Genomic DNA, 72089 nt, shown 5'->3' on the forward strand with positions numbered 1-72089 from the left:
TGTCAACTGATCACCTCGTGAGGCCATTGGTGCATTCTGGAGAACAGAAGGCAGTGTGGCATGAGCAGGAACCACTTCTTCAGGACATGTTCATGTCCAATCATGTATATTCCATTTCCATTAGATAATGGACTGTTGCTGTGAACATCCAACTTTATGACTTAGTAGATCAGATAGTACTCAATTCATGATAGGCTGCTCAGGTCATAGAATGACCTGGTGTCCCATGGTCAAGTACTCAGTTTAGGCTAAGGCTCATTAGCAATCCTGGAGTTATTTCTCAAAGGGAAAGTAATTGTCTGCAGATGATATTAGAGCCTGCTCCAAATTCCTAAGGGCCTCCACTCTGATTCATCTATGGGGACCTGCCAGAGGCTCTAAATAGCATCCCTACCTGTCACTGAAACCTCAAGTACCATTGGATGGATGTGCTGGATCATATGGCCCAAGTGACAGAGCAGCCTACATGGCAGCCTGAATCGATTGCTGAGCCTTTTCTTGTTCCGAGGCCGGCTCAAAACTAGCAGCTCCAAGGCATTTGGTAAAGGTGGAATAACACACCCAAGTGAGTAATGTGTTACCTTTAACATTTGAATAGACATTGTGCCTTTTCCTTAGCTGTAGGAGGAGCTAGATGCAACAACTTGTTCTTCACCTTAGAAGGGATATCTCTGCATACCCCACACCACTGGACTCCTCGAAATTTCACCGAGGTACAGAACTCTGAATTTCAGTTGCATTTGTTTCCTATCCTCTTACATGAAAATGCTTTACTAAACTGTTGCTATCCCTTCCTCACTTGGTCCAAAGAGCATAATATTCTTCAATGTAATGGACCAAAGGAGAGAAAGGTGATCAAGATTGCCTTAGCAGGTTGTGACACAGGGATGAAGAGTTTATATAATCCTTAGGTAGGACTATAAAGGTACATTGCTGACTTTGCCAGCTATCAAATTTATTTGAGGGGCTCAATGGTAAGTGTGGAGAAAAAGACATTTGTCAAATCAATAATTGCATACCATGGAGCAGAAGAATTTTTTTCCTAGCCCATCCTTCACCCCCTCTACCTGTCCCTATTTACAAAGACTTTATTTCCGTTTTTTCAATTTCTCAGCATTTTTCCTTTTCCTTCTTTTCTTTCCCATGCCCCTCCCACTACCCCTACCCCTTTGGACCTTTTCTTTCTATTTTGCATTATCAATTATTCATTCTAAGCATTGGTACATTTTAGGTATACAATATAATGACATTCATCATTGGAAATTTGCACCTTTACATAGTCTCTCTTGGTTCTTATTTTTCACCCTTGCCCAGCCCTCCCTTCAACCCCTCCAGTCCTCCCTATTTACAAAGATTTTGTTCCTATTTTTCCATTTTCTCATATTAATCCCATTCCCTTCTATCCTTTCCCCTAGCCCTCCCACTTCCTTCCCCTTTGCCCCTTTTCTTCCTATTTCACATTACCTATTATACATTTTAGTCCTTATTTACACTTTCAGTTTCTCACACCAGAGAAACTATTTGGAATTTATACATGTGTGTCCTATTTATTTCACTAAAGAGTATCACCTCAATGTGCATCCACTTAGCTATAAATGTCTCTAATTTCTCCTATTTTATGGCTGAGTAGTACTCCATTTTATAAAGAAAAAACCACATTTTCTTTATCCAATCTCCAGTTGATGGGCATTTGGGCTGTTTCCAAGTTGCTGCTATGAACATGGGTGCACATATATCACTGTGGTATGATTCTTTTAATTCTTTGGGGAAGATCCCCAGCAGTGGAATAGCAGGGTCAAATGGGACTTCCAGTCCTAGTTCTTTGAGGTATCTCCATACTAATTTCCACAGTGGTTGCACCAGTCTACACTCCCACCAGCAGTGGAGCAGTGTTCCTCTTTCCCTACAGCTCCACCAGCATTTGTTATTGGTTGATTTCATGATAGCAGCCATTCTTTCTGGAGTGAAGTGGAATCTCAGTATTGTTTTCATTTGCATCTCTCAAATGACCAGTGACGTTGAACATTTTTTCTTGTATATATTTGCTATTTCTACTTCTTTGTCTGAGAAATGTCTCTTCATTTCAGATGCTCATTTTCAGATTGGGTCTTTAAATTTGGGAGGTCTGATCTTTTTAAGTTCTTTATAGATTTGAGATAGTAGACCTTTTTCTGAGGAAAAGCAGGTGAAGATTTTTCCCACATTGTGTGTTGTCTCTTTACACTGCTGGTGGTTTCTCTTGCTGTGCAGAAGCTTTTTAATAAGAAGACATTCCACTTGTTCATTGTTTGTGCTAGTTCATGGGCAACTGAGGTTTTGTTCATAAAATCTTTTCCTACACCAATGTCTTCAAGAGTTCTACCTAACCTCTGTTCCAACTGGTTCAGCATTTCTATTTTAATATTTAGATCTTTAATCCATTTCAATTTTAGTTTAGTGCATGGTGAGAGATATAGGGCTAGTTTTAATCTTTGGCAAGTTGAAACCCAATTTTTCCAGCACCATTTATTAGAGGCTATCTTTCCTCCAGTGAGGGTGTTTGGCTCCTTTATTGAAGATGAGATGGCTGAATGTGTCTGGCGTTGTTTCTGTATCTTCTAATTTGTTCCACTGGTCCTTGGGTCTGTTTCTTTGCCAGTACCATGTTGTTTTTATCATAACAGCTTTGTAGTATAGTTTCAAGTTGGGCATTGTGGTACCCCCTTCCCTGTCTCTGTTGCCTAGAATTGATTTTGCTATTCTAAGTCTCCTCTTGTTCCAAATGAATTTTTGGAATGTTTTCTCAAGGTCCATAAAGTATGCTGCTGGAATTTCAGTTGGGATTGCTTTCAATCTATATAGCAGTTTTGGAAATATGGCCATTTTCACTATGTTGATTCTTCCTACCCAGGAGCAAGGGATGTCCTTCCATTTTCTTTCTTTCTTTTTTTTTTTTTGCACCAGGGATTGAACTCGGGTCCTTGCGCTTGCACAGCAGCCCACGAAACCACTGAGCTAAATCCCCGGCCCCTCCATTTTCTGATATCATCTTCACATCTTCAATCTCTCATTTCAGAGTGCTACAGTTTTCCGAGAAGAGGTCTTTGATTTCTTTTGTTAGGTTGATTCCTAGGTATGTCAGCTTTTTGGATACTATTGTGAAAGGAATTGTTTGCTCTATTTCTCTCTCAGTTAGTCTGTTTTTTATGTAGAGGGAAGCTATTGATTTTTCTGTGCTGATCTTATATCCAGCTACTTTACTGAATTTGGTTATTATGTCTAGAAGACTCTTGGTGGAGTTCTTGGGGTCTTCTAAATAGAGTATCATGTCATCTGCAAACAATGACAATTTGACTTCTTCATTTCCTATCTTTATTCCTTCTATTTCTTTCTCTTGTCTAATTGCTGTGGCTAATGTTTGTCAAACTATATTGAACAGGAGTGGTAATAGTGGACATCCTTGTCATGTTCCTGATTTTAGTGTGAAGAATTTCAATTTTTGACCATTTAGCATGATATTGGCGGTTGGTTTTTCATAGACGGCTTTTATCAGATGGAGGTAGAAATAATCTATTCCAATTTTTTGTAGGGTTTTTTTTTTAGCATAAATGCATGTGGGATTTTGTCAAATGCTTTTTCTGCATCTATGGAGATAATCATATGGTTTTTGTCCTTGGCTCTATTGATATAGTGTATTACATTGATTGATTTGTGTATGTTGAACCATCCCTGCATCCCTGGGATGAATCCCACTTGATCAGGGTATATGATCTTCTTGAGGATCTTCTGCATAGCAGAAGAATTTTTAATCCATTCAAGAAAGGAAACCACATATGGTACAGTAGCTGAAATTGCAGTCATCATTTAATTAAGCTTACAGTGATCCACCATTATTCTCCAAGATCCATCTATCTTCTGCAGATACTAATTAAGAGAGTTAAATGGTGATGGTGGCACTAATCTCTTCAATCCCTCCAGGAACTAGATTTTTTTTTTTTAATTTTTTGAGACAGGGTCTCACTGTGTAGTCCAGGCTGGCCTTGAACTCACAGCAATCCTCCTGACTTAGCCTTCCAAGTGCTGGGATTGCAGGCATGCACCCGCATGTCCAGCAAGATATTGTTTTTGATTTAATATTTTCCCAGGTAGAGGCAACTTTAATGGCTTCCACTTGGCCTTTCCAATCATTTTAGCTCTCACACCACAGGTTAAGGAGCCAAGATAGGCATTCTGCCCAGCGCTAAGCATATCTATCTCAATTAGACTTTCTGGAACTGGGGAAATGACTATAGGAGGAATTTCAGAATTTGTTGCATCCATTGTATATCAGATCTTGGCTAAAACTTGATTGATCCCCTGACCTCAATTGCCTTTCAGCATTACTGGAGATTGACAATATTATGAATCTCTTGGAATCAGAGTTAGTTCAGAATCAGTGTCCAATAGTCATCAAAATGTCTGATCATTTCCTTTTCCCCAATGTATAATTACCCTGGTAGAAGGCCATAGGTTCCTTTGGGGAAGGGTGGGAGAAAGATTGACCTTTTAGTGTACCAGGCCACTCCTCAAGGGAAACTAGCCTCCCTTTTATTCAGTGGGTTTTGAATGTGTATGCTGATTCAAGTCTAGGGGCTGCTTGAGGGGCTATGATCTCTGTTGCTATGATTCGGGATAGGTTCATTTGCCCTAAAATGTTTCTGTTTAGTAGGCCTGTGTTTAGCAGGCTTCCTATTTATTTCACTTCTGAGAACACTGTGATTAGCCAATGCCATAGGTCTGCACATGTCAGACAATTCTGAGTTCTTTGTGTCCATTACAGTATTCCCACTTTGCCATTGGCACTTGATGACTATGACTTGGCTCCTGCCATCCAGGTATCTAATTATACCCATCATATCATCATATTTAGGTTTTTCAGGCAAGTGACTGCAGTCCCCACTGTAAAGTCTAGCATAAAGAGGAGAGAAATTACCTCTTTGAGGATGGTGGTACTTCACTCACAAAACTGTTTCTTAATGAATTAATGAAGGTACATTTTCTGGATCCTTCCAGTGTGGAGCAGTAGGTTTTATCTGGTAAATCCACTCCAGTGGTTTTATTTCCCCAAGCTGTGAATACCTTCATCTACAACAGCAAGCCAAGGTATATCAGGCATCTCCTGCTCATTCACAGTGGGCCATATTTTGTTCTGTACTCAGTCAACCAAGCAAATAAACAGCACCATTTTAACTCCACAAGCCATGACATTAAATCCAGAATCTCTATTTAATAGGCTCATATCAGGAAATACAGCTTGATACTTGTTTATGTTTTTCTGCCATTATCTCACACTCTTAAAAATCCATTCCCATATCTGTTCCCCAGATCTCTGCTTGTCAGAATTATAAAACTCAAGAAGTCCTTTGAGAATGTAGCATACTTCCTCATAGGTCATGCTGATACCTCACCTTTAGAAGCTTTCTGCGATTTGAGCCTAGTTATAGACCTAGAGGCAAAAGTGGGTGGTGAGGATGGGTCCAAAGGAGAGTCAGCATTGTCCTGCTTGGAAGCTGTACCAGGGAAGGTCATTACTTTTTTCTAGGCCACCCAGAATTAGTTTCCTTAGGTACAGGTGGGAGCCAACATGACAGGGGGTGGGTGTAGGAAAGCCTCTGCCACTGAGGGTGGGCAAATCTCTTCCTCCGGCAAAACAATCTCATTAGAATTTAGGAGTTTTAGATTCCCAGCCTCATTGGGTTCCTCTCATACATCTCCATTCTAATTTATAGGATCCTGTTTTTTTCTGATTAGCAACCTCATGTTAACTGAAGATACACTTTGAGACTGACCATTAAACTTGCACTGTAATTCAGAGAGATGAATAATCCAGTAGCTACTCAGCCCCGACAATGGTTTGTGTTTGGTTTATGTGAGGTTTATGTTTGGCTAAAGGATCAGGACACACTTACAAGCCTTTAGTTTATTTATGCATATCTAGAGCTGAGGATTTGAATCTTTGAGCTCATTATTTTCCTTTATTACTCTGTGGACACACTTAGAAGACTTTTGATTGCTTATTCATGTGTGGAGCTCATTATTCTCTTTTAGTAGTCTGTCCAGAGATGTTAGGAGCAACTAGCCAGCATCATTATATTTTTTATTCTTCCAAAAATATTCAAAATATTGTATATAGAGTCATTAAATTGCTTGCATCTCACAACTAGTGAATTAGGATATTCAAATGGAACTATGTTGTGTATTACTTTAAGTAGTTCACACCAGGAACTCTCAGAACTCTCTACATTTAGAAGGAGAGGCCATGGAAACTTTAGCCTTAGCAAGTTAGAGAGTCAACTCTAGAAACAAATTAAAGAAATTCATTCTTATAATTCCATTTCTCTAGAACTATTCCTGGTGCTGAAATCTGTATTAGGGTTCTCTAGAAAAAAAGAGTCAATAGATTTATAATAATGCAAGGGATCAGATGTGAGAGAGTCCACAATGGCTGTTTAGAGATCCAGAAGTGTGAGAGTCCATGATAGCCACCTCTAGGATCAGATGTAGAAGAATCCACGGTGACTGTATGAGCACTGGCAAGCCGAATAATTCAGTAGCTGCTCAGCCCAGACAATAGAAACCGTAGAATCAGAGAGATGAAGGTATCAGCTCCAGTCCAAGGTCAAAGGAATGGAAGATCACTGTAGGGTCACCAGTATGAGTCTGCATTGCAAAGCTCAAAAAACTAAAAATCAGTGTCAAAAGGTGACAGAGAAGACTGGAGCACTCCCAAAGTGAAGATACTTCCTTCTTGCACCTTTTATCTTGTCCAGGGAAGAAACATATTGGTTGGTGCTACATACAACTGGGATAGATCTTCCCCACCTCACTTTCCTGGTCTACGTGTCAATCAAACACACACACACACACACACACACACACGCCTAGTACTGTGCTCTACTAATCTGCTCAGTATTTCTTAATCCATTCAAGCCGATATGCCATGATTAATAACCACACCCTGGAGGCACCTTTGTCCTCTAATTCTCCATCTACGTGTGTACCTACTTATTTTTGCATGCCAGACTCCTCACTCAAGGCATCTTGTTTGGGTCCTTCTGTGACTTACTTCATCCTCAATTTCTTGTCAATGGTCCTTCTCACAGCAGCACATCCTTCTCCAAAGCCAAAGAATCCAGTATTCAGTGGCAGAAGTGACACACTTGCTGTAATGTTTCAAATATTGTTTTCTGGGAGAACACACTGAAGTAGAGCCTCAGGCTACCTGTACCAGGCTGTCTTCACCTGGCTGTCCCACAGGAAGTGAGAATAACTGGAATCCACTGCTAGGACCAGTGCTGCCCCAGAAACATGGCTCTGAACCTCTGGGCCCTTCTGCTGCCCCTGCTGTCCTTCACCTGTGAGAGGAACACTGAACAGGTGAGGGCTGCTGAAAAAGAGACCTAAGAATGTGGAGGTTAAACAGTTAGACAAAAGCTAAAGGGCAGGAAGAGGGGCAGAGACTGATGCTGCAAGTGAGAGTGAGGCGTAAGAAAGCAGGCCACGACTTACTGCAGGCCGGAGAAAAGGGCTTGGCTCACCCTCCCCTGCCATCCCCTTTAGATCCAGGGAAGGAATTGTGCTTAGGAGCCGGTCTGTCTTTGGGCTCTAGGTTCTTCCCCTTCAATGATCTCTGGGTTTCTCTCCTTACAGTGACTCTGGCCACTACTGGGCCTCAGTCCCTGGACCCTGATCTCTCCCTCCTGAAGTCATTCCTCTCCACTCTGGACCAGGCTCCCCAGGGTTCCTTCAGCCGCTCACGGTTCTCTGCATTCCTGGCCAACATTTCTTCTTCTTTTGAGGATGGGAGAATGGGGGAGGGACCACTGGGAGAGCCCCCACCTCTCCAGCCCCCTGCCCTTCATCTCCATGATTTCTTAGTGACACTGAGAGGTAGCCTAGACTGGGAGCCAATGCTTGGGCTACTGGGGGATGTGCTGGCACTACTGGGACAGGAGCAGACTCCGCGGGACTTCCTGGTACACCAGGCAGGTGTTCTGGGAGGACTTGTGGAGGTACTGCTGGGAGCTTTAGTTCCTGGGGAGCCTCCTTCCCCTACAAGGCCGCTGTGTACCTGTGATGGGCCTTCTGACTGTGTCCTAGCTGCTGACTGGTTGCCTTCTCTGCTGCTGCTGTTAGAGGGCACCCACTGGCAGGCCCTGGTGCAGGTGCAGCCCAGCATGGACCCCACCAATGCCACAGGTTTTGAGGGGAGGGAGCCAGCACCTCACCTTCTGCAGGGTCTGTTGGGCTTGCTTACCCCACCAGGGGAGCTGGGCTCTGAGGATGCTCTTTGGGGTGGTCTGCTAGGCACAGTGGGGGCCCCCCTCTATACTGCCTTCCAGGAGGGGCTGCTTTGTGTCACACACTCCCTGCAGGATGAGGTCTTTTCCATTATGGGCCAGCCAGAGCCTGATGCCAATGGGCAGTGCCATGGAGGTGAGTGATCTGGGGTTGGGGCTGAGAAGTGGCAGGCCAACAGGAGTGAGACTGGGGTACTTCTCTTCCTTGCTCTTTTCCTCTTAGGTAACCTTCAACAGCTGCTCTTATGGTAAGTAGCAAGAGACCAATTCCAAGAATTTGGGCCGATAAATCTGGAGGAGGTGGGATGCTGAAGGCTTTAGCCTCCAGAGCTGAGGAGAAAACTGATGAGAGGAGTGTGGTTTGGGGGTTTTGGAGTGTGACTGGGTTGGTTTCCCGGCTCCTCCTCTTCCTAGTCATGTGGGCTTAGACATGTTCCACATTCCATGTCCCAGTTTCCTCATTTGTGAAATAAGGATGGTAATACTAACTACGGGTTCAGGTGCCCAATGCTGGCTGCAGGCTTGCCATGACCAGTTTCCTGCTAAATTTCTGGATGCAATCTGTAGCAACCTCTCCTTTTCAGCCCTGTCTGGCCCCAGTCGTCGTCAGGTAAAGCGGCTCTGTGCTGGCCTTCTCCCACCCCCTACCAGCTGCCCTGATGGCCTGGCCCCTGTGCCTCTCACCCCAGAGATCTTCTGGGGATGCTTCTTGGAGAACAAGACTCTGTGGGCTGAACGGCTGTGTGTAGAGGTGAGTCTGCAGGCTGTGCCCCCTAGCAATCAGGCATGGGTTCAGCATGTGTGCCAGGGGCCCACGCCAGATGCCACTGCCTTCCCACCTTGCCATATTGGACCCTGTGGGGAACACTGCCCAGACGGGGGCAGCTTCCTGCTGATGATCTGTGCCAATGATACCATGTATGAGGCCCTGGTGCCCTTCTGGCCTTGGTTAGCAGGCCTGTGCACGATAAGTCATGCGGGCAATGACACTTGCTTTCTAGAAGGGCTTCTGGCCCCCCTTCTGCCTTCCCTGCCACCTCTTGGGCCATCTCCAATGTGCCTGGCCCCCTCCCCCTTCCTGCTGGGTATGTTGTCCCAGGTGCCAGGCTGCCAGTTCTCAGTGCCAGCTCTTGCCCACACCACACACCTGCATTATTTCCTGGGCCTGCTGACCTTCCTTCTGGGCCCAGGGGCTGGAGGGGCTGAGGCCCAGGGGATGCTGGGTCAGGCCCTGCTGCTCTCCAGTCTCCCTGACCACTGCTCCTTCTGGGACGCCTTCCGCCCAGAAGGCCGGCACAGTGTGCTACGGACAGTTGGGGAGTTCCTGGAGCAAGAAGAGCCAACCCTAGCAGGCTTTGAACCCACTGTCAGCCTCAGCTCTGGTATGAGCAAGATGAAGCTCCTGCCCTGCTTCAGTGTGAGAGATTTGCCCAGGGAAAAGTCCTTGGAACAGGGAAGGGGCTTGCAGAGGAACTCTTTCAACACCAAGAGACAGGGGTATGGTTTTTACAGTGATGCAAGCACTCAGCTCTAGGGTCTGACAAACTTGGGTTCACATCTTAGCTCTGTGACTGGTCTTATACAAGTTATTTAGCCTCTATGGGCAGTATATTTTTTCTTCTTAGCTATAAAGTGGGGGTAACAATAGTACCAATTAGTAAGGTGGTGGTTAAGAATTACATGAGATAACACATACTGTGGGCTTAATCCAGGGCATGATAAACATGAAATAAGTCATTTTATTATTCTTTTGCACTCTTAGATTGTCCCCCTTTCTGCTCCAGAAAGGAAGGGGATCAAGTTAGAGGGCTCAGATTCTCTCCCTAGAGGGCTGGCAGAATATCAGAAGGTAAGGTAGAAATAACAAAGAAAGTGATTTGGGGGGGCTACAAATCAGAAGACCTTGGTTAAGTTCAACTATGCCATAAATTAGTGTGAACTTAGGTAAGTAGTTTTTCTGGACTTTTCTTCTCTGTAGTGTGAAGGAGCTTAAAGTATTTTGAATACCATAACTCATTTGCTGAGTGTCAAGGCATTTGCTAGATTCTGTAGGGTACACACAGATTCCTTGTTAAGACCCATTTTTTGTAGCCCGGGCTTCACTGAAATGGAATTAGCCAGACTCACATTAATTTGGTTCAGGTCTAAAAGTATTTGTTGAGCCCGCTGTGGACCTGGCATAGGAGAGGATACAGGAGTAGGTAGAGACATGGTTCCTGACCTAAAGGGGCTTCATATCCGCAGAGACACACATACTAGCTAGCTTCAGGGAAGGATGCATCCCCACGAGTTGAGTTGCAGTGCCCGGGAAGCTGCAGGAAGATGGGGGAAACAGCTCTCTTGGCATCTTCTTTCTCCCCTACCAGCCTGTGCTGTGGGATCTACTCCAGAGGGAGAAGAGTGTTTGGGCCCTGAAGATCCTAGTACAGGTAACAGGTGGAGGGTCACACGGGCAGGCTGGGTGACAGCCATGGGCTGACGTCTCTGCCCAGTGAGGTCACGTCCACCCTGACCTCCAGTCCCCAGGCATACCTACACATGCCCCCAGAGAACCTGCAGCACCTAGTGCTTTCAGCAGACACAGAAGCTGCACAGGGCTTCCTGACCCTCGTGCACCGTTCCTGGGCCCAGCTGCAGGTGGGCATAGAGAGCGAGAGAAACAAGGGTGGAAGGGAATCTCGGGATCAAGGGCACCTGGAACTGAGTATTTGGAGTGCTTGCCTTCGTGGGAGGAGGAACTCCAGGGAGGAGGTGGCAAGGATACCGAGTGTCTCCAGAGCTCACAACCATTCCTGGGCCCCTACAGGTACCACCAATTGAGGAGCAGGCCATGCATGGGTCACTTGATGGCCTACTAGACAGATATTACAATTGATATAGCCACATAACAAGCAGGGGAAAAAAACATTGAAAGAGGATCTTGAAAGTTTTCTTTTCTCCTCAGAACCTATAAATACTCACCTTAAGCAATCAGAAATATGTGTCACTCTTTTTTTTTCCTATTCAGTTTATTGGTACATTTTTGGTATACAATACAGTTATATTCATCATTGGGATCTTGTACTTTTACATGAGGTATCTTGGTTCTTATTTTTTCCCCATTACCCTGCCCTCCCTTCACCTCCTCCATCCCTCCCTATTTACAAAGACTTTGTTTCCATTTTTTCCTTTTCTCATATTTTTTCTTTTCTCTTCTTTCTTTTCCCCTACCTCTCCCACTTCCCCCTATTCTTTTAGACGTTTTCTTCCTATTTCACATTATCAATTATACATTTTGATCCTTATTTACACTTTTAGTTTTTCACACCAGAGAAACTATTTGGTATTTACACATGTGTGTCCTATTTATTTCACTTAAGAGTATGTCCTCAATGTGCATCCATTTAGCTATAAATGTCTCTAGTTTCTCATTCTTTACGGCTGAGTAGTATTCCATTTTATAAAAAAAAACAAAAACCCAGATCTTTTTTATCCAGTTTCCAGTTGATGGGCACTTGGGCTGTTTCCAAGCTTTAGGTATTACAAACTGTGCCACTATAAACATAGGTGCACATATATCACTGTGGTATGATTCTTTTAATTCTTTTGGGAAGACACCCATTGGGAATAGCTGGGTAGAAATATGTGTCACTCTTAAAAGATAACAAATCTATACTGCTAGAACACAATAAAAATGATATTGTGGTTGTTTCATTGTTGGTTTGTTTGGGTTTTCTTTGGTCTTAATGTTAATTACTCAGTACCATAGCTAGTTAATTCCTTCTTTCTGGGTATTGAAGGTCAGGGGCATTGTACCACCAAAGTATATCCCTAGCTTTGTTTCTCTTCTCTTCTCTTCTTCTCTTCTCTTCTCTTCTCTTCTCTTCTCTTCTCTTCCTGTTATTGTTGTTGTTGTTAAGAGATGGTCTCACTAATTTGCCCAGGCTGGGCTTCAGCATGTGATCCTCCTGTCTCCAACTCCGAAGTACCTAGGAATGCAGGCACATTCTTTTAAATGTAGGAAACCTCACAGGGGCCCACAAAATTGCTTCAGATACCTGTGGAATGAGAGATGTGGGATTTGACATTTTCCTTTTGTTTGTGGGCAAGTGCAGTGCTACCTCAGTGTGTGAACTTAATTTGTTTCACAATTCTGAGGAAGATGGCCATGTTTGTGTTTGCATTTGTGGCTGAGGTCATGTTGGTCAACCTATCTGGAGTTCATGAACAGAAACAAAATTTTGCCAGATGCTTCTTTTTGCAAACTGAATTGTTTGTAAAAAGAAGCTGTAATGAACCAAGGTATTACTGTATTTATTTTGAACCTCAGGTGTCAAAATGGTTCATGAGTATGTATGTTAGTGAAGATGTTGATACCAAATATACACTCTGTTTTAGGAAAAAGAGTGCCATAAATATGTCAAGAATCTTTCACCTGAACCTTACTGAGCATGTAAAGGAAGTGGTCCTTCTGATGCACGGGGGCTGAGACACTTAATTTAGAAATCTATTTAGTTTAAAAATCAGTCTGAAATAGAATGCTGAAAATTGTTTCTCTGGACCTCTAGGTGATGACCTTTTAAGGATGTATATAGGAAGAATCATATGTGAAACACACTTTTAAAATGTTCACATTCAAAAACTATCAAGTGGCATTGGTATTGAAAGAGGCAGGACAAAAAAACAACAACAAAAAACCATAATGTGACATTTCTCATAAGGTGCTTTCTCCAAGGGAAGCCCTATGCCAGCTTTAGTTTCCTTCTTACACCATTAAAGGAAACATTTGCCAAGCTGGCCTCAGTTTGGCCTTGTCTGAGGAGATTACACTGTGTGTTCTTTCAGTGGTCATGTGAAATCATCAGTGATCATCAAGATTCCATTGCAAACTACAGTGAACCATTGACTTACAAACTCAATTCATTCACAAGGGCTGGTTGTAACTCAAGTTGGTTGTAAGCCAAGTCTATTTTTTCCATAAGAAATAATGGAAATACCCATAATGAATTTCAAAACTTCCAAAGCACCCCTTAACTAACCTTTTCATAATAATTTACCAGAAACACCAATAATTTTCTGTATTCACCAAAAAGTTATAAAATGTGCCTATATTATGGCTTGTATTTAGATGTCCCCCCAAAGTCTCACACAGATGAAGTGGGGCTTTCTTTTTCAGGGGTGGCTGAATCTGGAATGTGTGATGCTAGAATTAAGGATGTGTGATTACTAAATCACTACATTCAAGTGATTGATTTGGCACTGCCCTAATCCTCATAGTCTAGATGGGATAAAAAGGGCAGAAAGATGCTCTTAAGGTCTCTTGCTTTTGTTGCTTCCAGCACCATGAACTGTTGCCAGTCTGCCATCCTTCCTGGGTGCCAGCCAATTATGGGCTGAAACCTCTACCAACTGTAAGCCAAATAAACTTTTCCTCCTTTAACTTTGGGTGTGTGGTATTTTGTTTCAGCAATGAGAGAAAAGTAACTAACAAACACAGCCTAGTTTACCAGAAGCGACAATTTCATACTGTGCTCACCATGCAAATGGACATCGCTGGTTTGCAGGAAGGGAGGATGAAATGCAAGGTGGTTATTCTTTGGAAGGAGAGTCCACTTCCATAATTAGATCAGTAATCTAGCTCTCTTACTTCCTTTTTTCCTTGGGAGAGTCTGTAGCTCACTAGGAATTGTTTCTGGCTCACTAGGTCTCAACATCTTCAGAACTAAAAACTGTTCTAAGGCTTTCTGTTTCTGTTTTTTCTTTAACACTGTTTTGTTGATACAGAAAAGTTTTAGATAACTTAATAGATTGAATATTAAAGTAGTTGTAGAAGCAAAATAAGTAATGTGTTCTTTTAAGATTTGCTTTTCCTGTAACTCCTTGTTTAAGGTGAAGATTATCTGACTCTAACCAGTAACTTCATTAACCTAACAAAGTTACCATGCCAGGGTGAATTTACAATGTATATGGCCTAACTTGTGTCTGTGACTTGTAAATAGGAACTGGGATTGTATTTACATATCAAAGACCACTAGGGATGAGATAATGGCTAAAAAGGATATAAAAAGGGAAATGCTGAACAAAGGGGGCCTGGATACTGACCAGACTGGTTTCTGGCATTCCCATCCGCTCTCGAGAAGAAATTTTATTATTTTATCCGAATTCTGTGTCTCTGTATATTTCTTTCCGAGATTTCCGTAACACTGTAATATGACATGACATTGTCATTAAACAAGTGAATGCAATGATTGGCTTTTTCTCCTTCTGGGTGTGTCTTTTCTACAAATATTTGTAACTCGGTCCATTTTTTTTTTTTTTTAGCATTTCCTTTATTTTAGAAGAAGAACTTTTCTGCACTGATTGTTGTTACTCCTCCTCCTCTTCAGAAAGCTCCTCAGCTGTCATTCTCTGTTGTTTAGCCAGAAGTAGCTGAAGTTCCTCTGTAGACAGTTCCTCTGAATGTTCCTCCACTAGTTCCTCAATATCACTACTGTCTACCTGCAAGCCTATGGACTGTGCTATAGTGACAGTGTCATCAACCACAGGATCAATTGAAAGTTCAGGATCCTCTACACAGCCTTCAAAGTCTCTCTCTTATATGATTTTAGGTCACACTTTCTTCCAGGAAGATCTCAGTGTCCTTATAAGGACATTGGCCATTTCTCAATTAACCCCATACAGGAAAGGATGTTGTAATGTTCTCTACAGAACTCTGTAAGGGTTAAATTTGTATCTGAGACCACCTAGAAGCACTTCAGGAACAGTTTCTTGGTGTATAGCATCTTAAAGTTAGCTATATGCTGGTCCATAGGCTGCAATAGAGGAATTTTACAGAAAAATTGACTGAGAGCTATGAGAATTCTTCAACCAATTCTTCTTCCAAATCTTATGGGTGAGCAGGAGCATTGTTCATGATGAGGAGAGATTTGAGTGGTAAACCTTTGTCCTCTAGATATTTCTTAACAGTAGGACAGAAAGCCTCCCTGATCCACTCAAGAAAGCATACTCTTGTTACCTTGTTACCAAGGCTTTTGCATTAGATCTCCACATAACCCCTAGCCTATACTTCATGACTTTATGTTTTCTGAACACTCTAGGGGTCTCAGAGTAATGAACCAAGAGAGGAGGCTTTATCTTGAGGTCACCACTCGCATTGGCACATAGCAATAAGTTTAGCCTATCCTCATAGGCTTAAGGCCTGGTATTTTCTTTTCTTTCTGGGTAATGTATGTTTCCCTGTACATTTTCTTCCAGGAAAGGCCAGTTTCATCAGAGATTTGATGAGAGCAAAAGCCATTTCTCCGTGTCATTGTTTTGAAGTGGTGTATGTAATTTTCAGCAGCCCTTATATCAGCACTGGCTGCTTCACTATGCCTAGTTACACTATAAACCCCAGTTATCACTTTAAAATTGTGAAGCCACCCCTTACTGGCATGAAATGTTTCATGATTATCACTTGTTGATAGATATCCTTTATGAGATCTGCATTTATAGCCCTAGTTTTTTCACAAATTATAGACTTAGATAGGCTATAACTTGCCATCTGCCTTTCATTTATCCACTCTAATAATAGCCTTCTACCTTGTCTAACACTGTTGATCATGACTTACTAATTTGAGAAACACCTTTAGTAACATTAGCTTCCTTTTACAAATCTTTTCTCTGTAAGGTTGTCGAGATGATGGATTTCAACATGCTGTATATATTAGCGTGATTGGTCACATGAACACCAGTCTCATATTTCTCCACAATTTTCTTCTTCTTTTTGATTGTGATTGCTTTCTTTACCTTCTCCTCCTTCCTTAATTTTTTTCTAACTTTTTGGAGGCCATTCTGATAACAGTGATTGTAGCAATTATATAAAGCACTGACCAAAATCACATCCACAAACACATGCATTTGGGCTCAGTCTGATACTTATATATGTTTTTCTGGCTTCATGAGGCTTTGTTTACAACTGTACAAGCATCCAGTATTTAGGTAGTAACTCAAGACTTTGGTTGTAAGTTAAAACTAAAATTCTGGTCATAACCCAAGTTTTTCGAGTGTGAGGTTGGTTGTAACTGGAGGGAACACCATATCATTTTCCTGTCTAGAGAACATGTCCATGCTCTCCATCATTGTAACTGAAGGAAACACTGTATCAGTTTCCTGTCTAGAGAACGTTCCATGCTCTCCATCTATCTCCTTTCTGATATTTTTTCCTCCCTACTTTTTCATGTTTTCTTCCCTTCTTTCCCCCAAAACCATGTAGTCCCCATTGGCTACTTCATGGGAGTCCTCCCAAGTGTTCTTCTCCTTGAATATCTGCTGGGTTATAGCCCATTATTTTCCCCCTGAACCCATTCAGACAGAAATCACCATAACATATGAATAATCCATTTTGAACACATCCACAGTAGTGTGGAAATACTAGTGGAGGGAGACTGTCAGTGATGAAACATCTTGGCATAGAAACATAGTTTCTTACCCCACCTAGTGTTTTACTCATTCTCTCTCTTACCTGAATGGTCAGAAAAGGAATAACAGTGATTACAAACACACAAAGGATGAGGAGAGAGTACTTGAGGATGTTTGGATGGCCGAAGCCAAAGAGAAAATGTGTCCAGTATGAAGAGCACTTGAAACAGATCAAATTTCTATTCAGACAACTTGACAGAAGCCCCAGGTCCTACCAGGTAATGATTTGTTTGGAGTGGAGTGATGTCACGAATCAGGAAGGTCAAAGGTTCAAGAGAGCTCCTAGACCAGAAGGTGGGGTTGGGTGAAGAAGCTGAAGGAGAGGAGATTTAGAACAGTACCTAAAAGGCTAAGCGGGGTCGTGACATCCCATGAACTAGATATGAATTTCCTACTTACTTCCAGGCTTGCATGTTATAGAAAGAACCTCAGTGTGTCTTTTAAAACTGACTGTAAAATAAATTTATTCATATTGCATATATTATATTTCACATGATAAGGAATAATATTCTACCCACAATTATGTATTATATATTGAGTTAATATCCTTGGGGAGGAGGGAAAGAGAGGGAAAGGTACAGCACTGACAATTATTCTGAAACCATCATGGTCCATGTGGTTAGTGAACTTACTGCAGCTTTCAAGAACCAAAGGAAGGGACTTGAGAGCTCTTTGAGTAACCTAGTTGAAGAGGAGGGTGAAGTCTACTGAGAGTTAGTTGTAGGGAATGCTATGGTCCAAGGCTCTTCTCTTAGTTCCTTCTCCTTCAGTGGGGGTGGGGAATGCCAGGTGGACTCACATCTCTCTTTTGCTCTCCTTCCTCCCAACACCTTCTCTGTAGGATATGATTCTTGGACAAGGTTTGACTTTACATTTGTGTACTTAGACTCAGCTGCCCAAAGTCAAGGTTCATCATTCATTCATTTATTTATTTCTATGTGTCTACCTATCTACCATCTATTACTACCTGTTCGAAATACAAAATGTTTACATTTTTGTATGGATTTGGTACATATACATAACACATCTAAATTCCTGTTTTCATCCCCTCTCCCTTTCTTCCCTTGTCCATCCCTTGATTTCTTGATCACCTTCTCAATAGGGCATTGATGCTCTCACAACCAGATTCTTAACCATGAGCACAAATCACTAGAAAGGTGGAAGAGAGAGCTGACAGCAAACTTTCCCTCCTGTGCACCTTAGTCACAGTTCATATGCTCATGATTAGCTGCCTCTGGCTGCTTTATCAACACAGACGTTCTGCCACCTGGCTCTTCCACACATGATAAGAATTTAGGATAATTTGTGTCTGATTTGGTAAGTGAATACAGAATGACAGTTATAGTGGCCTCCTCTCCAGGATGCAGAGAGCTAGCACAGAGTCCAGGGCTATCATGTTCTCAGTTGGCCAAGCAAAACAGAGAGATGTATATTTAGCAAAGGAAGTGAAGGCATAGGGGAAGTGAAGGTGCTAAACAAAAGATACTCATGTGGTTTTCTGATTTTCTGTGGGGACGAAGTCAACACAATCTGGCCTCGCTTTGTATACACATAAGAGACAACTCAGCACTGTTTAGGTGGAACATAGTCCAGAAAATGCCATGGATTCTCTGCCCTGAAGAAAAATCTAAAAGATATTTCCCTCCTGCCCCCACATCATGTTTTTAAGAATGCCAACCTTAGAAGACAAATTTCTTGGTTTCCTGTTGATGGTTATTTGTTTTGAAGCATCTCAAACTAACCATGCCCAACAGATTTCTGCAGGAAATTCAAGAAGAGCTTGTGAAAAAGGGCCTGTGAATATGGTGAATAACTGAACCTGGGTGCCATAGGATACAGATAAGCTCCCAGGAAACCATCCATTTACTAGAGGGAAGCATCCAAATGTCTACCACTTAATGGTTGGCTGGAGAAAAAATAGTATTTGTCCATACCACATGATAGAATACAGTCATAGCTGTGAAAGCCTCATACATTCTAATATGTGTTTTAAGATTGAAAGCAGTTTGCTGAGCAAAAAAGGTCACTTGTAAAAGGCCACATGTTTATGAATCCATGTCCAGGCAAGGTGCAGATAGGCAAATGCAGAGAGATTAGCAGTTGGGACTGCTAATGGTAATATGGGCTCCCCTTGGGATGTACATAAGCTATATATCCCACGGTGGGCTAAATGCCTTTGGATTGTAATTCTAAGTAGTGGATTTTGTTACATGAATTCCATCTGAATACTTCTTTCTTAAAATGTAAATTAATTTAAAATTTACAATGTAATTTTCTTCAGGTGTGAGTCCTCTGCCCTCTTCCCCTGCTCGTTTCACTCTATTCCTTTGCTTCCCCTCACTCCCATCCCACCAACCCCTACACCCCACCTCATCCTTTCTCCATGCCTCTAAGCCTTGACGTCTTTGGACAATACCTCCAGAAGATCGGTGCTTGGTTTCTGCAGCTAGCTGAGGGCATTACTGCATCCACCTCTCTCCAGAAGTTCCTGGATGCTGGTTCTTCTACTGCACTGTTTCTGATGGCCAGGTTCCCAGAAGTTGGTGCATGCCTGGTTCTGGGAAGGAGGTTATGGGAGATGTGTGGACTTCATATTTGGTCCATTTACAATTGATCTCACCTATCGTGTGACCTATGGATACTGTGCCTTGCAAGACAAATTCTGCCTGGTGACATTCTCCAAATCAGGGAAGACTAGAGGGCCATCTGGTCGAGACTGAGGCCTTGCTACCTGCATATGCAGTGGAATGGCAGCCCTGTACTCTGGTAAAGGAGCACAGTCAAACTGGCCTCCTGTGTTGGAAAGTTAATTGACTTTGTGTACCTCTGCAGCCTCAGTGCATAGGTGTTGCAGAGGTGGTGATTTCTACTCCAGGACACTTCCTGGGTTGGCCACGTGCTGCTGACACTTATCATATGTTGACACACATCACCATATCCACTGCTCCCAGGATCACTGTGAAGCCTGGCCAGTCCCCTGGGAGCTTCTCCATGTTTTGGAGTCACCGTTCCCGACTGTAATTGCAGGTGACCCGAGTGTTGGAGATGTGCCCTGAATCGTAGTTTGCAAGATGTCTGCCTGGTCTGTCATGAGAGGGGAGGTCAGGCTCCATGAGAGATGTGTTGCCTTTCCTGCGGTCAGCCTATATCCATCTGGTGCCATCTTGCATCTTGTCCAAGTCATATTATTTTCACCCTGGCCTGAGACTATATCTCCTGTAATTTTACTGTTTCTTGATCCTTCTTCTGAGCTCATGTGATCTCTCCTTTCTGAACTTATAAGATTTGACATTTCTTTCTTTTCCTTGCTCAGCTCTCAACATGTGGGCCCATATTCTTCCATCCTTTATTCTAATACAAACTTTTATCCCCAAATGAACCAAAGAAATCCACAGTGAACAGCATCTTGGAATTCAAAAGGGGGCTTTATTTACTATGTACTGCTTTTGCCATACTCTCTTGAATAGTATGTGGGTATGTTAACCTTCAAAAGTACATCTGAATGAACAAATTTCTCCTTCTCTCTCTACATAACTATGTGCAGAACCACTCAGTAGCCAAAATGCCCAGGCAGTCCTGGTGACTTTCATCTTATGTATCCGTAGTATTGAGCAACTTCCTTGTCGCTCTCCCTCTGCCTGAAAAAATGCAGCTTCCCTAAGGAGGTGCACTTGGCTGCCAGCTCCTGCTCTAGCTGAGCCTGCCTCTTCATCACTTCCTGATCTGGCCTCTGTTCCTCTGTGATGGGGCTTAATGTGACTGGCTTGGGAACACTGGGCTCCCTCCAAGGAATTGGCTGGCAGCTGAAGTCTTGAATGAGAAATGGGTTGTGAGGCTGAGGCAGGGCCCTGTACTTGGTCACAGCAGTGGCAACAGACTCCCTTCCAAGAGAGGCAAAAGGTGATATTGCTTGGAGTGCAGGCTTACACACTGCAGACTGAGGAAGTCCAGGCTGTTTTGCAGTGGTCCAGTGTGGTGGCCTGGCATTTCCCAGGACCGAGTGAGCTGGTTTGACAGGACCCATCAGAGACATGCTGCCAGCTGCTGTTTGGGATGGCTGAGCTGTGTTAGTAACAGTAGGATGGACAGGGTGAGCTACAGGGTGTCGCCATGAGGCTGGAGGCTGTGGCCTTCGAGAAACTGGTCTTGCTTGAGGCTTTTCTGGGCTAGGAAAAGGCAAAGGTATTAACTTCCCCTGCCCAGGTGGTGGCAGCTCACCCAGGGATGCAGATGAAGCCTCTGTTTCAGCAGTGCTGTGTGAGCTCTGGAAGTCGTCCCAGATACTCTCAGGCCTCTGCCCCTCACATGGGGCCCTTTGCCATGGTTTGGCTCTTGGTGATATCTTGGAGTTTTTGGTGATACTTGATTTTCCCAGTGCCTAGGAGGAAAAGGGCCCAGCTGTCTTATCTGTCTTCCTACCTAATGGGAGGAAAGCCTGCACAGACTATACCACGTGCATGCCTAGGCAGGTGTGAGGCATTTTAAAGGCCTCTTGGCCAAGCACCAGTTGGTTTCTCTTGTGCTTCACATTGAGAATAGTTGGCTTTTCTCCTTCCTTGACTTTGGGCCCTGACTGACTCCTCTATTGCATTTTCTTGCTTTTGTTTTCTCTGGTCCCCTTGATTCTAGCTTGCCCACATCCCTTAGCTTGGCTGGTACTGCTAAATGCTACATTCAGGGATTTGCTGTTCCTCAGCTCAGCCATGTCCACGTGAGCCCTGTCACTGGCTACTGCACTGCAAATGAGCTCTTGTCCCCCTGACCGGCTCTTGGGGGTCTTCAGCTGCATTTTAGCCTCAGGAGCCCCACTGCTTGGCCTGGAGGGTTTATGTTTTTTCTCCCTCATTTTAGGCAAAGGATCCCTGGTAATGGCTGAGTTTTGATGCACCTGATTCACCTTGTTGACTCCAGTGTCTTGGGCTTAGATGACTGTGGGACTGTTGGACTGGTCAAAATTATTGAAGGAATGGAAAATCTGGTGAAGGAGAATGTCCTCCACCAGGACCCTAACAACTGCCCATCCTGGGCTACTCTCAATCTCCTTGTCAAAAGTCCCTTGGTTCTGGAGACTCAGGTGGCAGTTTGTCCAGAGGGCATCTGCATAACCAGGGTTTACTTGGTTTGAAGTCTCAGTGGAGGCCAGCAGCTCAGGAGGGTCATGAGCCTCTAAGGATAGTAGAGGTGGATCTTTGTTACCTATTAAGATCTTGTGGACATTCAGAACCTCTGACACCTTGCTTCTCATCTCATCCCAGTTCTCCTTCTCTAGTTGCTCCTGGATTGTATCCAAGACCAAGAGTTGAGTGGAACTCTGATCTGAAGCTCTCTTTGAAATGTCCCCAAGCTCTTCTGGTGGGCTCCTCTCAAGCAAATGAGCACATTTGTTAGTGCATGATTGGGGAAACTCCAGAGGTTGTTGCACATATGGTGCCTGGCTCAGGGCTTGCCATCCCAGGGATGTCTGTGTGTCTGGGGAAGCTTCCCTCACTGCAAAGGAAGCATGGAAAGCCAGTCCCTGCTAAGTGAGTTGCTCCCCCTTCACAGCAGCACAGCCCTCAGCAGCTCAGGAACAGTCAGCAAGGTCTTTCCATCACCTCTGCTTAAGGACCTAGGACAGAACCTCACTTTCCTAGCTAGGAGGTAACCGTTCTGCTTCTTCCTGCTTAACACTTGATGTGTTTGTTTCATGGCTTTCCTTTTATGTCCTAAGATTTTCTTCCATCAAAGGAAACATGAAATTGATTTTTAGGGCAGGACTTGTTTTGGGCATGGTGGTAGAGCATTGCTTACTGTGCATGATGTTGTGGGCTCCATACCAATGACAGCACATCCTCCACACACACACACACACACACACACACACACACAGAAGTGTGCAAGCACCCAAGCAAGCACACTCTCACAGAAGATTTTCTAAGTTGTAGATTCCTCCTATCAGTGCTCTCTTCCCTTTTGCTGTTATAAAAAGACTTCTCAATATGGTGTATGAAAGAGAGAGGAGGTCTTCCTCCTGTCACGTGTGAGCAGGACAGAAACTGAAGCATGTGTTTTAGACATGACCTCAGAGACACAGGATCATAAATCCTGGTGAAAATGAAGAAAGGTGAAGTTTCCCTTACCACCATAACTTTTGATGCATCTTCCAATTGGACCACAGCAATAGATGAGGGAAGGGAATTGTTTAGGAGGTGGTGGTAGAAGACTGATCTACAAGGACTCTGAAAAGTGTAGCCTGCCTCAGTGGGGTCCAGAGGTCTCTTCAATGCAGAAAGATGGCCATGATCATATTGTGCATTCCCTGCTTACAAAGTTTAAAATGTGAACTGAGCAAACGTAGCAGGTGAAGTCTCAGGAATGAAATTTTGCTTACCTGTGTACTCATCACTACCCAGCTGCAGCTTATCCCTCCTTCAGAATTCTAACGTGATTCCGTTCCCTTCTTGCTCTCAGTATCCACCCTGCAATCTCATTTTCATGCTAGTTTACATCAGACCCAGAGTAGTAGACAGTAGAAGAATTAGAGACTGGCGTTATGGCATTTGTTTGCTAAAACTCCTTTAGCATCATCACCATCACTGGTTGATAGGTACAATTCCTGCTCCCTAGGTACAACACACAACAGTAGGGGTACAGCCAGAGGCCAAGTTCTGTAGACATCAGAGGCCCATTGCACCCTAATTGTAGTAGCACACATGGTTTTCTTGTTTGCGGGGAAGGTGTAGGCTGTGTCCCTGATTTGGAACATGTGGTGGTGGTGTCCCCTGAACCAGGCTGGCAAACAGTGTTGGATATGCTAGGATGATTGCATTGGCATGAGCTCTGCCTTGGTCAATGACAGTCACCTGAAAATGTTGAATGACAAAAACTTGTTTTTCCAAGCTTCCCATGAAATTCTACTGCCAAATACCTGGATAGGAGACAGATGAAATCAACAACTGACTCTTATGCATAAACATTGAAAACATAGTTGCATACAGTGTTGGTAGAGGTATGCACTGGCAGTGACCGGCTGGAAGAAGGTGGCAGAGGATGAGGGCATCAGACCTGCTGGACTGAGTGTTGGAGCCCACGCCCTGGAGGAGTTGCAGGCACTTTGTCTCATTTTGCTTGGGTCCAATTCTGACTGTCTCCCAGGGTCACTAATAATAATCCAGGGTGGCTGGTAAACTTGAAAGATCATTGTTTACCCTCTTCCCACCTAGCTTCTGATCCAAAGTCAACATGACTACCTAAATGTTAGTTTCTCAAGCAAAGCCTTTGGAAAGAAAAACATTCTCTAAATTTCCTGACCTGAAAGATATTCATCTATAAGGTGGTCATCAAAATAAGCACAGTGACAGTTCATCCATGCATGAAAGGAACATATTACACACAATTTGTGCAGAGGGAGAGAGAAAAGGTGCTGGAAATATAGAATGAGTAAAATAAAGGAGTTTTGCTTGCAACAGAAATGAGAGCTAGAGAGAACTGGAGGTTTCCACAGATAATGGGATTTGGACATTTTCTGTAGGAAGCAAGAGGACCATGAAAACATGGATGAGACTGACAAATTCTCACTATATTTGAGCACTAGCATTATCTATCCTAAAGTCCTTACAATCAGGAAGCCTGTGATACCAATATTCAGTGAAATGCCAGCAATCAGACATCCTCAGTTGGAAAAGTGCATTAATTGCTGGAAAAGTTTGAAACTCTCCCCATGATTTGCTGATCTCCCACCTGGGTCACCAAAGACCCAAGGGGTCCCATTCTTACATGCTCCCTTTGCCTGAAGCTGCCTTACCCCTCTTCTGTGCTGCCCTTAACCCTGCATCACACTGACCCATGATCATGATTCGTGGATTTGAAGCTTTTCAGACCTAGGAGATCCTTAGAGAACTTATTACCTCATATTTTATGAGTGAGGAAACTGAGGCCAGTGAGATCCCATTGACTTGTTTAAATTCTCCTATGATTTAGTATTGGGATTGGTTTACAGAACCTGACTCCTTTTTGGGGATTTTTTTGTGCTGAGCACAAACCAGAAACTAGTAGTAAAGGGATTTTTTTACCTAGGCATTTTTGTTGCACACTTGCTAGAACAGAGTATGGGTCTTGCCGCTGTCATCTTCTGCATCTCATTTTGCTTCTGTAGGGCCCTCACTTTCTGCAGGGGTCACTTATAACCCAGAAAGGTTGATAAATTGCAGGGGTCATTCTCTCCCCTCTTTGAGCCTAGTTTCTGATCCTAAGTTACTAGAGTGCCTGAGGGTTAATTTCACAAGAGGAGCTTTGGGGAAGAAAAATATTCTCCACTTTTGACTTGCAAGTTACTTGTTTATAAAATGATCATCAAAATAAGCACAATGCCAGTTCATTTATGAGTGAAAGGGACATACTGCATATGATTTTCATAGATGGAGATAGAAGAGGTGCTGGAAATGTAAAAAGAGTAAAACAAAGAACATGTAGCATCACAGAGTGAAATGGCATGTATGGATATTAATGAAAATTGAGGTACAAGCAACAAAACATAGTTCATTTACTAATGTGTTTAGCAAACATGAAAGCATAATAAATTTATGAGGAAAGTGCTGTTATATGTGCAACATGAGGAAAGTGAACATGATTTACTCACACAATAAACCCAAAACAGGCCACACTGGACAGTGATTTTGAATGCAGTCCTCTTGAGCACAGAAACAATTTCAGTGAAAAGTCTGTACAATACAAGCCTCAAACAGCAATAAATATGAACATGTTGGTAGTCATAATTTATGTATTGCAATAAAACCTGGTATTAAGGGTGGACATGGTGGTGTATGTCTGTAGTTGCAGCACTCAGGAGGCTGAGGCAGGAGGATTGCTTCTGCCCAGAATTTAGAGGTCAGACTGGGCAATTTTGAAACTCCATCTCAAAGAGAAACAAACAAAAAAGAAAGAAGGAGAAACCAATCTGCACAGCAAGGAATGCAAAACAAGTGTGAAGAAATTCCACTATTGTACTCAATCACCTTTGTCTTGAATATCACCAACCAAGGAATAGACTTTCGACCCACAAGACAGATATTGCATTTGATAGTGCCATGTAATGAGCAGGGGGAAAGCACTGAACAGGATCATGGAAGTTCATTTCACCTCACAACCTACCATAAAATCATCTTCAACAGTCAGGAATGTGTAACTCCTAAAGCCTAATAAATCCATCACTGCTAGGGTACAATGAAAATGATATTATGTTTCTCTGGTTTTTTGGGTTGGTTGGTTGGTTTGGAGTTGTTTTAATGTTCAAATGTGTTACCTTTTTACTGGTATAAATAGCATTTTCTTCATTTATTTTCTATTTGCTTGCTTTTGCAATATTGGCTATTAAAGCCACTGGCACTGTACCGTGGACCTGCATACCCAGCTCTTTTGTTTTCTTTCTTTTTTTATTTTTTTTGTACCAAGGATCAAACTTGGGACCTTGCGCTTGTGAGGCAGGCGGGGGCACTAATGAGCTAAATCCCTGGCCTTTTCTTTCTTTTTTTTTTTTCTTTTCTCAATATTTAGGTAGGCTCTCAGTAATTTGCCCAGGCTACTTTTCAAATTGTGATCATCCTGTCTCAGCCTCCCATGTAACTGGGATTAGAGGCAGTGAAATTCTTTAAAATGTAGGAAAACTCACAGCAGCTTACAAATTGTTTTAGATACATGTGGAGTGAGAGATGTTTTCTTTTTATATGTGGGCAGGAATTTCTTTTGACTCTCAGAGGTCAAAATGGTTAATGAGTATGTATGCTAATAAAGATGTTGATACCAAATATGCAGTCTGTTTTAGGAAGAAAAAGTCATAAAGATGACAAACAGCTTTTTTGTTGCTGTGTTTACTGAATACTCAAAGGCTGTGGTTCTGATGCATGAGGGGTGGGACACATGACTTAAAGCATTTTTATCTAGTTTAAAAAGCAGTATGAAATAGAAGACTGAAAATTGTTTCCTGGGCCTTCTGGTTGTTGACTTTTTAGTGTGTACTATATATATGGAAAGAATCTTGTGTGAAACATTCTGTACCTCTAAAATGTTCATATTCAAAGACTATCAAGTAACACCTGTATTGAAAGAACCAGTAAAAACAAATCAACCCATGCTGTGTAACATTTCTACTAAGGTGCTTTTGCCAAGGGATACCCTATGCTAGCCTTGGTTTCCTTCTCACATCATTAAAGGCAGCGTTAGCCAAAACAACCTCTTATGGCCCTCTTCCAAGGAGACTTCACTGTGTGTTTTCTTTCTCTGGTCATTTCAATCGTTCAAGATTATATCTCAAACTGTGGCTTTCTTTTCTGTACAACAACTCCATGCTCTGCATTTCTTTCAACTTTATTATTTTCTTCCCCCTCTTTGTGTGTATTTTCTTCCCCTCCCTCTCCTACCGATCCAGGCAGTGTCTTACAGTTTGAGCTTCATGGAAACCCACCCAGCTGTCCTCCAAGAGAATCTGCCTGGGTATAGCTCAGTCATTGGCCCTGGCATCTCCCTGTTTGTGTTTCACCCTTTTCAGATAGAAATCTCCATAACATGTGTATAGTCCACTTCGAATGGCACCACAGTGGAGTGGAAATACTAGTGAAGGGAAACTATCTGTGATGAAGCATCTTGGCAGAGAACTGTACTTTTCTACCCCTCCTCAGTTTGATTTTTCTCATTTTCTGTTGAAACAAACACACACTTAAGATGTCTCTGGTTGGAGTCTCTGTTCCCATGGCCCTTAACAGTCAATGTTAGCAGAGAAAGGAAACAGAGCACAGGCAAAGAGTCAATCTCACAGAGCAGATGAGAAAACACTTCATAGGAGCTGAAATCATCTACCCAAAGTCACATCCTACTAAAGGTACAAGCCATGAGGAAAGGAAAGTAGATCTCCAGATTGCCAGTTCAGGACCTTCCTCCAGTTGTCCAAAATATTTGATCACCACTAGGAAATTGATTTGAGAAGAAAGGGAGTGTGTAATGTCGAGAAGGAGTGACAATGACTGCAGACTGCAAGGATGAAGAGAGGGTACTGGAGGACCTCTGGGTGGCTGAATCCACAGAGAACACACACCCAGTGGGCAGAACGCTGATCGCTGTCCACAGGTGATGACCGAGGCTTCCTTCAGGCAACCCACAGAAACTCCAAGATTCTCCCAGGTAGCGGTAGGTTTGGTAATTGGTTGATGCCACAAAGCAGGCAGTTGAAAGATCCAAGGTAGCCAAAAAAGGTCAGATTGACAACCAGAAGATGAGACTGGGTGAGGAGACTGCAGGAGACTCAGAATGGTATCGAAAAGACTGGGTGAGTCTGAGGTAGTGACGTCTCATGAGACAGACATGAATGTCCCTCTTACTCTTGTGCTCTCATATTGTAGAGAGTCCCTCAGAGTGTCTTTGAAATAGTCTGCAGTAAACCTTTTTATGTGGTATAGATTATATTTCACAAGATAACAGCAATTATTATACCTATGACTATGTATTATATGTATTGTACAGTTAAAATCCTTGTGGAAGAAGAGGACCTCTGTCTAGAGCAAGACAGATTTTCTGAGAACACCATGGTCCATGTGATTAAAATGTGAACTTATTGCAGCATTCAAGGACCAAAGGAAAGTACTTGAGAGCCCTTTGAGTAACCTGGTTGAAGAGGAAGTTGGCATCCACCGAGTGCACCTTGTGGGGAATGATGCCATCCAAGGCCTTTTCTCTTAGTCCCTCTTCCTAGAGATGGGCTGGGCCACACCAAGTGGACCTGTGTCTCTCTTCTGATCTCCTTCCCCCCATCTCCTTTACTGCTGGGCTTGTTTCTTGGGGAAGCCTTGATTTTTCATTCTTATATTCAGAGATTTTCTTTCCTGTCAGTTGCCCAAGCCGTATCCTTTTTCATTCATTTATTAGTACAAGTTTGCAGTATATAACGTATCCTAATGTGGACTTGGCAAATGTGTATAACACATTGTTTTCTTTTTTCATCTCCTTTCCATCGTCTCCTTCACCCTTAGCTCCATCTCTTGATCCTCTTCCCATTAGTGGGTTGATCCTCTCACAACCAGACTCTGACCATGAGCACCAATCACCCCAGAGATAGAATAGAGAGCAGACTGCAAACATTTCCTCTTGTGCAGCTTCACTGAAATTTTTACACCCAGAATTTGCTGCCTCTGGCTGCTTGGTCAACACAGACATCAGGCCATCTGGCTCTTCCACTCAAGAAAGGCATTGAGGAATGCTTGTGTCTCTTCAGGTAAATGAATCCAGAGAGACAGTTACCATAGCCTCCTCGCCAGCACATAGACAGCTAGCACAGAGTCTAGAACTCTCCCATTCTCTATCTGCCATGCATAGGCCTACAGCCAGGTAAAACAAAGAGGAGTATATTTATTTCTGAGAGAAGAAGACCACTCACTGGTGGAAGATAGGAGGTGAGCATCCAGGACAAACGATATAACAAGGTTTTCTGATTTTCTGTGGAGAAGAAGTCAACACAATCTGGCCTCACTGTGTATCTATCCAAAAGATAATTCAGTATTTTTAGACAGCAACACAGTCTCGAAAATACTAATTCTCTGCCCTGGAGAAAAAAAAAATCCGAATGTACTTTTCTCCATACCTCACCCCATCATATTTTCAAGAACATCTACCTTGGAAGATAGTTTCCACATTTTTCTCTTGATGTTCATTCTTTTTGAAGCATTGCAAACTAACCATGCCCAACAGATTTCTGCAGGAAATTCAAGAAGAGGCTGTGAAAAAGGCCTTTGGTGAGTGACACCGTGTGCCCCAGCATAAGGGAAGGGAGTCTGCAGCTAGCCCAGCTTGATGTGCACTGCCTTTGATTTCGATACCCCGCTCAGCGCTCTTCTCACTACCTCCTATTATGCCTGTGATAAAGTGAGTCAGGCTTGAGTTCTAAGCAGCGGAAAGTGTGTGGAGCTGGCTTTGGGTGAGGAAACCTACAGATTTAATCCTTTTTCTGGGTGGTCAGTTTTCAGGGTGCCTAGATGGATCTCAGGGATGGCTCTAGAAGCTGAAGAAAAGGATTCCAGAGAAAGGGCAAATAAGCAAGATCCCAGGGCCTGGAAAATTCTGAAAAGTCTACTAAAAATGCACATAGTGATTTAACATAGTAATAAGGGAAGTGGCATTTACAAGAAGTAAGACAGAGTCTTCCATCCATTGTGACAGGTACATGTGGCCGTGTGAACTCATAATTTCTCTGGGAGAATGGATGAAGTGGCCAGTGTAAACGTGTCTAAAAGAGCTGGAAATAGGGTCACTGAGAGGTTGGGAGGTGTGAAGCATGCACTTCCATAGAATACTCTTTGGTATCTTTGTGAATTTTCTGTCACTTGAGTCTATGACTTTGGAAGTCTGAAAGTTTAAGCTCAAGGCCCAGCTCCCAAATTGCTAGGCCTTAACTTGGGCAAGTTCTTCACATCTTCTATCCCCTTTTTATACTGGTGCCACAGGACAGAGTAAGCTCCCAGGGCATGTCACTTACTAGAGGAAACCATCCAAATGTTGATCACTTAATGGACAGGTGGGGAAAGAAATGTGTTCTATGCATACAACATGATAGATATCAGACAGAAGAAGTTGTGGAGGACTCTCACACTCTGCTACATGGGTGAAGCTTGAATGTAGTCTGCTGAGCAAAAGAAGCCACATGTAAAAGATCATGTGTTTTATGATTCCGTGTGTGGGAAAGTTGCAGATGGGCAAATACAGAGAGATTAGTGGTTAGGACTGCTAATGTGTTACAAGGGTTTCTCCTTGGGATGATGAAAATGCTACAAATCCCATAGTGGACTAAATGCCACTGGGTTATCCTTTTAAGTGATGGGATCTGTTAGCAGAATTCTATCTAAGAAGCTTATTTTTAAAGTGTCAATTGCCAAATTTCACCTGCTGAGAGTCCTCTGCACTCATCCCGTTGTCCCCACTCCATTCTTTTCCTGACCCTCCACAAACCCACCAACTCCCACCCCACTACACCCAGCTTCTGTCCCTGCCCCTAAGGCTCCATGTCTCTGGAGAACCACCTCGGGAAGTTTGATGCTTGGGTTCTTCAGCACATTCCTCTCCTAAAATGGCTGTCCCTGTGCACACTCCTCTCCTAAAATGGGTGTCCCTGGGCACACTCCTCTCCTAAAATGGAAATGGACACTGGAAGCTACTTCTTTTCATCCATTGCTTCTGATGACCAAGGATCCAGGAAGTGACATGTGCCGGATTGGGTGAGAAGGAGTTGGTTGGCACCTCAACTTCAAATTCATTCCCTTTTGGGCAGGGGATTTAGCTCAGTGGTTTCACCACCTGCTGCGCCAGCACAAGGACCCAAGTTCGATCCCCGGTACCAAAAAAAAAAAATTTCATTCCCTTTGCAAGTTTGATCTTCCCTACCTGTGACCTCTAGGTACTGTGACATGAAACCTAGATTGCATGCCTGCAAATGGAGACTCTTCCACTCTATGAGGACTTCAGGAGGACTTAGGACCAAGACTGAGGACTTAATGCTTGTGCATTCATCAGAAACCCAGCCTGTAAGCGAACCTTGCCTGTAAAGGGGCACAGTGATATTGGCATTAAGTGTTTGAAAGTTAGTTCAAGTCATGCACCTCTGGTCCCCTGGTGCATGGCTGCTGTGAAGGTGATGATTTCTATTCCAGACAGTGTTTTGGGTGGGGCTTGTGCTGGAGATGCTCACTCCGCCAGGTATCACCATATGCTCTGGACCCAGGATCAGTGTAAACTCTGGCCACTCCTCTGGTAGCTTCTCCAACTATAATATTAGGTGCCCTAAGTATGTTGGAGATGCATCATGAATCGAGTTTCTTCTGCCAGCTTCCTCATGAACAGGATGATGTTTTGCCTTTCTTCTGCTCAACCCACACCACCAAGAGACATCTTGCACCTTGTCTAAATTGCACTCTTCACCCTGGCCTTACATTCTGTCTTCTGCCATTTTACCCCTTCCAGATCCTACTTCTAAGCCCACATAATCTCTCCTCTTTGGAGTTGTTATTTATTGCTCCTGCCTCAGTTTTGATTCTGTGTGCCCATGTTCTCCCATCTGAATCTAAATTCCTTCTTTCTAACGCAGCATTTAATCCCCACCCATATGAAAGAAAACCACAGAAATCAGCATCTCAGAACTCAAATCTACTATCTATTTACTTATATTGCACTTATATTACTTATATTATTTACTATCTATTGCTTATATTGCACCATTTCTACTTAAAGGATATATGCAGTTATATTAATCTTCAACAGTACATCAGAATCAAAAACTATCTACTTCTCTCTCTACATAACTATGTGCATAACCACTCAGTAGCCAAAATGCCCAGGCAGTCCTGGTGACTTTCATCTTATGTATCCGTAGTATTGAGCAACTTCATTGTCGCTCTCCCTCTGCCTGAAAAAATGCAGCTTCCCTAAGGAGGTGCACTTGGCTGCCAGCTCCTGCTCTAGCTGAGCCTGCCTCTTCATCACTTCTTGATCTGGCCTTTGTTCCTCTGTGATGGGGCTTAATGTGACTGGCTTGGGAACACTGGGCTCCCTCCAAGGAATTGGCTGGCAGCTGAAGTCTTGAATGAGAAATGGGTTGTGAGGCTGAGGCAGGGCCCTGTACTTGGTCACAGCAGTGGCAACAGACTCCCTTCCAAGAGAGGCAAAAGGTGATATTGCTTGGAGTGCAGGCTTACACACTGCAGACTGAGGAAGTCCAGGCTGTTTTGCAGTGGTCCAGTGTGGTGGCCTGGCATTTCCCAGGACCGAGTGAGCTGGTTTGACAGGACCCATCAGAGACATGCTGCCAGCTGCTGTTTGGGATGGCTGAGCTGTGTTAGTAACAGTAGGATGGACAGGGTGAGCTACAGGGTGTCGCCATGAGGCTGGAGGCTGTGGCCTTCGAGAAACTGGTCTTGCTTGAGGCTTTTCTGGGCTAGGAAAAGGCAAAGGTATTAACTTCCCCTGCCCAGGTGGTGGCAGCTCACCCAGGGATGCAGATGAAGCCTCTGTTTCAGCAGTGCTGTGTGAGCTCTGGAAGTCGTCCCAGATACTCTCAGGCCTCTGCCCCTCACATGGGGCCCTTTGCCATGGTTTGGCTCTTGGTGATATCTTGGAGTTTTTGGTGATACTCAATTTTCCCAGTGCCTAGGAGGAAAAGGGCCCAGCTGTCTTAACTGTCTTCCTACCTAATGGGAGGAAAGCCTGCACAGACTATACCACGTGCATGCCTAGGCAGGTGTGAGGCATTTTAAAGGCCTCTTGGCCAAGCACCAGTTGGTTTCTCTTGTGCTTCACATTGAGAATAGTTGGCTTTTCTCCTTCCTTGACTTTGGGCCCTGACTGACTCCTCTATTGCATTTTCTTGCTTTTGTTTTCTCTGGTCCCCTTGATTCTAGCTTGCCCACATCCCTTAGCTTGGCTGGTACTGCTAAATGCTACATTCAGGGGTTTGCTGTTCCTCAGCTCAGCCATGTCCACGTGAGCCCTGTCATTAGTTGCTGCACTGCAAATGAGCTCTTGTCCCCCTAATAGGTTCTTGGAGGACTTCAGCTGCATTTTAGCCTCAGGAGCTGCATTGTTTTGCCTGGAGGGTTTATGCTTGTTCTTCCTCACCTTAGGTGAAGGGCCCTTGGTGATGGCTGAGTTCTGATGCATCTGATTCACCTTGATGACTCCAGTTTCTTGGGCTTTGATGGCTGTGGGATCATTGGACTGTTCAAAATTATTGAAGGAATGGAATATCTGTGGAAGACAAATGTCCTCCACTAGGACTGCACTGTCTGTCCATCCTGGGCTACTCTCAATCTCCTTGTCAAAAGTCCCTTGGTTCTGGAGACTCAGGTGGCAGTTTGTCCAGAGGGCATCTGCATAACCAGGCTTTTCTTGGCTTGGAGGCTCAAAGGAAGCCATCAGCTCAGGAGAGTCATGGACCTCTGGGGAGAGTAGAGGTGGATCTTGGTTGTCTATTAAGATCTTGTGGACATTCGGAACCTTTGACACCTTGCTTCTCATCTCATCCCAGTTCTCCTTCTCTAGTTGCTCCTGGATTGTATCCAAGGCCAAGAGTTGAGTGGAACTCTGATCTGAAGCTCTCTTTGAAATGTCCCCAAGCTCTTCTGGTGGGCTCCTCTCAAGCAAATGAGCACATTTGTTAGTGCATGATTGGGGAAACTCCAGAGGTTGTTGCACATATGGTGCCTGGCTCAGGGCTTGCCATCCCAGGGATGTCTGTGTGTCTGGGGAAGCTTCCCTCACTGCAAAGGAAGCATGGAAAGCCAGTCCCTGCTAAGTGAGTTGCTCCCCCTTCACAGCAGCACAGCCCTCAGCAGCTCAGGAACAGTCAGCAAGGTCTTTCCATCACCTCTGCTTAAGGACCAAGGACAGAACCTCACTTTAGTAGCTAGGAGATAACTGTTCATCTTCTTCCTGTTTATCACCTGATGTCTTTGTTTCTTGACTTACCTTTAGGTCCTAGGGATGTTCTTAGTCAGAGGAAATGTGAAAATGATTTTAGAATAGGACATGATTTGGGCACAGTAGTAGAGCACTGCATACTATGCACAAGGCTCTGTGCTCCATCCGATGTACAACACACCTTCTACACATACACACACACAGAGATGCGTGGTTGTACAAGCACCCCTACATGCATACACGCTTAGAGTTCCTCAAGTGTAGAATCCTAGTATCAAGTCTACTCTCTAGCTCATTCAAGAATGCTTCTTGCCATGGGCTAGGAGAGAGAAGAGGCATTCCTCATGTAAAATGTAATCAGGAAAAATATTGACCCATGTGCTTTGGACAGGATTTCTGAAACACAGGGTCATAAACCTTGATGAAAATGAAGGAAAACTAAACTTCCCTTACCATGATATATTTTGAAGTGTCTTCCAAAAGGATCACAGCAATAGAAGTGTGAAGGAAATTGCTTTTGTGAGGGTGGTAAAGAGGGACTCATCCCCAAGAGCTCTGAAGTGTGGCCTATCTTAGTGCACTCCTGAAGGTCTCTTCAGTGCAGCCTGGATGACCATTATGGTGTCGTGAATTCCCTGCTTATAAAGTCTGAAAGTGGAGTGACCTGAGCCAAGGTAGTTGGTAAAGTCTCAGGACTGAGATTCTCCCTATCTGTCCACTTACCAGTACCCAGATGAAGATTCAATCCTCCTTCATAATGCTAAATTTATTCCCTTCCCTTCTTGCTCTTGGTATACACCTTGGAAACTTGTTGTCATGTTTGCTTGAGCAGTTCCTGAGTAGTAGATGGCTGAGATGGAGACATGTTATGATATCTGTGAGCTGAAACTCCTTCAGCACCATCACTATTTCTGGTTAAGGGGCACAGGCCTTCTGTGGGACACACAGCCATAGGGTTGCATGCAGGGCAAAGCTCTATAGAAAGCAGAGGCCCTATCCCACCCTCACTGTAGTAGTAGCTGTGTCCCTGATTTGTAATGTGTAGTGGTGGTGTCCCCTGAACCAGGCTGACAATGATGATGGAGATATCAGGATAGTGGCTTTGGAATGGGCTGTCATCGCTGTGGAAGCAACTGCTGTGCCCTGGTCAGTGGCAGTCAATGTGAAGTTCTCAAAGGGCAGATGCCTGTTTTCAGAGCTTACCCTGAGATCCCACTGCCAAATACCTGGATATGAAGGAACCGAAGTGCACACCTGGCTCTGGCCAGTAGCCCCCAATATCTGCTTTGCTACAGTGCTAGTACAGGTAGGCTGTAGCAGTGATTGGCTGGAAGGAGGTAGCAGAGGCTGAAGGCAAGAGCTATGCTGAACTGAGAGCTGGAGCCCTCACTCTGGAGGAATGGCAGGCACTTGCTGTAAGGGAGTAGCTTGGCTTACCAGGGAAAATGAGAGCTCCAGAGAACTGGAAGTTCCAAAAATATGACAGATTGTGAACATTTTCTTTGAGAAAGAAGAGGGTCATAAAAACATGGGTGCGAGAAGCCAGGTGTGGCAGTACATGCCTGTAATTCCAGCACTTGGGAGACTAAGGCAGGAGGTCTCTATGAACTCAAGGCCTGCCTGGGCTACATAGTGAGCTCAAGATCAGCCGGAACTATACAGTGATAACCTGACTCAAAAAAAAAAAAAAAAAAAAAAACGCAATGGGTGAGATTCACAAATTCTTACTCTATTTGAGCAGCAACATTATCTATCCTAAATTTCTTGTAATCAAGAAGCTTGTGATGTCCTCCATTCCAAGCCCAGAGGTAGTTGCTTCTGGGCCACCATTCCACTACTCCCAGCCCAGAGGCTTCTGGGCTCCCATTCCACTGCTCCCAGCCCACAGGAACAGGCTTCCAGGTGACAGTTCCACCACTCCCAGCCCAGAGGAAGGGGCTTCCGGGCCGCCAATCCACCAGTTCCAGCCCAGAGGTAGGGAGTTCTGGGCTGCTGTTCTACCACGCCCAGCGCTGAGGAGGTGAGCCATGCGGGTGCCAAAAGCACCCCCACCCACCAAAATGAGAAGACACATAAAGAAGTCTCAAAACCAGACTTCCATATCACCTACAGCAAATGCAAAGGGAAAGGAGATGGAACATTCTGATACTCAACCACCTGGACTCCCTGAACTGGCAACAAAAAAGGATCTGGAAAAAATGAAATCAGAAATAATTTCTCACATAACAGCAGAGATTGTGCTCACAGTGCAAGACATGATTAACAAATCTAGAGAGGACACAGATAAAATAAATACAGGAGCTGAGGAACAGGATGGAATCCCAACATAAGAAACAAATGGAATCCATAAAACAGATACAAACAGATTTCCAGAGATTAAAAACTCCATTGAAAGTCTACACTTCAGAATGAGCCAATGTGAGGACAGAATTTCAGATATAGAGGATAAGATTGCAATTAGTGACCAGGAAAAGAAAAATTGCTCCAAAATTGTAAGGGACCATGGGAAATCAATCCAGAAGCTGCTAGACAATGCAAAGAAGAAAAACATAAGACTGATTGGAGTCAATGAAGAAATAGGAGTGCAGATGTCATAAAAAAAACTGTTCACAGAAGTAATGGCAGAAAACTTACCAAGCAGGGGAAAAGAACTTCACATACAGTTAAGTGAGGCATAGAGGAGGGCAACTAGCCTTGATCAAAAAAATAGAGAAATCTACGTATAGGATTATAATTGTTAAGATTCCAGAAACCCAGCCGAAGAACAAAGTTCTACAAGCAGTTAGAGAAAAGAAACAAATCACATATAAAGGAAAGCCCATCAGAATCACAGCAGACTTCTCAATGCAAACTCTCAAGGCAAGAAGACCTTGGACATATGTCAAGGGCTTGACATGTTTCAAGCCCTAAAGAAAATCAGTCTCCAACCCAGATTGATGTACCCTGAAAAACTATCTTTCAAAATTGATGGAGAAATAAGATACTTTCATGACAAAGAGCACCTCAAGAACTTCACGAATACCAAACCAGCATTCCAAGAAATTTTACACAATAACCTAGGAAAAGACAATGAGGATCACAATCCTGGGAATCCATGCAGAATGAGTCCACTGGCATGACAAGAAATTAAATCCAAAGAGGGAGAATCCAACAAAAATTAAAAGTCATGACAAGGATAAGTCAGTACACATCAATTGTAACCATCAATATTAACGGTCTCAATTCACCAATCAAAAGAAATAGACTGACAAAATGGGTCAAGAAGCAAAATCCAACAATATGCTGCATAAAAAAATCACATTTAATTCAAAAAGATACTCATAGATTGCAAATTAAAGGGTGGAAAACAATCTTCCAAGTGATGGGAACCTGAAAAAAAGGAGGGGTAGCTATCCTCTTTGCAGATCAAGTAGATTTCAGACCAACACTGATTAAGAGACACAACGAAGGACACTACAGCCTTGTAAAGGGAACAATCCAACAGGAAGAGATGACAATCATAAATATATATGCACCAAACACCAGTGCACCCAACTATATAAAACAAATACTAACTGACATGTCTCATATATGCACTAATACAATAGTAATGGGGGACCTCAATACCCCACTGTCACAAATAGATAGATCAACTGGAGAAAAAATAAGCAATGAAACACTAGAAGTTAATACAACTCTTGAACATATGAACTTAACAAATATTTACAGAGTGTTCCACCCCACAAAATCAGAATACACATTCTTTTCAGATGTACATGGGTAGTTCTCCAAAGTGCTTAAGTAAGTACAAAGGAATTAAAGTTATCTCCTGCATATTATCAGATCATAGTGTGATGAAATTGGAGATCAATAGCAAAAGAAACAGTAAGAATATCATAAACACATGGAAATTGACCAACACCCTTCTGAGTAACCAATGGGTCACAGAGGAAATTAAAGAAGAAATCAGACACTCCCTACAATTAAATGACAATGACAACATAACATATTGGAATCTATGGGACTCAATGAAAGCAGGCTTATGAGGTAAATTCATAGCAGTGAAAACACATATAAGGAAAAGAGAGCGAGCCCAATTACACAACCTGATGCTGAACCTCATGCTTCTAGAAAAAGAAGAGCAGAACAAACCCAAAGCTCATACAAGGGAGGAAATTATAAAGATCAGAGGAGAAATCAATGCAATGGAGACTAAGAGAAAGATACAAAAATTAATGAAGCCAACAGTTGGTTCTTCGAAAGAATAAACAAAAATTGACAAACTCTTAGCCAACCTTATCAGAAAAAGAAAAGAAAAGGCCCAAATCTGTGCAATTAGGAATGAAAAGGATGAACTTACAACAGACACAGTAGAAATCCAGACTATCATCACTACCTACTTTCAGAACCTATATGTCAGTAAGTTGGAAAACACAGAAGAAATGGTCACATTTCTAGATATGTATGAATTACCAAAGTTGAATGAAGAAGACCTAAAAATTCTAAGCAACCCAATATCAACAAATGAAATTGAAAACAGAATTAAAAACTTACCAACTATGAAAAGCCCAGGTCCTGATGGCATCACTGCTGAATTCTACAAGACATTTAGAGAGGAACTACTGCCACTACTGTTTAAACTCTTCAATGAAATTGACAGGGAAGCAATACTCTGAAATTCATTCCTGGAAGCAAGAATCACCTTGATCTCCAAAGCAGAGAAAGACCCAACTGAAAAAGGGAACTACAGGCCATTAGAACTAATGAATATATATGCAAAAATCCTTAATAAAATACTGGCAAATAGAATGCAGGAGATCATACACCCTGACCAAATGGGATTCATCCCAGGGATGCAGGGATTGTTCAACACACACAAATTAATCAATGTATTACACTATATCAATAGAACCAAGTACAAAAAAATATGATCGTTTCAATAGATCCAGAAAAAGCATTTGACAAAATCCAACACGTGTTTATGATAAAAGCCCTACAAAAAATTCGAATAGACAGTCTCTGCCTCAATATGATAAAAGCCATCTATGAAAAACCAACAGCCAGTATCATACTAAATGGTCAAAAACTGAAATTCTTCACACTATAATCAGGAACAAGACAAGGATGTCCACTCTCACCACTCTTGTTCGATATAGTTTTGGAAATATTAGCCATGGCAATTACACAACAGAAAGAAATAAAAGGAATAAAGATAGGAATTTAAGAAGTCAAATTGTCATTATTTGCAGATGACATTATACTCTATATAGAAGACCCCAAGAACTTCACAAAAACTCTGCTAGACTTAATAACCAAGTTCAGTAGAGTAGCTGGATTCAAGGTCAACACACAAAAATCAATAGCTTTCCTCTACACAAACAATAGACTCACTGAGACAGAAATAGGGCAAATAATTCCTTTCACAATAGCATCCAAAAACCTGAAATTCCTATGAATCAACCTAACAAAAGAAATCAAAGACCTCTTCTCTGAAAACTATAGCACTCTGAAATGAGAGACTGAAGATGATATCAGAAAATGGACAGACATCCCTTGCTCCTGGGTAGGAAGGATTAATATAGTGAAAATGGCCATACTTCCAAAACTGCTATATAGATTCAATGTAATCTCAATTGAAATCCCAGCAGCATCCTTCATGGACCTTGAGAAAAGAATTCAAAAATTCATTTGGAACAAGAAGAGACGCAGAATAGCAAAAGCAATTCTAGGTAACAGAGACATGGCATGGGGTATCACAGAACCCAACTTGAAACTATACTACAAAGCTACTGTGAGAAAAACAGCATGGTATGGGCAAAGAAACACACCTGAGGACCAGTGCAACAGATTAGAAGATGCAGAAACAACTCCAGATACACTCAGTCATCTCATCTTTGATAAAGGAGCCAAACCCTCACTGGAGGGAAGATAGCACCTTTAATAAATACTGCTGGAATAATTGGGTTTCAACTTCCCAAAGATTAAAAGTAGACATATATCTCTCACCATGCACTAAACTAAAAATGAAATGGATTAAGAATCTAAATATTAAAAGAGAAACACTAAATTGCCTGGAACAGAGGTTAGGGAGAACTCTTGAAGACTTCAGTGTAGGAAAAGATTTTATGAACAAAACCTCAGTTGCCCATGAACTAGCACAAACAATCAACAAGTGGGATGTCTTCTTATTAAAAAGCTTCTGCACAGTAAGAGAAATCACCAACAGTGTGAAGAGACAACCCACAATGTGGGAAAAACTCTTCACCTGCTATTCCTCAGACAAAGGTCTACTATCTAGAATCTACAAAGAACTTAAAAAAAATCAGACCTTCCAAATTTAAAGACTCAATCCAAAAATGGGCATCTGAAATGAACAGACATTTCTCAGACAAAGAAGTAGAAATAGCAAATAAACATATGAAAAAGTGTTCAACATCACTGGTCATTGGAGAGATGCAAATGAAAACAAAGCTGAGATTCCACCTCACTCCAGAAAAAATGGCTGCTATCATGAAATCAACCAATAAAAATTGCTGGCAGTGCTGTGGGGAAAGAGGAACCCTGCTCCATTGTTGGTGGGAGTGTAGACTGGTGCAACCATCATGGAAATCAGTATGGAGATACCTCAAAGAACTACGCCTGGAAGTCCTGTTTGACCCAGCTATTCCTCTGCTGGGTATCTTCCCTAAAGAATTAAAAGAATCATACCACAGTGATATATGTGCACCCATGTTCATAGCAGCACAATTTGTAATAGCTAAAACTTGGAAGCAGCCCAAATGTCCATCAACTGGAGACTGGATAAAGAAAATGTGGTTTTTAAATAAAATGGAGTACTTCTCTGCTATAAAAAAAAGAGAAATTAGGGATGGGGATTTAGCTCAGCAGTTTCGTCTCCTGCTGTGCAAGCGCAAGGACCAGAGTTCGATCCCCGATAAATAAATAAATAAATAAATAAATAAGAGAAATTGGAGACACTTATAATTAAATGGATGCAAATTGAGGAGATACTCTTAAGTGAAATAAATAGGACACACATGTTTAAATACCGAATAGTTTCTCTAGTGTGAGAAACTGAAAGTGTAAATAAGGACTAAAAGGTATAATAGATAATGTGAAACAGGAAGACAAGGGAAAAAAGGGGACGAGGAAGTAGGAGGTGTAGGGGAAAGGAAACCAGTGAATGGAATTAATATGAGAAAATGAAAAACTGGAAACAAAGTCTTTGTAAATAGGGAGGGATGGAGGGGTTGAATGGAGGACAGGGGAAGGGGGAAAAATAACAAAAGAGATTATGTAAAGGTTCAAATTTCCAATGATCAATGTCATTATATTGTATACCTGAAATCTACCAATAAAATAAAATTTTTTAAAAAAGAAGCTTGTGTTGCCAATATTTAAGGAGATACCAGCAATCAAAGGCTTTCAGGTGGCCTTTAAGTGCTACAGTGGTGTTTGGAACTCTTCCTGTGAACTGCCAACCTCCCAGGGGGTCACCAAAGCCCAAGGAGGTCTTGTTCATAGTTCACACATGCTCCACAGTCCTAAAGCAGACTTCTCCCTACCCTGTTCTGCCCTTCAGCCTGCCCTTCAACCTGAGTGGTGGATTTGGAGCCTTTCAAACCCAGAAGGTCCTTAGAGAACTATAACCTTATCAGTTATGAGTGGGGATACTGAGACAGGAAAGGTCCATTGACTTGTTCAGGTCCTCCCATGTTGTACTACTGGGACCAGGTTACAGAGCATTACTTCCCTTGCTCAGGACTGCGTGCTGGGCACAGGCCAGAAACCAGCAGGAAAGGAACTTTTCACCTCCATGTGTTTGCAACTTACTTGCTAAAAGACAGTGTGACTCTTCCCATTGTTATCTTTGTGCTTGTGCAGGACCCTCACTGTCTCCCAGGGGTCATTTATAACCCACGGTGGTCATTAAATTGCAAGGGTCGTTTTTTCCTTTCTTCAAGCCTAGCCTCTGATCCTGTTGCTGTAACTACTGAGGCTTAGTTTCTCAAGAAGTGATTTTGGGAAGAAAAACTTTCTGATCTACAAGTTACTCATCTACAAAGTGACAGTCATGCAAACAAGCACAGTGACAGTTCACCCATGCATGAAAGGGACATATTACATGTGGTATACCTAGATGGAGATAGAAGAGGTGCTGGAAGTGTAGAAAGTAAAATGAACATATAGCACCACAGACTGAAAAGGAATGGATAATAATGAAAATTGAAATTTAGCATGAAAGAATAGCTTATTTACTAGCATGAAAGCATGGTGAATTTATAAAGAAAGGAAGTTCTGTATAGGTGCAACATTAGGAAAGTGAACATGATTTATTCTATTGTAGGAAACTCAATAAACCAAAAATAGGTCACACTGGATGGTGATTTTGAATGTCATTCTCCCAAATACATGTGGGCAGGGAAAAGTGTATAACAAGCCTGAAACAGCAATAAATGTGAACATGTAGGTATCCATAATTTATATATTGCAATAAAACCTGGTATTGAACGTAGGCATGGTGGTGTGTGTCTTCAGTTCCAGAATTCAAGAGACTGAGGCAGGAGCATTCCTTCAGCTCAGAATTTAGAAATCAGACTGAACAAATCAATGAGACCCCATTTCAAAGAGAAACCAAAACCAAAACAAAACAAATATGAAAGGAGGGAAAAACAACTGTACAGCTCAGAACTCAAAACAAGTGTAAAGTAATTTGGTTATTGTGTGCATTTGCCTTTGTGTTGAAAATCACTCAACAAGGAATAGATATCCCTTGAGACAGATTTTACACTTGATATCATCACAGAACAAGGTGGGGAAAAACACTGGAAAATGATTGTGAATGTTTCCATTTCTCCTCTCAATCTAGTAAATAGTCACCATAAACATTTGAGAATGTATGTCACTCCTAAAGCCTACCAAGTCCATCACTGCTAGAACATAATGAAAATAATATTTTGGTTTTTTCACTGTTGCTTAGTATTTTTAATTTTTTGTGATGTTCCTATATGTTACTCAATCAGTGCTTTAGTATTTTCATCCCTTCTTTTTTGTTTTCAATTTGTTTGTCTGTTTTTGCAGTATTAGCTAAAGAAGCCAGCAGCACTGTACTATTGGCCTACATCCCAGCTATTTTTACTTTATTTTCTTTTTTTGTGCTTTTTTATGCTTAGATAGGGTCTCACTAATTTATCCAAGGTGGACTTCAACTTGTGATCCTTCTGCCTTAGTCTCCTATATAGCTGGGAGAACAGGGGTTAAAAAAAAAATCTTTTAATGGTAGGAAATCTCACAGGTCACAAATTTGTTTTAGATAAATGTGGAATGAGTGATGTGAAGCATAATGTTGTCTTTTTATACGTGGACAGGGATTCCTTTTTATTCTCAGGTGTCAAAATGGTGTATGAGTATGTATATTAATGAAGATGTTTATATAAAATATGCACTGTATTATGACGCGAAAGTGTCATAAAGATGACAGTTTTCACCCAAAACTTACTGAGCACTCCAAGGCAGTGAGTGGTTCTTCTGCTGCAGGAGGAGTGACACACATCATTTTCTAAAAATTTGGTTAAGTTTAAAAATTAGTGTGAAATAGAAGGTGAAAAATTGTTTCCCTGGCCCTCAGGATGATTACATTTTTAGCATGTATATAGGAAGAATCATGTATGAAATATCAAAAATGTTCAGATTCAAAGACTATTGCCAGGTGTGAAGGCACATGCCTGTAATTCCCATCACTTAGGAGGCTGAGGTAGGAAAATCACTGCACAAGTTCGAAGCCAGCCTGGGCTACATAGTGAGTTCAAGAACACCTTGAACTACATAGTGAGACCCTGGCTCAAAAAAACCAAAAAAAGTCACTATCAAGTAGCATCTATGTTGAAAGCATCTGTAGGAAAAAAACTACCAAAGAATGTGACACATCTAACAAGGTGCTTTTTCCAAGGGAAACCCTATGGTAGTTTCCTCCTTAGACCATTAAAGAAAGCATTTGCCAAACCCGCCTCATTTTTCCCTTGTCTGAAATTTCACTGTGTGTTATTTCTCTGGTCACTTGGTGTCTTTGGTCGATGTCAAGACTCCATCCCAACCTATCATTTTCTTTTCTGGAGAAGGTCTCCATGCCCTCCATCACTTTCCTTTTTGCTGTTTTCTCATCCCTCATTTTGTGTATTTTCTACTCCCTTTTCCTCCAATCCAGGTAGTTTCTATTGGCCTCTGCTTCATGGAAACCCTCCCAAATGTCCTTCTCCTCCAGTATCTGCCTGGGTATAGCCTAGTCCTTAGGTCTTGGCCTCTTTCTGCTTGTTTTCACCCAGTTCAGATAGAAATCTACATAACATGTCAATAGTCCACTTCGAATGGCACCACAGTGAAAGTGGAAACACTAGTGCAGGAAGACTGTCAGTGATGAAACATCTTACTTAGCATGTAGCTGCTGTTTTATACCCCACCTAGGTTATTTTTCTCATTTCAGTTGAAACAAACACACTTAAGATGTTTCTGACTGACATCTCTGTTCCTATGGCCTTTAAAAGTCAGTGTTAGAAGAGAAAGGAAGCAGAACATGAGCAACAATTCAACCTCGGGGAACAGATGAGGAAATACTTTTGTACAAGAGAAAACCATCTATCCAAAGTCACAGCCCTACTAAAGGTTCAATCCATAAGTGAAAGTAGATTTCCAGATTTCCAGTTCAAGACCTTCTATAGCTCTAGCACACAGAAGGCTGAGGCAGGTATTTAGTCTCCCAAGGTATTTGGTCTCCACTAGGAAACTGATTTGGGAGGGGAGGAAATGTATAATACCAAAGACCTTTGAACTTATCTTTCCTTACCAGACATGGTCAGAGAAAGGACTACAGCAATTGCAGATGCCTAAAATGAAGAGAGGGTACTGGAGGACATCTGAGTGGCTGAAGCCAAAGTGAACAAATGTCCAGTAGGAAGAGCACTGCTCGCTGTCCACAGGCGATGATACAGGCTTCGCTTCAGACAACTCCACGGATACCCTAAAGTTCTACCACCCAGTGATAGGTTGGTGGTTGGATGATGTCACAAAGCAGGCAGTTGAAAGATCTGAGATAGCCAATAGGGAGGTCAGATTGGTGACCAGAGATGGGATTGGGTGGAGAAGCCACAGGATAATTTTAATACTATAGTACCTAAAAGGTGAGGGAGCGTTGGGGCCCTGATGTCCTGTGAGACAGATATGAGTCTCACACTTGGTCCAGGACACTTATCTTGTAGAGAACACCAAACTGTGTCTTTTAAATTATCTGTAATAAAGCTATGTGTTATGTATATTATATTTCACACAACAATGGCTAATATTCTCCCAATAACTATGAATCCCATGTAGAGTTAAAATCCTTGTAGGAGAGGGAAACAGACCTCTAGGTAGAGCAAGTTGTTCTGAAACCATCTTGGTCCATGTGATTAGTGAACTTACTGTAGCTGTCATAGATCAAAGGAAGGGACTAAAGAGCTCTTTGAGTAACCTGGTTGAAGAGGGTGAAGTCCACTGAGTGCATCTTGTAGGGAAAACTGTGGTAAAAGGCTTTCCTGTCTTGGTTCCTTCTCCTTTAGCTGGGCTGGGCCATGCTGGGTAAACTTGCACCCCTGTCCTGATCTCCTTCCCTCACTTCCTTCACTGTAGGGCTTGTTTCTTGCTCAAGTCTTGATTTTACATTCGTACACTCAGAAATGTTATTTCCTATTAGCTCCCCAAAGTTGGGGTATGTAAGTATGTATGCATGTTTGTTTGTATGTAGGTATGTATGTATGTATGTATTATGTTGTGATAATTAATTGGTTGTGTCAACTAGAGTACAAAAATGCCCAACTAAATTAGATCAGCACAGCTCTGTTATGGCTGAAGGGATTTACTGAAGGAAGATCCGCCCTGTGTAGGCTTATGGCCTGAATGAAATAAAAAGGAAATGAAAAAGGAAGGCTTGCTTCTGGGTCTTCAGAGGAGCTCCAGGATTACCTTCACCTTGGACATTGTCTCCTGGGTTTCAGTGCTGACTCTTCACCCTTCTAGCATCCTTCTAGACTCTTTGCCTCCAGATACAGACTTGCACAGGAATCTACAGTGAACTCTAGGCCTTCAGCCTTTGACTGGATCCTTCATATCTCCAGCACACAGACAGCCCATTTGCACTCTTCCACACCTGACTCTGTGGGTGGCCATTGTAAACCTACCTTGTAAATCCTTATATATTTATATATCTTGTGTCAAACCTGCTTTTCTAGTAAGCACTGATGAATACACATGTACTGATTCATTTATGCTTTATTAGCACACGATTGCAATGCATAATGTTTGCCTTCCTTGTGTGGAGTTGGTACATGTATATGACACATCTTCATTCTTTTATTTTTCAATCCCATTCTCTCTCCTATCTCCCCCATCCTCCCACCTCTTGGTCTCCTTTCTGTTAGTGTCCCAGTTCTTTCTTCACCAACCTTTCATCACTCATCCCATTCTTGGCTGTTTCTGACCTAATGCACTTCCCACCACCCCTGTTGGCCAATGTCAGTGTGTCCACATCTCTCTTCTATCATGATCGCCAGCTCAGCCCTTACCAGGTATGAGAATCATCTTCTTCACTTGTCTGCTAGTGGCATGACTCCTAGTGGGCCCCTCCCTACAAGTGTTCCCCTGACTCCAACACAAGGTGACCCTCCCCATCCTAGATACAGGCCCTGGAGGATAGCTGGCCAGCGGCAGGTCTTGGGCCAGGGTACGCCTGGCATGTGCTGTGAAGCCTGGTAAACCAGAGTGTTGAGGATGGTGAGGAGCAGGTCCACAGGTAAGTGGTTGTGGGATCAGTGATCAAAGCCAGAGTAGGAAAGATAAGAGACACAGGTATGGCTCCTATGGTGGATTGGTCTCCTAAGAAGGAAGGGACAAGAAGTAGGCACTGCCCCAGGCAGTGCAGAACTCCAGGAGAAATTCCTATAGTGCTTCAATCTTGTAGTTTAGGTATCAGAATACCTACCCCACATACCCACATAATTTCTGACTTAACACTAGCTTCAGGGACAGTGTGAAGGCCAGCTTCATGCCCTCCTCAGGCTTAGGTCCCTTGCTTGTTTCCTGAGCCCTGAGGAGCTACAAAGCCTGGTGCCCTTGAGTGATCCAATGGGGCCAGTAGAACGGGGGCTGTTGGAATGTGTGGCCAACGGGACCCTCAGACCAGAAGGACAGGTGAGCTCTTTGGCCCAGGCCTGCAAGATTTCAGGGGACTGTGTGAGTGGTGACACAGCCTGTGTGTCAAGCAGGCTCAAGCACAGTGGTGCCAGTCCTGGATCCACCTCTGTCACCTCCATTCCTTACTCTATGGTCATTCTCATCTGTTACCATCCCTCCCTGCCCCTATCCTATCTGGTGTACACCCTTTGCTATTTTGAACCTAATCTGTTCTGTTTCCTATCTCTTGCCATCCTCACTGGGTCCTGGGAAATCCAGACATGGTATTAAATGTGGGCTTAGAGAGAAGGTCCAAGGTTTAGTTGTCTTATTTTTTCCCAGTTCCAAACCTTCTTTGGTTACAGGTGGCGTATGAACTTTTTGGGGTGTTGCGCTCATCAGGAGGAACTGTACTAAGCCCCCCAGAGCTGCGGGTCTGGGCCCCTCTCTTTCCCCAGTTGGGCCTGCGCTTCCTACAAGAGCTGTCAGAGCCCCAGCTTAGAGCTATGCTGCCTGCCCTTCAGGGAACCAGTGTCACGCCTGCCCAGGAAAACCTGTCTTACTCCTTGGAGCCCCACTTCCTGGAGCCCTCGTCAAGATAATCTCATTTAGGGATACCATAAGCCCCTGCTTCTGCTGGGTGAGCACAAGAGGTAAACCCTGTGCTGATGAGGTCTCCCTTGTTCCCCTTCCTCAGATCGAGCAGGACCCTGAGTCAGAGTGGTCACTGGGGGGTTGGAGAGGGTGCTAGAAGTTTTAGAGGGTGGGCGCTAGGGACTTGGCTGCTGGGCCCTGAGAGATGTTGTTTCCTTTCCCATCCCAGGCTGCCCTGCTGCTTGGACGGCTCCTCCCTCGGCACGATGTGAGTAGCAGCAGCTTTCCAACATCCCCCTGGGGGTCTATGACCCTTGTTCTCCTGGCTCTTGCAACTGCCCTCTCCTCTCCCCCAGTTCCCCTTGTACCTCTGCCCTGTTTCACTGTGGCTCTTACCTTCCCCACCACCTTGTCCCCCTTCTTCACGCCTCTTGTCTCTCCTGCTCCTCAGCTGTCCTTGGAGGAACTCTGTTCCTTGCACCCTCTGCTGCCCGGCCTCAGCCCCCAGACACTCCAGGCCATCCCTAGGCGAGTTCTGGCTGGGGTCTGTTCCTGCCTAATCCCTGAACTGTCGCGTCTCTCAGCCTGCCAGACCGCAGCACTGCTGCAGACCTTTCGGGTATGAGAGAAACAGGGAGGGTGAGACCATCAGGGATATGGGCATTGGGTGGGAGGACAGCATCTTCCTTGGGACCAGGGCAGGCCTCCCCACTGCCTTACACATACCCAAACACAAACACACACCACTGATTCTAATGCAGGTGAAAGATGGTGTCAAAAGTACCAGTACAACAGGTGTCGGTGCAGCTGTGTGTGTTCCTGGTCAGGTAATGTGTAAGATCTCCCAACCGAGCTGCTCTCCATATTCTAGGACAGGTTCACCTGGCTGGTCCTGCCTCATATACTCCCCTACAGTGGCCCTGAAAGTTCAGGTTAGCTCTGTGCCCACCTAGATATTAGCAGCTCCCCTCAGTTCTAGAGGCAGGACAGCATGACCTACACTGTCCTACAATGTCAAAGACAGAAGGGCCTGAGAAATCTTCTCCACTGTCAAGTGAAGAGACCAAGGCTCAGAGAAGCTAAGAAATATGAGTTCATCGGGTGTCTAACTAGCAGCAACTTGACCACAGTAGCCTTCAGTGTAAGAGATCCTAGGTGTCCACTGCTACAGTGGCAAATGCCATCCCACCTTAACCTAGCTTTGGTTTCTGCACCTATGTCTCCCCTTCTCCGAGGGCTGAGTGCAGACCCTCTCACCTGTCACTGTACTGTCACACCTGTCACTGCCAGCAGCCCATGCCCACCACTTGGCCAGACTGCCTGCTTCCCCTGCTCCCATTAAAGCTGCTACAACTGGACACTGCAGCTCTTCTGGCAAACCGGAGGCGCTACCGGGCGCTACCCTGGTCTGAGCAGCAGGTAACTGTCTCACTTCATCCCTCAGAACTCGCTCTCTGTCTCTTCAACTTCCTTTACCCATCCCCTGCCCAACTGGTGCCTTCTCCCCAGAAGCCCTCATGATGTCTCTCTCCCTCTCAATCTCTCAGAATAGGCATTGGGAAAGTGATATCGGAGGGGGCACATTATAGAGAGGCAGGACTGAGTCCAAGGCATCTTAGGTCCTTGGGGTAATATCTCTGCTCAGCAGTGGCTCATCTTTCTTTCCATTATAGGCACAGTTTCTCTGGAAGAAGATGCAGGTGCCCACCAACCTGATGCTCAGGAATCTGCAGTGAGTAACTTGCATTGAGCAGTCAGTTTAATTGAACATATTTTGTGTAGTGCTGGGGACTGAACCCAGGACCTCATGAATTCTAGGCAAGAGCTCTACCACTGAGGTACACTCCAGCCTTAACTAAAATTTCTTGAGTGTTACAATATATAATATGCCACAGGGAATACAGGGATGATGCATAGTCTCAGCCTCTTCATCATCCCCTGGCTCCCCTTCCCCTTGCCCTCCTGCTTTTCCACACTGACCACAGTTTAGAGACTCAGAAGATCTGTATTCAGGTCCCAGTCCTGCCACCTGCTTGTGCTTTTGGGCAAGTCGTTTAATCTCTCAACACTTCAGTTTTCCCTTCTGTAGAATGAGAATTAAAATGGTACTTATCTTATAGCTAGTTGTTGTGAAGATTAAATGAGATCAGGTACATAAAATATTTAATACCAGCCAGGCCCAGTGGTGGACACATGTAATCTCAGCTACTCAAGAGGCTAAGGCAGGAGGATCATAAGTTCAAGGCCAGCCTGAGCAACTTAGCAAGACGCTGTCTCAAAAGGTAAAAAAGGGGGGCTGGGATTTAGCTCAGTGGCACCATGCGTCCCTTACAAGCATGAGGTCTTGAGTTTGATCCCTGGTATTGCAAAAAATATATATATATATATATATGTAGTAAAAAAGGTCTGGGGATGTCTCTTAGTAATAGAGCACTTGCCTAGCATTCCCAAGGCCCTGAGATCAATCCCTAGCACTACACATAAGTAAATAAATGAGTGGAAAAATAAATAAACACAGTGCCTGGCCCAGTGTAAACTCCAAGAAGATATTTGCTGTTATTAGTTTAATTGAAGGTGAGTTCAGAGCCACTGGTCAAGGAAGAATAAACATGAATAAGTACTTATCACCTTACCAGCAACCACTGTAAATGAAACAGAGCCTTCAGGATCTGATCACATGGCTGTAGTCTCAGTTCACCACACTTCTAGTAGTTTGAAATTGGAACATCGTCTGACCTGTGTAAATCTCTATTTTCTTCTCTGATAAACAGCAACAATGTTTTGGGAAGCCAATGAGATTGTCTATGTAGAAATATTCCTCAAACTGTAAATGACAATTGATGAGCATCTGTCCTTGTGCTGGAAGTGCTGATATCAAGGAGCAGACATGCTGCTGCCATCTGCCCACTCACCCACAGGGCTCTGAGCAACCTGGCAGCAGACATGTCTTGTGAGTTTCTGCAGCTGGTCACCTCCATGGCAGACTTCCTTGAAGTGGTACACATGCTTTACCAACTGCCCACTGGGGTTCAAGGGAGCCTGGTAAGAGGGGGTACTTGGGCATGAGTGGGAGCAGGGAGGTCGGGACCCTGGGTATAGAACCCTACCCTCCTGCTGAGCTCTGTCCTGACCCTGCTTTCCTACCCTGTCCTGCAGAGGGCCTGTATCTGGGCAGAACTACAGCAGAGCATGGCAATGCCAGCGCCAGAAATGACCACCCTGGGGCCAGAACTGAGTGGACTCAACACCAAACTACTCCTGGATTTACCGTAAATGCTATACCTGGAGATATTGGATCCTCTCTAAGCTCAATTTAGAGTAGATCTGCCCTTAGGAAATGCCCTAGCAGAGGCAATTCCCTGTCTGGTGGCTCCTGGACATCACTGATAGCCTAAAATGGGGGCTTCTATTCAAATAACCTTGGCACAGGAGAACAGAGGGTGGCAACACTGCTGTGGCCTGCCAAGTAATCTTAATATAACCTGGGTCACATTAATAGAGTATGAATTGAGGGAGGCAATGGTCCAGTTCTGTCCTAGGAATTGTAGTCTCCTTAGAGCACTGTGTTCAGATGAGTGAATAAAGAGAAAATTATGAAATATGTAATAGATGTATTCAAATCCCTGAGGGGCTATGAAGTAGAAATTGTAAATGGTTCCATGTGACAAGACTGGGATCAATGAGTTAAAATCAGATTTTCTCACCCTAACCCTATAATCATCCTTTGACTCATGCTGCTTACACTTCTCTATCCTCCCAAAGGTTGGGAGGATCATTCCACCTACAGATGTCTCTCTAGGCATATTTTAATACTACACTGACCCCTGCACCTGCTTCAGAGCTTGTACCAACTTGTGCAGACATCCGAGGGACCTTCCCAGCACCCTGGTCTGCAACACGGATTGCAGAGATGGAGCTCTCAGACTTTGAGGACTTCCTGGCACTGTTTGCAAGAGATCCAGGGCTTGGACCTGAAGAACTACAGGCAGCCATGGGAAAGGCAAAGAAGGTTAGGAATGTAGAGGCCACCAGCAGTTAGAGGGGGGAAACATGAAGCAGTTGGTTAGGTGTAATGTGGAATACAAGGGAAGGGAGAGTTGGGTGAGAGGTAGGGAAACAGGAGATAAAAAGAGAGGATTTGGTCAGAGGGAATCAGTATGGAAGAAATGGAGCTAGTACACGAGTATGGGAACTAAAGCAGTGGTTATCAAATTTTAGTGTCAAAAAAATCTGGGGAGCAGGTTTTTAAAATGCTGCTGCCAGGGTACCATGCCAATCAGACAGATGAAGAATCTTTGGCATTGAGATCTCAGCATCTACATTTTAACAGGCACCTCAATGAGTCTGGTACACAAAACTCTAGAAATGGACAAGTTTTCTCTTCTTTCTTACTGATACCCTAGGGTCTTTCAATAACCCCTTAGTCATAGGAACTATTATCCAATACTCTCATTAAGAAAACTAAAGAAAAGGCAAGTGATTTGCCCAGAATTCTACAGCTAAGTCAGAGGCAATGTTAAGACCCAGGATTCTGACTCCTAGTCCAGTGCTTTTCCCATTCACATTGTTCCTCTCTTCCTCTCAGTTGTGGGGTCCGCCCCGAGGATTCCGTCCTGAGCAGATTCTGCAGCTGGGCTGGCTCTTCATAGGGTTAGGAGAGCGAGAGCTACAGGAGCTGACCCTGGTGGACTGGGGGGTGCTGAGCACCCTGGGGCAGATAGATGGCTGGAGCTCTGTCCAGGTAACATTTCCTCTTCTCCCTCTGTCGCTCCCTGCACTTCCATCCCACAGACCTGTCCCAGGGCTTATCCAAGGACCAAGGAATTCTTTCTATCTTAATAACCCATACCAGTGACCTTAGGGACTCTGGTTAATTCACTCTGAGACCTCTTTTTTGCTTAGGATTCCTCTTCTTCTCTCCTTTTATATTTTTGGGAAAGAGATGAGGGGAATGTTTGACCTCCATGGCTATTATGTCTTCTAATCCTAATAAAAGAATCTAACTCAGTACCACCCATCACTCCCCTAGTTAATTCCTCATCCAATAATCCCCCGTGACTTTTCTCCTTCTCCTATGCCCTCACCCCCACCTCCACTGTAGCTACGGGTTGTGGTCTCCAGTTTCCTCCGGCAGAGTGGTCGGCATGTCAGCCACCTGGACTTCATTCACCTGACAGCACTGGGCTACACAGTCACAGAAACCCTAAAATGACTAGAATGAGAAGCCTGGATGTGAATGAATAATACTGAGGATTTTTGGTGAAAATAGTTTGTTATTGTCATCATGCATGCAAAGAAAGTTAAGGGATGGATGCATTAAGAATGATCTAGGAAAATGAACAGAGGTAGTAAACTGAACTGAGAAAGAATTAATTATTCAATGTGTTCTGCATGCATTATCTCTGCTTTGCTAATGAGCAGAGGGTCTTTGAGACAGAAGGTGGGGGTGTAAGCTGTGCAACAGGAAGAAGCAACAGAACCTTTTGTTAGCAGTGGAAGGAACATATGGGAGAAAGCAGAGAAATGTGAAGAGAGCAGAAAAGCCAGTATCATAGGTATCTGTGAGAGAGAGCATGAGGGGGCACCGGAAGGGTGTTCTTGTTTCACTTAATCATCCTAACCATTCAGATGATTATTAGAGCTGAAGAGACAGAGGATGTGCCAGAACAGCGGACACAAAGACCACTACTCAACATGAATAGAGGGGACCCTGTCTACCCTTCAGAAAGAAAGACGGGAGATTCTTACATGCTGAACATAGGGAAACCCTTCCATCAAAAATAATGACACTGCAAACACTTACTGATATTTTCTGTGGACCAATTACTTTACCTGCATTACTTCATTTAATTCTCACAACAACCTAAAACAGGAAATCTTACCTCAATTTTATGGAAAAGGAAACTGAGGCATGTAATTTAAAGAGTCAAAGCAACTCGGGCTGAGAATCCTTATGGTGGCTACTGGGCTGCTCAGAGACCATCTATCTTTTCTGGCCCAGATTTTCCTGTGGCCCTTTTTACCATCTACTCTTTCCACCCAGCTCACTCTCAAGGCCCCTCACATCAACAAACTGCTGCTGCTCAGCCTCTGTCATCTCACTTAGCCTGCAATAATGTCCAGCCAGATCACCCTTTAGGCTACTTAGTGCATTCACACAACACGTTCCACCTCTCATCATTCTGCCTAAGTACAGGCTGGAAGCAGACTGAGTCACCAGGTACTTCAGCCAGTTCTGACTCTTGAGGACAATAAATACCTTTCATGGAAGGAGCCAGAATGCATCTGAGGAAAAAGGAAAATGAATATAAGTCAAGAAAACCCTCAGGGTGGAAATTAGGGCCCTTGGGGAAGGATTTTAGGGAACAGAGGGCTCTTTGTGATTTCCTTGTACAAGCAATAGAAGGATGGGCTCACTGGACAAGCACTCTAATTGAAAAGGACACTGAGGACTTTTCGCCAAACTTCCTACCTAGGGACGTGGTCATTTTCATCCACCTTGTCTTCTCCATCTCTGCCATTCCTTAAGATATAATTCTTTCCACCAAACAACATCAGCAGTATAATTACCATGAGTCGAGGTATAGAGATTGCAGCTACAGAATGTTGTACATGGCAACACAAATCAGAAGTGGAATACTTGGCCCACCATATGGCATCCAGGTTGGTGCTGTGCTTTGATATCTGGGAGTCATATCCATTGTGTTGCTCCTGGATCACATGGTCAAACAGGTCAGCAAACATCTGATGGGTAGGTAAGAGAGGTGGCCAGAGAGGAAATCCCTCCCTAACCTTCAACTATAGATCGATGTTATGTGGTCAGAAGACTCAGTGTGGATGGTTCAGAGACTTGAGGGATCTTTAGTGGGAAGTAGTGGGATCAAGTGAGAAGATGACAGCTCAGCAGTGAAACTCCAGGCACTCCTACCTCATAGGTCTCTACACCTCCAGTCACCAAGCCCATTGTCTTAATGAAGGAGTGGCTAGGGTTGCCCATGCTGGTCTGGATGCACTGATCTGGCATCTAGCCAGTGGGTGTCTCGAGTCAGGTGACTGGCCATGCAGTTGTGTTTTTGGAGGTCTAGGTGATCAGTGCTAGGCAGAGGGCACCGTAAAAGTGGAGAGAAAGCTGGGGCCCAGACCTACTGCAGTCAGCTGGCAGCTGTCAATTAGTTATGTCTCTTTAGGGACTTCCAGGGTCTGTTCTTTCCCAGTAGCTCTTGCTGCCTGTGACAGGCTGGCTCATTTCCTCCGGACATGCACAATTCTTTCCTCACATGAATACAACATTAGGGATGGGGAAGGTGAAAGACAAAGGGGTAATCCAGGAAGTGGGGGAAACAGTGGGAGAAGAAGATAGAGAGTGCGAGGGATAGTTTCTGGTCTTCAGATTACGGATGCGGACAGTGGATGCAACTAGAATTCCTTAGTAGTGGGAGCCATGACCGTTTTGCTGCAGGTCCTCAGAGATGCTCTTGCTTTAGGAGCTTGGGCCTATTCCCACCCCCGAAGTCTCCCAACTGCACATCCCCCAAGCTCCAGGGCTCATGGAGTCATCGCCCTTGCCTGTTCCACAGATGTTGCTCTCTACTCCCACCTTCGCACCCATCACACCGCCCCCCATACCCTCCTCTCATGACTCAGGCACTGATACTTTTGCGGAGTCAACCTCTGTAATTCACTTTTCATAGTCTACATCGTAGTAAGCTATAAGCCCTTGGTCTGCATCACATCTTTATTGTCTTCTGTCATGTGAGAAGAGATAACAAAGCTGAAATGAAATAATCCTTTATTAACTTTGGCAATTTAGAGCTATATTATGGAGTTATCACAAAGTAATTGATGGCATTTGCAAAGGACAGATATTTTCAGCATACCTTTACAGTAAGAATTAGTGCCCACATATTATTGGCTTACATACTGGAAAGTATTATTATTGTAATCTGTTGAATAAGCTATTGAAACCAAAACATGGTTCTGCTTAATAATGGAGGTTAATGAAATGAAGCAAGGAAATCCAGGACAAGGTAGAAAGAGGTACTCACATATTTTCGTGTATACATTTTTGATCCTGCCACTAGTTATTTTCTGTTCCATACCTACCACAGTTTTGTCCTCAAACTTCAGCAGGCTATGAAGGACAAACTAAGGTGATACTCTTTTAAAAATGTCAGCAATAGGTAGCAGAGGAACTATCTCCCATCTTTCACTAAAGCTCAGATTATCTACTTCTGCTGTCACTTTTGGTATCACTGTCTAAGCACAAAGGGACTCTTTTCTGGACTCAGAGTTGGCAACATGACCCTCTCGATTATAAAATGTTATATGTTGGTCTAGGGGAAATTATAGAAATTATTTACTTAAAGTTCATTTAAAATTCCTTTGTTCTAGATTTTTCCATTCCAACATACCAAATTCACAATAATTTCCCCTTTGTTGGTACTACTTTACCTCTCGCATAAGCCAAGCTTTTTTCCTCAACCTGTTGGGGCACCTGAGAAAGAAAAGTCCCTTAATTTCCTGCCTCCTGTTCTGCTAAAACAGCAAGTCAGGTTTGGTTCAGAGGCACAGGCTTATTCTAGTACCAGCATTTCAAAAAAATACAACTATTTCAACTACCAGTACCTGGCCTCTGGTTTCTCCTGCAGTCATTGCCTCCTCCCCACACCACACACACCCACATACAATTTGGTCACTTGTTTTTGGTTTCATTTTAGCACCTTTAAGCCACTTTTCACTCTTTCAATATTAACCATTAACTAACTTAATGTCATTGAAAACCCAGGTGTTACCACAGAACACAGAAAATCTATAGTGTAGCATCAGGGGCGTGAGCCTAAGGACCCTCCTCCAGCAGAAAATGAAGGAACAAACTCCCTTGAGGAACGCGAAAGTCACAAAGGAAAGTAGTGCTAAGTAGAGGTTTATTTATAATATTGCGCAGGGAGGAACAAAGCTGCCCAGCTGCAAGCAACATGGCAGGGAGAGCTTGAATGAGCTTCTCAACCTTGTGTCTTTGCTCTGCCCATATTTATAGGTGTAAGCGATCCCTAAAAATTAGCTGTTTCACTGATAGGTGTACTCTAGGCCAGTTAGGGTCTTAGCCTTGGTTGCTGGGGTGAGCTATTGCTGGGGGGAGCAAAGAGTCATGAGGTCTAGGAGCATATGGTAAATCCATGCAAGCTGGCCCCTAAAAATAACTGTTCCACACCTGGAGAGGTTTCACAAAAGGCGATTTCCAGTAAGCAGGTGGTCATTTCTATAACTGTCTATCATGTCAGCCATGCCTCATCACTTATTTCATGCCTTATGTCTCTGCTTATCTTTCCTCTAATTGTCCCTATAACAGCAAACAGGAACTTAATATAAGCAGGCCAAGCATGCAAGAATGTGAACAGGGCTAAAATTTGTTTTAAATTGTATTAAAGATTGAATGCAGAACCTCATGCATGCTAAGCAAGCACTTTACTGGTGATCTACATGCCCTGGCTTTTTAATTTTTATTTTGAGACACTGTGCCCCTAAATTACCCAATTTAACCTTGAACTTGGGATCCACCTGCCTCAGCCTCCTGAGTAGCTGAGATTAAAGGTTTGTGCCACCTGCCATGCTGAGCACTAATGTTCTTTTTTTTTTTAAGTATAGTTACCAATTTCAGAGAATTACTCTCAAAAGCAGAAATCAGGCATTTCCAAACAAGATCTTTAACAATGATATGGCTGTGGTGTAGACATGAAGACCTCAAGACATACTGTCTTTTCAAGAAAACTTAATGGCAACCATGAGAAGCAGCCACGATATACAAATGTGGTGTGCTTGTTCATGACCCCCGGGGCCATTTATACATCGTGTCTCTCAGTCCAGGAAGTACTGGAGCCTAGTGACCATGCCTGCCAGTCTGCAGGCAGACATTCTGGGCTTACGTCCCAATTTTGTCTCTTACTAACCGTGACAAGCTAGATAAATTACTTGTTTGGTTTGCTTTCTCTTAATACCTAGAAAGTGCTCAATAAAACTTTTTGAAATAATAAGCATATAAACCACCAGGTCACATATACAGATTTATAAGGAGCCCATCTCACAGGGTTGTGAAGAAGAATGAAAAAGTAATAGCAATAAAGGGTACAGAGAAAACATCACACATTCTATTAAAGCCTACACACAAAGACCTGGGTTTTATTCCAGTACAAGGTACACATACACACACACACACACACACACACACACACACACACACCACGCATCTCCTTCACATCTGGTTGAAAGACCATTATTCCACTTTCTCCTATCATCCACTGAAACCATTCATAGACTCAAAACACTCACAGGTGAGAGGCAGTGTTGTTCCTTTACTATTTTTTTTCATACTAAGGATTGAACTCAGGGCCTTGCACATTCTAGGGAAGTATTCTATCACTCAGCTACTTCCCAGAGCTTTTACATTTTTATTTTGCATCTTCCTGCCTCAGCCACCTGAGTAGCTGGGATTACAGTTGTGTGCCACCATGCCTGGTCTCCTCTGTGCTATTCTGCCTCTTTCATCATTTTCTTTTCTAAGAACTCTAATGATTTGCTACGACAAAGCATTGTTTATTTCACTACGATTGAGCCAGTTCTGCACTGCAAAGTTACTTTATTTCTCTTCTTTCTGTATGTATTTTTGAGGGAAAAAAATTTTTCCCTCAGTTCCTCCCAGAGAGCTTTAATCAACAGATTCATTGAAATTAGATAAGAATCGTTTAGTATTCAAGGAGGTTGCTATTACTATGTCAGAACATAAATTATAAAGAGGTCTGAATGTCTAAAATTTTCCAGAAGGTATGGAGTGCTGAGTAACCAGTTTAAGCATGAAAGCAAAAGGCAGAGTTCTTAGAGGTGTGCACGAACAAGATAATATTCTGGCTAAAGGCTCTAAATATAGTAAGTAGGTAACTGTCTGACCTACTGGTCAGATGCAGAGAAATTCTCTTGTTTGAGATATCTAAGCAGAGCACAGTGGGGCACTACTGTGATCTCAATTTCTGAGGAGGCAGAGGCAGGAAGATAACAAGTTTGAGGCCAGCCTGGGCAGTTTAGTAAGAACCTGACTCAAAATTAAAAGGGCTGGAGGTGCAGCTTGGTGATAGAGTACTCCGGGTTCCATCCTCAGTTCTGGGGCTGGGGAGGAGAAACAGAAGGAGAGAGAGAGAGAAGGAGGGAGAGGGAGAGAGAAAGACAGAGAGAGAGAGAATGGCTTGAGACATAAGGCTAAGTTTAAAGAAACACGTATCAATAACTTTAACAATTAACTCTACCTCGGATTAAACTTATAAAATCTAAATACTAACATTGGTTGCTTATTCATTACTTTAACCTAAGTAAGAAATTGAAGACTTTTCCTTCTGGGTTTATTAGAAATATCCTTTCTCGGATGTGAGGGCGATCTGGGTGCAACATCTGTCACCCCATGGATCGCCAGGGTTGATTCGGCTGATCTGGCTGGCTAGGCGGGGGTCCTCTTCCTCCCTCACCGCTCCATGTGCGTCCCTCCCAAAGCTGCGGGCTCGGTTGAAGAGGACGACCACCCCCGATAGAGGAGGACCGTTTCCTCCTCGGTCAAGGGTATACGAGTAGCTGCGCTCCCCTGCTAGAACCTCCAAACAAGCTCTCAAGAAATATCCTTTTTCCCTCCAGTGCTGGGGACTGAATCCAGGACCTTGCAAGTACTAGCTCAGTACCACTGAGCTACATTTCCAGCAGAAATATTAAATTTGGAGTCCTGGCTAAATGGTCTCAGTTGGGCCAAAATATTGATTCATGTGTTCAGCAAAGAGTTATGGATTATCTGCTATATGTGGAAACTCTAGGTGCTAGGGATAGAGTTGTAAATAAACCAAACAAGGTTTCTGTCCTCTTGGAGCTTACAATATTATAAATCTCCTAATAAATTAACAATTAAAAATCAGTAACAAGTGTTGTGTGGAGAATTAAAAGGATGATGGTATAAGAAAAATGACTAGGCAGCTACCTTAAGTCTAGTGGCCCAGGAAAGCTTCTCTGAAGAAAATTTAAGCTATGGTTTGAATAATATAAAGAAGCAAGCTATGGTCATGTGGGGGAAAATTATTTCAATCTATGCATAAAACCAGAGCAAAGGAGTGAAGGTCAGCCTTGAGATGGCATCAGAGTCAGGCAGGTATCATTTTGCAGTTCTTTGTGTATGAATAAAATTTCATATCTTCTAAAATTCCCAAACTTAATCTCTTTCCTCTTGGCTTTCCATTATGAAAAGGTAAAATATGCCTGATTACTTGGTAAGTGCAAGATAAAACTGTCTTTGATCATGTAAGCATTGTTTTTCTTCATTAACTGTGAGTCCTACAGGATCCAGTCCCCCTTTACAGCTCCAACTTTTCATTCTTGCTAATCATATTCTGGCCATATAGTTTTTCTGTCTCTTCAGCGTGCCGGGCTCAATTACACATCACAGCCTTTTTGAACCTGTTTTCCTGCTGTATGAAAAATTCTGCCCAAAATCCTCTCATAGCTAGATAATTCCTATCAGGTTTCTGCTCAAAGGTTTCTTCTCTGACAACCTTGATTATGTAGTTCTCCTACCACCAATTGTTATCACAAAGACCCATTTTATTATATTTTCTCTTAATGCTCTCATCACTAACTCAATTTATGTTATTCATACATAGTTTGACTTCTTAAATTGTGGTAAAATATACAACATAAACCTGGGTCTGGTGGCTTAGGCCTATAATTCCAGCACTCTGAGAGGCTGAGGCAGGAGGATCACAAATTTGAGTCCAACCTTGACAACTTATCGAATTAGAGACCCTATATCAAAATGAAAAATAAAAAGGCCTAGGCATGTTGCAGTGTGAAGGTCCTCAGTTCAATCTCCAGTAACAAAATAAATAAGTAAATAAATAAATGTAAAACAAAAACTTTCCCATCCCAACCATTTTTAAGTACTTTCAAACTTATACACCCAATCTCCAGAAATATTTTCACCTTGCAGAACCGAAATTCTATCATTAAACAACTCCCTTTCCCCTCCTCTAGCCCCTGGAAACTCACCCTTCTGCTTCTCTCTGTCTCTTTGAATTTGACTACTTTAGGCATGTCACGTAAGTGGAACCCTACACATTTGTCTTTGTGACTGGCTTTTTTACTTACCAACGTCTTCAAGGTTCAGCCATGTTATAGCCTGTGTCAGAATTTTCTTTCTCTTTAAACATAATTCCATTGCATGTAATACCACATTTCATTTATCTATTCATCCATTAGTGGATACTTGGATTACTTCTGTCTTTTAGCCATTGTGAATAATGCTGCCATGAATGTGGTGAACAACTATCACTTTAAGGCTCTGCTTTCAATTCTTCTGCTTTCAATTCTCATTCCCAGCGGGGAATGACTGGAGCCTATAGTGATTCAGTCTTTATGTTTTTGTGGATGTACCATACTATTTCTATTACCAGCTGCATCATTTTTACATTCCCATCAATAGTGCATAAAGTTTCTAATTTCTTTACATCCTTGCCAACACTTTGTGCTGTAGGTTAAGCCCAGGGCCTCATGCATGCTAAGCAGATGCTCTACCTCTAGAACTACCCCAAGCCCTTTTAAAAAAATAATAGTCATAGTAATGAGTGTGAGATGGTTATCCATATATATTTAATAACTTCTTTGCTGCCCTTCTTCCTCTCATCAAACAGAATCCAAACGCTGTGACAGACCTTGTTTGTTTTATCAACGATAAGCACTTAGTATATCTAGACTATCTAGCAGAGTAAACAATCAATAAATATTTATCAAATGGAAAAATGCTTAGCTGATCTTGTATCCCATGTTCAAGTGTTCTCTATATTATTTACATAATCTCCACATTTAGAGAAACTTTTTCTTTCTCACCAAACTGATCTCTTAGGTAAAGAATTTTAAAACAGCACCTTACTCACTTTTCTGTCACTGAGATACAGCACCCAACACCTGCAACTTAAAGAAGGAAAGATTTGGTTTGACTCACAGCTTCCATCCATGAATGCCTGGCTCCAAGGCAGAAACAAGATGGCAGAGGGGCCTGGCAGAGGAAAGGGAGCTCAACCCATGGCAGTGAGGAAGCAGAGAGATAAGGGAGGGGCCAGAAGAGCAGATGTTCCCTTCCAGGTAACACCCCCAGTACCTGCCTCTTCCAACTGATCAGTGGGCTCTGAATTCACTGGTGAGTATAGCACCCTGTGATGCAATCACTCTCCAAACACATGAGGTTTTGGGGGGACATTTTTTATTTAAACCTTAACAGACAGGAAAACACAAAGAATGAGATACTTAAATTCAGTTTTCAGAAAGTAATCCTGGATCCTTAGTGGGAGTCCTAGACCCACCTTAAACACATGCCTCTTTACTATTTCTAAATATTTTCAAGGTTGGATATTCACTGACTTCATACTTATTACAGGTGTTTGTGTTAGCAGTGCAATCAACCTGAAGATTAAATCATTTGCATTAGTTTGCCATGCACATATCTGCTGTAAGGTCTTCCTGTATTTCTGAAATATTAGTATTGGTCAAGTCATGGAGGATCAAGCAATTATTGGCATACATACCACAAAACAGTAGATCTCAAAGACAGACCAATACTTGTGTAATCAAAACTGTCAAAGGAATGCTTTAAAATTTAGATTCCTAGGCTTCATACAAAAAGCTAGTTACTATTTAAATTCTGGCCTCGAAGTATCTATTGTCAAAGCAATAGAGACTTATTCCTCTCTAAGGAATAAGTCACTTAAATTATTAAGAGTGACTTTTTTTTTTGGTGCTGGGATCAAACCCAGGGCTTCACACGTAGTAGGCTCTGCCACTGAGCCCAACAGTGGTTTACTTTGATTAATGACTAGTATCACAAGTATACATGGATAGCTATATATATCTTTTAGTTGGCGTAGGACATAATTTGGTTTTATAAATCATCTAGAGCAGTGATGGCAAACCTTTTAGAGACAAGTGCCCAAACTGCAACCCAAAACCCACTTATTTATCTCAAAGTGCCAACACTGCAATTAAACCCGAATACTGATGTTTTAGAAAAAACAACTTATACATTAACATCTTTTGTCTTAAAAGAAAAACAAATATCATGAAGTCCTGAGTTCGATCCCTGGTACCAAAAACAGAAAAGCAAATAACACACATGACATAAGTTCACTACCAATGATCTAGAGTCATTAAACAAAGGTACTAAGACTTCTGCATGCTCTCTGAGCTATTTTGAATCTGAGCCAAATCACACCGTAACAAATCTGGTGAGACACATTATTCTGTCACGGGTCCAGGCTAGGAAGGTTTGCTGCAGATTCCAGCAGCCTGAAGAAGAGACGTGGAGCTGTAGGAATAATCTGGCAGGTCTTTAATAACTCAGTAGCATGGGGAGCAACACTGGAAAGTCCTAGTCCTTATATGATATCACACAAAGCCGGTGAGTTGCCAAAAAGTTATACAACACAGACATCATGTTCACTATACATGTGGGAGCTACACAACATATGCCAACTCGCTAGCAAGTAGAAGGACTAGGAGGAAGCCTGAGCCTGGCCATCTTGAGTACCCTGACCTCATGGTTATCATGGAGCAAAACAATTTCTATCTATTCAGCGACTTACTCTGAAATAGGCAACGCTACAGGCATTTTGCACGTATTATCACATTTAATCTTTATGAAATTCTGAGATGTGATTTCTATGTTTTAACATTGAGTAAACTGTGGTCCCCCAAAATTAATGTGACTATAGTCACAGGAAACAGGAATTAAATTGTGATTGAACTTTTTTCTCTATGGCAAAAGTTGCTTGACATTGGAACTAAAAGTAGTTTCCAAAAACAGCCTTAATAAAATATGAACTATTTATTTATTTCTACTATTGTGGATTGAACCCAAGAAGCCCCCATCTATATGCTTTTTACCTTGAGAGAGGGTCTCACTAAGCTGCCCAGCTGGCTTCTTCTAACTTGTGATTCTCCTGCCTCAGCTTCCTGAATAGCTGGGATTGTAAGTATGTGGTACCATGCCCAGATGAACTATTAATTTGAGGGTATCACAGATGTGATCTTTTAGACCGAAACAACTATGAATTTAATACAGGATAATAGAAAAATTCTTGAAGCCTTATTTTAATTGTAAAAATAAATACGAAGATTTTAGTTGATCAGTTAATTACATCTCATCAGTATCCTCATGTCATTTTTCTATTCCTTTCACTGTGGACATCGCATGGCAACTTGGGGAGCTCATTTACTCAAGCATAATTTTCTTTTTTTAAAGTTTTATTTCATTGGTAGATTTTAGTTATACAATATAATGAGATTCATCATTGGGAATTTGCACCTTTACATAATCTCTCTTGGTTCTTATTTTTTCCCCCTTCCCCTGCCCTCCCTTCAACCCTTCCATCCCTCCCTATTTACAAAGACTTTGTTTCCATTTTTTCATTTTCTCCTATCAATTCCATCCCCTTCTTTTCTTTCCCCTACCCCTTCCACTTCCCCTTCTCCTTTGCCCCTTTTCTTCCTATTTCACATTATCTATTATACCTTTTTAGTCCTTATTTACACTTTCAGTTTCTCACACTAGAGAAACTATTTGGTATTTACTCAAGCATAATTTTCATGTACCTTCATAGCTGTACTTTTACTGCCCATACTTACTCATTAATTCTATTTACCATAAAGTTTATTTCTTATGTCAATAATTTCCTTAGTCTCACTATTTATAATCTCTTGAAACTATAATTGTATTCCGCAGTCAGCTGTGTATTTTCCAGAAACAAGTATTCACTCTTGCCATCATAAGAATTATGAAAATGAATCTTAATTTTATAGATTAAAGTATATTATATCCTTTAATGATGATTCCACTCATTCTGATCTTCACAAATGGGACTATTCTTTCAAATCTTGTACCTGCAGCTTCATACTCAGAGTCAAGCTTCTTTCAGAGTCCACACCTATATAAACATTAAAAAACCACATTTTCAATTTAATCTTATAAATTTGTTTGTGTTGTCTTTCTGGGAAGAATCTCAAACAACTATGCTACTTTGAACTACTGCATGCTTCCAAAAGCAAAAACATAAGCATTACTTCTAATGTAAACCAAAGCATTCAGCAGTTAAAGGTCCTACTTGACACCCAATTTGATTCTAACACACTGGCTCAACCCAGAGTGACATCTATTTTCTCAATTAAAAGTATAATTATAGAGTTCTGAAAGCTGTACATTGTATAATCCACACTAAGTAGGGAAAAGGTTTAAGCCTTTTTGGACAATCAATGTGGCCTAAAAAAGAACAAAGCAGCAATAATCCCATTTCTGGAAGCACTCCCAAAAGGAAGTGCTTATAAAGCCAGCAATGTGGTTCTTAAAAACAGGGTGACTGGGGTGCTGGGGATGTAGCTCAGCAGCAGAGTGCTTGCTCTGGGCATGCGCAAAGCCCTGGGTCAATTTCCAGGATAGCAAAAAAAAAAAAAAAAAGATTGAAACCTTGTAAAGTTCCAAATCTGGTATTAACTTTTTAAGAATCAATATTGACTACTTTTCTGCATTCTTTCAACATGACTTTCTGTGACCAGAAAGAATCCCAGTTTGAGGATATGGAATTAAGTCCTGGAAGGCACTGATCTAATATTAACAGGTATGTTTACAGCTTATTGAGCCTTTTTTTTTTTTTTATCTCAGCTGAGTTTCAACACAGTGTTAGAATGACATATTTCAGATAGAAAAACAATTTATCTGGCCATGAGAACTAATTAAAAACATGGAAACTAGACTACTTTCCCACCAGAACCACCTGCTCCTCTGCCCAGAAGTCCTACTGGCCCCACAGGTGCACGGTCCATGCAGTGGGTGTAATAATTCTTCCTCAGGAGTGCACAGCCAGCACCAGCTGTAATCATCTCTTTAGAAGCCAGTGGTTTGCAGAGGGAGCCCTGTGAGAAGGTTGAGGAGTTCTGTAACCTCTGCACAGATGGCAAAACTGAAAAGGAAACAGGAGAGAAGAAACTTGATATTTCAAAGCCAACAGTCTCAACATATTTTATTAAGTGATGGTGAATAAATGTCTCAGTTAATTTTCTCATTGCTGAGACAAAATACCCAACACCCAAAGTTAAAGGAGGAAATGGTTTATTTGGCTCACAGTTTATAGAGGCTTCAGTTCAAGGCAGGGTAGCATGGCATGGGGGCATCACAGAGGAAAAGCAGTTCATAGCAGGTGGAAGGCAGCAAAACTGTGAAGTAGAAATCAGTAAACAATGACAGCAGCCCTCTTTCTGATCCTTATGTTTTATCCAGGCTACATACTGTTAGGGTGACTAGCACTCACACCCAGGATGGGCCTTCCCATTATCTACACCCAGAACTATGCTAAACTAATCAGTGGACTAATTTAGTAATCACACACCCTTGATCCTAGCATTGCATACTCTAAATCCAGCCACCTCTGTAAAGCTCCATCTATGACTGCATGAGACTTTCGGGGAGGCATCTAGACACAAGCCATAACAATAGATAACTTTGAAATATTTCATCCCTAAAACTTGTTAAGCAAAGAACTGTAAGAGATTACAAGGTCCTCGGGAATCCTCTTCAAAAATTGTTATCAGAGAGTTTAAATGAAGGAAGAGTAGAGGAAAAGAAGAAAAGAATGACTATTTGAGGGAACAGGACCGCATAAATGTTTATGAAAAATATAAAAGGACCAAATGACAAACACCAAATTCAGGATAGTGGAGTTCGTACATGGGGAAGGTATTACAACTGTACTGGCTTTTTTTTTTAGACTAAATGGTGAATAAATGATATCCTTATACTCTTTTAAAGGTGAATGTTTTTCTGAAATTAAGATGAGTCTTATAATGATGTTATAATTTCAACGTTAACATTTCTTTCTTATTGAGACATAAAATAATGATTCTTCTCTCAACCAGTGAGAATTAAAAATTAATATACTTGGATTGTAACCGAAACACAAATTCCAATTTATTTAATTAATAAAATAATTTATCTGAGAAATCCAAGTTTGGGAAACATAATACAGGTTTAAAGGTTTTAAAAAAATACATTTTAAAGGGCATGAGCCTTTCAGGATTTAAGCTCCAAAGAGGAGAGACTAGAATAATGAAGCAAGGTAAGAACACTAGTGAAAATGATGCTTCAAGAACTGTGAAAGCATTTCTGATAGACAATAAACATGTACAGTATATATATTATGACTCCATCAGCCAGCAATGTATAAGACTTTTTCCTAGTAAGGGGATAAGCAGAGGCAAGAACAGAGCCACCTAGAAGATAATATATTTTACATTGCAGATAATGAAAACTTGGAGCAGAGTGGCAGAAATGAGAATAAAATGACAGTTAAGAGATTTTTGTTAACTTTTGGTTCTTTCAATTGTGTTAATTGTCAAAGCCAAAGTACTACACTTAGTTAATAGTTAACTTTGGCTATCCTCAAAGATATGAAGAGAAAAAAAATCATAGCCAGATGTGGTGGTACTGTCCTGTAATCCCAGCACTCTCTTGGGCTGAAGCTGGAGGAGCCCAACTTCAAGCCCAGGTTGGGCAACATAGGAAAACTCTGACTCAAAAATTTAAAAATGTAAAATAAAAAATTGGATGGAGATGTAACTTAATGTGAAGGCTCTGTGTTCAATCCTCAGTACTATCCTGAGAGAAGAGGGAGGGAAGGAAAGAGAGAGAGACAAACAGAGACAGACAGAGAATATAAAATAGTTATTAGGTCAAACTAGGGGTATCAACTCTAGTTATGTATCAAAATACTCATGGAGCATTGGAACTAAAATGTATGTTTGGCTGACAATTAGAATTCTCATGAATTCAGGAAGAAAGCTGATAGATGTTTAAGCTGCAAGGCTAGGAGCCACTACTCTAAGCATGTATATTCTCCTAAGAACAGAGAGAGCTCCAGCAAGCCTGGAGGAGACTGTACTCTTCAATTCAACAGGAATGGAAGTCATATGGAGTTTAGGGAAAATCAAGGTTAGTTACACAGATCCATCAAGATTAACCAGTACTAGGGCCTGGGATTTTGCACAGTGGTGCCACAGCCTGCCACGCAAGCACAAGGTCCCGAGTTCAATTCCCAGTACTGAGAAAAAAAAAAAAAAGATTGACCAGTGCTTTATTTATCCACCCCTAGACACTATTAAAGCACAAAGCTAGGCATGGTGGAGCATGCCTGTGATCTCAGCCACTCAGTTGGCTGAGGCAAGAGGATGACAACTTCAAGGCCAGCCTGGACAATTCAGCAAGGCCCAATCTAAAAATAATAATAAATCATAACAATCAAAGAACCCACCTAACCTCAGGAATGGCACCTAGCAACTAAAAATGAATTCTAACATATATTTACTTATGCTTGCCATGTGACAGATGCTATTGTAGCCTGTGACTGAAAAACTGGATAGAGTCCTTTTCCTACAGGAGCACCGATCTCATAGAAAGATCAACCCAGTTAGTTGTCCAGGAAGGACAAAGTAACTTGTAAACTAAAACTCATTGTTTAAAAGATGGATGGGAGCACATATGAAAACAAATATTGAATATTCCTCTATGTGGTTTTTCTGTACGCTAGAAACAATGAGTATCTAATGTTATTATTTATTACTGCTGTTCTAAGGTAGCACAGTAGGGTGGGGATGTGGCTCAGTTTTAGAGTGCTCACCTAGTATGTTTTGCAAGGCCCTGGGTGAAACCCTTAGCACTGTGGGGTTTGGGGGAGGGTGTTTAGAGTGTAGCACAGAAATCTATAACGTAAGTAGATGTTGAGGATATAAAATTAACACTGATAAATAAGATTTTAGGAATTGTCACAAATGTTTACAATATTTACTTCCTCCAGAGAAATTCGTATACTTCTATCCTTACAAACAGATAGATGATTTACTTCATAATGGAAACAATAGGCTACAGAGTCAACTTAAACAGGGAGTAGACTTTGTGGAAATGGAGAAGGAAGAGGAGATGGGGAGTAAAAATAATTAAGACGCAAGATGTGTATGTAGCACTTCCCCAAGGTAAATATTATTATTACATGTTGCAAGTATACCAACAATAAAAAAGAGAAATATTTCCCTTGTAAAATGAAAGTGGAAAAAAACCTAAAATGAGAAAAAGAACTTTCTCAAAATAGGCCCATTTTAGCCTGGTAGTGACGTAGATCTATAATCCCAGCACTGTGGGAGATTGAAGCAAATTCGAGCTCAATCAGAAAACATTTCCAGCTGAAGTATTAGTAACATACTAGTAAATAAAAATGGATGAATGTGAAGAAAGAAGGACATTATCAACAGGAAAGTTTCTTGACTCCAAATTGTGCATTCAAAAAACCAATCATTCTTGCCAACATTGTGCCTAATGACTTTATCTTCTAAACCAATTAAAAACACACACCCACTGAAACAGAAATGCACCCAGTCAATCCTTGTGATATTTTAGTGCGTGATGAATACATAGGTTTAAGGAAAGCATGTATAAAAATACAAGTAGAAAAGAATACCTTTAACTGAAATTTTAAAAAATTCTCTTTTAAACCAACAATGGTCCCAAACTCTCCAGCAATTCCAACTTTATAATGTTGTCTGAGCCCTGTAGTCAAACAGGCACCACCCTGTGACACACCCTCAAGGTTAACACATTATGTAAATTGGGAAGAGCTGTTTCTAAGAGATAACATGAATTCTAGAGATGTGTAAAGACTATCTATAATGGGTAATCATTACTGCCAGTTAAGCACCATTATGTCCTGGCCTCAGAATGTCACAACCAGAAAATATAATTTCATGCCCATCCTTGTGATTTGGGTGATCTTCACAGGACTCTTGAGCATGACTCTCAGTGAGTCAGCTCAGTTTGAAGAGTGAATCCTTAAATCAGAAGTAAGTAAAACCCAAGAACTAACTTTTGTTTTACTGATACCTTTGAATGCAAACAGTTTTTAACTAAGAATCATTTTGCCAAGTGGGGAGAAATTAAGTACTGTAATTAGCATGGATCTACTGAATTATCCCAAGGATAAAAATAATTATTGTTGGCTCTAGTAATGATTTGGAAGTTAACAACAACACTACTCAAGTTGACAGGGATAGGAACCCTGTTTTCTCCCTGCTTTCAAAGACAGATCTGAATTAGTTCTATCCTAAGGAACTCACACTCTTGTTGGGTTAAGGCACTCTGAAGTGGAATACTGCTCCTATACTGGTTACTTTCTCATTAGGGTCACTTTGGTCATTTTTTAAGAAGTCATAATTAAAAATTACAATTTGGACAGATTCTGATGGAATTATTCTTGTTCACCTACTCTTTCTTTTTGACAGAGGCCTCTGCTATTGCTAAAATAAATGATTGGTTTAATGTAGAAATTGTTTGCCATGTGATGAAGAAAATAATTGCCTGCTTTAAAAAAAGCACTAATAACTATTCTGTGGTCTCTGGATGACTGTTATGGCTTAGATCTAGAATGCTATCTATAAGACTCAGTTTTGTCTGGGTGTGGTGGTGTGTGCCTATAATCCTCACACTTGGAAGGCTAAAGCAGTAAGATTACTGTGAGCTCAAGACCAGGCTGGGCTACATAGCAAGATCCTGAGTCAAAAAAAAAAAAAAAGACTCATGTGTTTGGCAGTGAGATGTTTGGAAGGTGAATGGATCATAGGGATGCTATATTCATCAGTGGATTAGTCTACAGATGAATCCATAGCTAAATATGTTGTTAGGAATCCCTTCTCAGCCTTTTGACTAAGATCAAGTGTTGTTAGGAGATAGGGCCTGACCTGGCTAGAGGTAGGTCATTGGGGAGCCTCCCAGAAGGGTGTTTCTTCCTTCCTGGCCCTTCCTTTCCCTCTCTGCTTCCTGGATTCCATGATATGAACAGTTTTCCTTTGCCAGATCCTCTCACCATGCCCTTCCTGCTTTGGAAACACCCAACTAGGGACTGAATTCTCCAAAAACCATGAGCTGAAATAAACTTCCTCTTCTTTAAGTTGTAGGTAGCAAGAACTGTGTCTCAGCAATGAGAAAGTGACTAAGACAGTGACTTTGGCTACAGACCAATGTCTGTCGAGTGGGGCAGGGAGCAAGAAGAAAGGAAAAATCCTGAGGATTCAGAACCTCTGCACTTGGTTGTGGGACTGCATGATTCCAAAATCAATTATTCCCCTAGCCTCTATTGTACTTGTAAATTAATGGTTAAAATGTGCTTGTTAGTTCTGGGATAATAAAATCTGTAACGAAACAGAGTTCCTAAGTAAAATTGCTCAACCCCTTGTTTGTCCGGAGAACGAATGTTCCCGGGCCCACTACCTGTAGAACAATCCATCAATGTGTCTGCTGACCATCAGTACGTGACAGTCGACCACTAACCTTTGTTCGTTTTTTTTTTGGTAAATCTACAGGTTAACCTCCCCCTCAACCCCCTATAGAACAGCCTCGGACTCTGAGCCAGTTGCCTCTCTTAGCTACTTTGCTTTGGGAGTGCCGTCTGGCCAGACTAATAAAGGTCTGTTTTATTTTTCAACTTGTCCAGTGTGTTCCTTCCCAGGTGTTAGTCGCTGCAGTCAGCTCCTTGGAGCGTTTGGTAAGGCCCTCAGTCTTACATGGTGAAAAGTTTTCTTTTCTTCTATGGATTTGGGATGCCTCACTGCAGACTGGAAAGCATTTATACTGACTCACCTAGACACTGTGAAGATGCACATTGGAGGTGGACAGAATGTTTTAACCCTCTCCAAATGGGAAGTCTCAAGAGGGTAGAAGTGACAGTGTGGCCCTGCAGAAGAGGGGACTTCCAGGTCTCCTTCCCCAACAATATGTACCAACTTTTCCACCCTCAGTTTGACACCTACAGCTCCTAGGGGATGGGGCACAATCCAGCCACAGCAGATACATGAGAATGGCAGAGGGCTCCTGGCCATGCAGGCCCAACCGCTCTCACGATGACTTAGTCATTTTCCCATTGCTGGGACAAAACACCTGACACAGGCAATTTAAAGGAGAAAAGATTTATTTTAGCTCATATTTTCTGTTGGTTGAGTCCATGGTTGGCTAGCTGTGAGCCAGAGGCTGCATGGTGG

General features: G+C 42.5%; 1 protein-coding gene and 1 pseudogene across 1 annotated transcript; one reads left to right on the forward strand and one right to left on the reverse strand.

Moving 5' to 3' along the window:
- Window positions 1-7326: 7326 nt before the first annotated feature.
- Window positions 7327-53166, forward strand: LOC101721915 (stereocilin-like). Its single transcript, XM_087207997.1, is given in 23 exon segments — window positions 7327-7375; window positions 7669-8454; window positions 8542-8566; window positions 8772-9735; window positions 10685-10747; window positions 10845-10955; window positions 11125-11156; window positions 19590-19616; window positions 33826-33832; window positions 46610-46980; window positions 47246-47378; window positions 47726-47903; window positions 48179-48222; window positions 48406-48573; window positions 48716-48781; window positions 49248-49373; window positions 49628-49686; window positions 50873-50996; window positions 51111-51223; window positions 51384-51420; window positions 51796-51963; window positions 52540-52695; window positions 53056-53166. Coding segments are annotated over 23 exon segments (3918 nt in total).
- Window positions 20344-24589, reverse strand: LOC147828804 (uncharacterized protein C2orf78 pseudogene; annotated as a pseudogene).
- Window positions 53167-72089: the final 18923 nt, after the last annotated feature.

The sequence above is a fragment of the Heterocephalus glaber genome, unplaced genomic scaffold (genome assembly GCF_053883595.1).
Source record: "Heterocephalus glaber isolate CG9 unplaced genomic scaffold, H.glaber_assembly_v1.0 deba00000901, whole genome shotgun sequence".
In the NCBI taxonomy this organism is placed as follows: Eukaryota; Metazoa; Chordata; class Mammalia; order Rodentia; family Bathyergidae; genus Heterocephalus; species Heterocephalus glaber.